Genomic DNA, 60,948 nt, shown 5'->3' on the forward strand with positions numbered 1-60,948 from the left:
GGATCATCCCCCGGCCGAATCTCTAAAAAGGGGTCTCTCGGGATCCCTACGACTGGAGTTAATCCTCCGACAGCTGGCACACCATGTAGGGGGGAAGCATCCCTGAATCTGTTTGTTTGTTTTCTTCCACAGAAAAAATGGCCGGTGGTCACCGCCTCCAGCGTTCCGGCTCCAGTTCCAGCGAGGAAATGCAACCCCTCGCACAGGAGGCCCCAGCCGCTGCTGCGTCCCAGCAGCAGCCGCGATAGCACGCGCGGCGTTCCCCTCCCAAGGGGACTAGGGCGCTAGGCCCAGCAGGGCCGCCGCCGGTGTACCATCCGATCCCCAGCCGGTGGTCGAAACTCCCGCCGCGAGGTCCGCGTCTGGACAGCGCCGGGCGCCTCTCCGGCGTAGGCTCACCTTCGGCGAGGCCAGCCCCGGGAGCGCGCTGCTTGCGGCGTACGCTCTCCTCAGACATCCGCCTGTCCAGGCGACGACAGAAACCCCAGAGGGTCGCTGGCTCCAAGAAGTCGCTGCCCTGGTCGGCACCGCTCGCCGCCAAGTGCTGGCCGATAGTTCTCGCGCCACCACCCAGCGTGGCGCCGCCAGAACCGGCCCATCATCGGGTAACGTTCGCACAGGCCGGGGGGCCTCCAGGCGGAGCGCCGCCCCCCTGGCCACGTCCGGAGCCTAGGACCTCCGCTTGCGTCTCAACGAGCAGAGGGGCCTCGAAGACGCGCGTGTCACCCTCGAGCGCCAGCGGGAGACCCGGCAGGAGGCCGAAGCTGAGGACCAGGCTTCCTCTTTGCCAGCCTATGACCGCCAGGGCTCCCCGGCTTGCCGGCATTCACCGCTCAGGAACGCCACCCGCGTCGCAGGGTACAGCACCGGCTGCCGTGCCTTCACTAGCGAGCTCCGCCGGGTCAAATGGCCCTCCAAGTTCCGCCCTGAGCTGCCGGAGAAGTACGACGGGTCCATCGACCCCGTTGAGTTCCTCCAGATATACACTACGGCCGTCCAAGCAGTCGGGGGCAGCGAAAAGGTGATGGCTAATTATTTACATATCGCCTTGAGGGGCTCTGCCCGTTCTTGGCTCATGAACTTACCCCAGGGTCTATTAGCTCCTGGGATAATCTTTGCCACCAGTTCGTGGCTAATTTTCAGGGTACGTTCACGCGCCCTAGCTTGGAGTGCGACCTCCACGCCGTCAAGCAGCAGGAGGGGGAGACGCTGCGGCGCTTTATTCAGGGCTTCAGCCAGGTCCGCAACACTATCCCGCGGATAGCCCCCCACGCTGTTATCGTCGCTTTCCGACAGGGCATCCGCGACGAGCGGATGCTCGAGAAGCTAGGTACGCACGAGATCGAGACCACTGCGGAACTCTTCGCGCTGGCCGACAAGTGCGCCAAGGCGGCGGAGGCGCGGGCTTGGCACGCTCCGCGCCCCGAGCGCCCTGCCGCCGACCAACCAAGTTCTTCCCGCTCCGACAGGCGGGAAAAGAAAAAGAGAAGGAGGCGCGAGGCTGCTCCCGTCGAGCCGGCCCAGGGCCCCGCCCATAGGCCGGTCCAAGAGCCCGACCGCCGGCAAGAACGCTGGGTAGCCGCCGACAGACGGCCTGCGCCCGCGAGAGCCCCGGCTAGGGCCCCTCCTAGGGCTCCGGCTCCCGCAAGGGCTCCGGCTCCTGCAAGGGCTCCGGCCCCCGCCCGGGCTCCCGCTCCAGCAAGGGCCCCCGCTCCTGCGGGGCCCGAGCCAGGCAAATGGTGCCCAATCCACCAGACCCGATGGCATGACCTCATGGAGTGCCGTACGGTCAAGGGCCTCGTCGAGTAGCGCCAGAGGGAGCGCGACGAGTCCCGCGGGGGAGGCGACGCTGAGGCCGCCCCCGACAACGTAGAGCTCAGCTTTCAGGAGCCCGAGCATACCGTCACCTTCATCGACGGAGGCGCCTATACGCTGCCTCGCGGCGCGGCATCAAGACCATGCGGCGCGAGGTATGCTCGGCAACCCCGAGCGAAGAGGCCACAAGGCCCCTGAGATGGTCGGACTCTCCGATCACGTTCACTATAGCCGATCACCCCGCCAGTACTGCAGGCGTGGGGCGACTACCCTTGGTGGTGTCCCCCACCATCTGCAATGTAAGGGTCGGCAGAGTGCTGATCGATGGGGGCGCATGCCTCAACCTCCTCTCCAAGGAGGCCTTCGAGAAGCTGCAGGTGCCCTCCAGGCGCTTAAAGCCGTCACTTCCGTTCTGCGGAGTGACACCCGGGCACTCCCTGCCCCTCGGGCAGGTCGAGCTACCTGTGATCTTCGGGAGTCGGGACAACTTCCGCACGGAGAACGTCCTCTTCGATGTCGTGGAGCTCCCCCCCCCCTACAACATCATCCTCGGGCGTCCGGCGCCCGCAAAGTTCGTGATGGCTGCGCACTATGCGTATCTCACGGTCAAGATGCTGGGCCCAGCAGGCCCCATCTCAGTGACCGCCGACTCCGGCAGTGCCGTCTCCTACGCAGAGCAGTCATACCTGGCCTTGGTCTCAGCTCAGGCCTAGGTCAAAGGCTGTCCAGGGGGCCCGGGACCCTCTTCATCCAAACCCCGACTCGCCGCCGACGCTTCCATTCCTACAAAGGAGGTCGTGGTGGGCGAAGACGCCTCCCAGGTCATCCGAATCGGCGGTGACCTGGACGGCAAATAGGAAAGCGCGCTCGTCACCTTCCTCCGGGCTAACGCCGACGTGTTTGCATGGCAACCGTCCGACATGCTCGGGATCCCTAGGGAGGTGATCGAGCACCACTTGGCTGTGCGCCCGGACGCACGCCCGATGAAGCAGAAGGTCCGGCGGCAGGCGCCTGAGCGCCAGGAATTCATCCGGGAGCAGGTCAGCAAGCTCCTTGATGCTGGATTTATCCAAGAAGTCCTCCACCCCGAGTGGCTGGCAAATCCAGTTATCGTCCCGAAGGCCAACGGCAAGCTCCGCATGTGCGTGGACTACACCGATCTAAACAAGGCTTGCCCTAAAGATCATTTTTCTTTGCCCCGCATATATCAGATTGTAGATGCAACCATGAGATGTGATCTTTTGTGTTTTTTAGATGCAAACTCTGGTTATCACCAGATTCGCATGGCCATAGAGGATGAAGAAAAAACTGCTTTTACCACCCCGGTGGGGACTTACTGCTATATGTCGATGCCTTTTGGTTTGCGCAACGCTGGGTCTTCTTTCCAGCGCGCTATTCGCATAACCCTTGATTCGCAGGTTGGCCGCAACGTCGAGGCCTACATCGATGATCTCGTGGTCAAATCCCGAGATCGCGCCACCCTGCTAGAAGACCTTACCGAGACTTTTAATAGTCTTCGCACTACCCGCCTGAAGCTCAACCCCGAGAAGTATGTCTTCGGGGTACCTGCGGGCAAGCTCTCCTCGATTTCTTGGTTTCTAGCCGAGGGATCGAGGCCAATCCAGAGAAGATCCGGGCCATCGAGCAGATGCGACCCCTGGCTCGACTCAAGGAGGTCCAGCGTCTCGCCGGCTGCATGGCGGCCCTCGGGCGCTTCATCTCCAAACTTGGGGAGTGGGAGCTCCCCCTCTTCAAGCTTCTAAAGAAGACCGGTCGTTTCGACTAGACGCTGGAGGCCGAGCAGGCCTTCCGCAATCTGAAGAAGTATCTCACCTCATCACCCGTGTTGGTGGCTCCGTCCGAAGGCGAGCCACTGCTACTCTATGTATCGGCCACTCCTCAGGTCATAAGCATGGTGCTGGTGGTGGAGCGCGACGAGTGCGCGGGGCCAGGTGCTGGGTCCCAACTCCCAGCCGCCCCCGGGCACTCCCCCGTCCTCGTGGCTCCTCCTGAGCAGGGGGTCGAGCCCGAGCACTTGGCTCCCCCCGAGCTGGGGGTCGAGCCCGAGCACTCGGCTGCTCCCGACCAGGGAGTAGAGCTCGAGCACCCGGTCAACCCCGACCACGTCGCAGAGCCTGGGGGCTGTAACAGCCCCTCGGGTGAGGCCGCGGTCCGGGCCCGCCGGGTACAGCGACCGGTGTACTTCATCAGCGAAGTCCTCCGGGAGGCCAAGACAAGGTACCCCCAGGCTCAGAAGCTGCCCTACGCCGTGCTCATCGCTTCCCGGAAGCTGCGCCACTACTTCCAAGGGCACAAGGTCTCGGTGGTTACCACGTACCCACTGGGACCCATCCTCCGGAACCGAGAAGGCACTGGGCGTGTAGTCATGTGGGCGGTGGAGCTGGCGGAGTTTGACCTGCACTTTGTCAGTCGCCAGGCACTCTCTGATTTTGTGGCAGAGTGGACACCCGTCCCTAAGGTCGCCCCAGAAAAGATCTCTGCATATCCCGGGCACGATGCGCCCGGGTACTGGATCATGCATTTCGACGGTTCCCTCTCGCTGAAAGGCGCGGGGGCCGGAGTGGTTCTCACCTCCCCAACGGGTGAAGAACTCCGGTACGTCGTGCAGCTGCAGTTCCGCGCATCCAACAACATGGCGGAATATGAAGGTCTCATCGCTGGCCTCCGAGCCGCGGTGGGCCTTGGGATTCGTCGCCTCCTGGTAAAAGGAGACTCCCAGCTGGTGGTCAATCAGGTATCCAAAGAGTACCAGTGCACGGATCCTCAAATGGCGGCATACGTGGCGGCAGTCAGGAAGCTGGAGAAGCGCTTCGATGGCCTGGAGCTGCGGTACATCCCTCGCCGCGACAACGCTCTGGCCGACAACCTCTCCCACCTGGCCTCCTCCCGTGCGCGTGTCCCTACCGGAGTCTTTGAAGAAAGACTCACACGGCCTTCCGTCCTGCCTGCTGAACAGGGCGAAGGGGAAACCTCGAACTCAATTCAGGGGACCCCGGCGCCGCCCTCAGTGGGAAGCCCCGTCAGGGTGCCGCCGTCCAGCGAGTGCGCTGCGCTTGCTGAATGTTCTCAAGATGCCTCGTGGATGGACGATATCCGAGGGTACTTGAAGGAAAAGTTCCTCCCCGGGGATGAGGCGTCTGCCGAAAGAGTTGCTCGGCAGTCCAAACGCTATGCCATAGTAGATGGGGATCTCTACTGGCGTAGTGCAGGTGGTATTCTCCTGGAATGCATCTCCCGGGCAGAAGGCGACGAGCTTCTCGCTGAGATCCATGAGGGCGAGTGCGGTGGCAATGCATCGTTCCGCACGCTGGACAGGAAGGCCTTCCAGCAAGGTTTCTACTGGCCTACAGCCCTCCAGGATGCTTCCGAGCTGGTTCAGCGCTGCAGAGCGTGCCAGTTCCATGCAAAGCAGATTCACCAGCCAGCTCAGACTCTTCACACCATCCCCCTGTCATGGCCTTTTGCGGTCTGGGGGCTGGACATTCTGGGTCCATTCCCCCGAGCAATCGGGGGCTATGAGAACATCTACGTCGCCATCGACAAGTTCACCAAATGGCAGGAGGCGGTCCCAGTCATCAAGGTGACCAAGAACACGGCGCTCCAGTTCATCCGCGGCATCACCAGTCGCTTTGGTGTCCCGAACCGGATCATCACCGACAACGGCACCCAGTTCACAAGTGCCCTGTTCGGGGACTACTGCGAAGATCTCGGCATCAAGCTCTACTTCGCCTCCGTTGCTCATCCTCGGAGCAACGGGCAGGTCGAGCGCGTCAACGCGGAGATGCTGAAGGGGCTCAAAACCTGGACCTACGACGTGCTCGCAAAGCACGGAAAGGGGTGGGTCGACGAGCTTCCTGCCGTGCTATGGGCCAACCGGACCATGCCAAGCCGCGCTACCGGGGAGACTCCTTTCTTCCTCGTGTACGGTGCTGAGGCGGTCCTCCCCTCCGAGCTCACCCTAGGCTCCCCTCAGGTGCATGCCTACTCTGAAGGCGAACAGGAGCAGCAGAGGCGCGACGACGTCGACTACTTGGAGGAGCACCGGCGGTGTGCCACCGTCCGGGCAGCCCACTACCAGCAAAGCCTGCGGCGCTACCATCAGTGCCACGTCCGGTCCCGGTCTCTCGAGGTGGGGGATCTAGTTCTCCGACGCGTCCAGTCAAAGGCCCGTTACCGCATTTAATGAGCGTGTGTGGCCTGACACCTTCAACTGCTCCCGCCGCACTCAGCGTCAGTTCCTGCCATATTTTGGCAGAGAGGCGTGGGGTTATTAATTGCGCGGGTCCCGTCCTGTGCCATCCGGCTTGTCTCGGGATAACATCGTAAGAACCAAGGCGTTCTGTCTGCCGCGCTGCTGTGGCAGGGGAACAAGACAGGGCGGGCACATCGGGTTGCTCTGCGGCTGCCCGGTGGGCCCTCTCCGTGGCGCCCGTTGCCAGGGCATTTATGGTGACGGATGACCGGGCGTGCGACGCATTTTCCACCCCCGGTCACTTCGCCCAGAGGAAATGATGACGCCCTTTCCATTTATGACGTCTCGGAACTCGAACCCCCTCCTTCCGTTCGGGGCATGTCGCGGCCGACGGGTACTTAAAGCAGCCAGCGGCACAGAAGCAAAGGAGGAAAAAAAGAAAAAAAAAGAGAAGAGACGAAGAATAGCAAAACAGAGACCAAGAGCCGACACGAAGAACACAGCGCAAGAGAAACACTGTGAGGAAGGCTGAGCCCAGTTTCGGCCGAAAAACAAGGAACCCCAAGCTCTTAGATAGTCCAACATTCTTGTAACCAGCAACATCCTTGAGGGACTTCCTCATGACAGTTATAGCATCCATACAGGAGTAGGGTATTACGCCCCCGTGCGGCCCGAACTTGTCTAAATTCTGGTGCATTTACTTCTTCTTGTACTAGGTCGACACCCCCACCACCGGTCGTTGCATTCATTCCTATTTATTTCTCCGGCGAACTTATTCAGGATCATCCCCCCGGCCGAATCTCTAAAAAGGGGTCTCTCGGGATCCCTGCGACTGGAGTTAATTCTCCGACAGTCGGCATCTTAGAATCTTGGTGACTCACCGATAAACTTGCCTTAGTGGCTCAAGCTCCGAAGTGATCACGACGGTAAGGGACCAGAAGAGAGGCTTGTGGTGAGGTCTTGCCTTGATGGCTTAGTGGCTCATCCGGATTGGGATCTTGTCTTTGTGACTTAGTGGTTCAATAAGCGTGACCAGGTGCCGACCGAGAGCATATCCTTTGTGGAGCTCTAACGTGGACTAGGTGTGACATTCATGACATCAATACTACGTGATAAACATCATGGTATCGAGTTTGCTCTCTCTACCTTATTACGTTTTCGTATTTATATTTTTGTAATTTACCTTCTTAGATAGGTTGTAAACATTTTGATCGGTAGAGTAAATACACTAGTTAAACTAGAGTATATTTGGATAGAAATTGATATAAGTTTATCTTGTATAGTTTTTAGAGTCAAATATATAGATTTTAAGTGTCCTAATTCACTTCCCCCTCTTAGGGCGTCATCGATCCTTTCAATGGGTTAGGATTTAGGATTTCAGGGTTTATCAATAACGTCGGGGTTAGAGGGAGGGTGGGGTGGCGAATGAACTAGCGATAGGTTACGGAGTGACGGTGGGGCGAGGCAACAATGGCGGCACTGGTGCCGACACCGTGGGTGGCATGCGGATCGTTGGCGGTGTTGGTGTGGGGGCGATGACAACGAAGCGGTTAGCGCGGCGGTGGATGATAGGCGTGGATCCGGTGGCGAGATGGGGGAGGCCGATGGGGGCAGAGGAGTGTGGCGAGGCGAGGTTGAGCACACAGAGTAAGAAGATAACCAGAGGTAGAAAAAGAAGTCGTGGATATTGGATCAATATCGGATGGCTTCTGTTCGTTGAAGGGAGTCCTGTTTTTCAACTATATGAAAGTTAGCATCTTCCTTTCTCCTTTTCCCTCTTGATGCTACTCCATACAGCCAGCGTCAAATTAGACTCGTCGTGTAGGCATGCATTCTACGGTTTTCGGAATCGTGGATTTTTTTTTTTCTGTACTACGTACTCGTTCGAACATGTATGGGAGATTTTTCTGTAGCACGTTCTTATTCGAACGAATGACTACTGAGGTCCCGTTTGAAGCATCTGTTCGTTGTGGAACTTAAGTTTACACTAACTCGCAAATGAATTACCGATGCTTTGGGTCATTTATCAGTTTTTTTCTTTTTTATATGTGCTTTTACATTTTCGGTGTTCGAAATGGACACTGATAACATATTCAAACATTTAAGATGCCTGAAAACAGATAGTATGTCTGTGATTTTTTAAAAAAGAGATATAAATCAGAACACATATAACCTATTCACACTACACATGCCAATACATGCTAAGCGAGCGTGTGTGTGAATTGTGGTACGGGGTTTGAACCAAGAGTTGTTCGTCCCGGGAGCACAAAGCCACAGTGAACATTTTGCATGAAAAGGTACTTATATATGCTTATTCCCGTAAAACTTTTGAAATTGTCCTAACTAAAAATATGTAGTAGTAATCTATAACATATATTATGGAGGCAAGATTTGAAAAGCTACGAGGGGTTCGGGCACTATAACTACTGTAGCAATGGGTCTCATATATGTGTATGTATAAATATACAGATGCACATATATACATATATGTATATATGTGCATATATACATATACATATATTTACACATATAATATAATTTTATTTTTGAGAAATTCTAAAAAATATCAAAAGGAATATTAGTTATATTGATAAATCGACTAAAATAATCTAAAATGCAAAGAAAAATATATAAAACTCAAAAAATATGAAACAAATTTTGTCGTATTACTGTTGTCTATATGCTAAAATTATGTGCATGCATAAAAATAATACTGTTTTCCCTATAATTAAATAAATATGTTAAATATTGATAAATTCGTAAATAAATATTGAGATATCCTAAATTAGTGAACCTAATTTTTTTAGTTTTTTTTTATCATATTCTATAAAAAACAGACGTGATGTAGCGCGCTAATCAGACTAGTATATATTACGGATCATGAATACATGACACCATAAAACCGTGTCTCGATCTTCACGGGAAAAGCCTACACGTGCAGCGGTGCAGGTGAAAACAACGACGGGCAAGCTGCTGTAGCGCACGGTGCACGCGCCTACACGTGTCGAGGCGCGCCCGTACTCGACGTTGACGGACGGACGTGCATGCAGAGAGACGTCGACGCATGCAGCTCGCAAAGCGATTAGACGTACGTACGCGAGGCAGCTAAGTAGCTAGGGGTATCTGACCGATGGAGGCAGTAGCTGGCCGGTGCTGCACGCTGTTTCTTGCAGCCCGGCAGGCAGGCCCTGGCTACTGTTTCTACACCAGTGCCTGCCGTCAGAGCGAAGCCACAGCCCACAAGGTAGAGTGCTGATGGCAAAATAGCAAAGTAACCAAACGAAAAACAGATTCTTTTAAAAGATTGCAGTGTATATAAATTCCAAAAGCAAGACGAAAGTTCAGCAGGGTACGTACGTATATGTGTACAGGGGGAAAAACCCCCGAGATACTCCTGCTGATGTCACACTCCATACATGGTCAGAGAGAGCAAGTGTAGCCCAAGAAGTTATGTGCAGTGTGTACACAGACCAGCACTGCTATATATCATCATGTCGCATCGTCTGATCGACGGCCGTACGTACGTACAGACGAAACGTCTCGCGCAGCGGCATACGTACCACCTGGGTACAGTATATATCCAGGTCGCTGGCGTACAGTAGCAAACCGTAGTATTCTACGTACGTGTAGGTGCGGGGTCTCGAGCAGCGCTTCCTGCCACTCAGCCAGTGCCCGCCCTGTGCGTCTCCCGGGAGCCTGGGCTGGCCATGGGCGTTCGCTTGCATCACTCGGCTTGCCATTCTAACGTCTCCTCGCGCTCTGGGCGCGCTCTGGGCGCGTCTCGTCCTCCCGGCCAGGCTCTAAATGCCGCCATGCACGCTAGCTTCAAACCTTGGCTTCGGCTTGTGGTTTTGGTCTGATCGAGGAAACGGACCATGATCTTCCTCGAGGAAGAAATGGCGGATCGATCGATGCTGTTAAGGCGGAGGAAAGACGGGGCGTGGACTTGCCATTATGGTCACGCTCGTAGATAGATAGCCTCTGCAAGCCTGCAACACAATCTAGTGTAGTTTTGCTATGAACACCAGAGTAACCTTCTGGGTCACAAAGTGCGGATGTAACCTTTTCAAATGGACAACGCATTGCATTGCCCGTTGGCAATGGCACGGATGCAAGTTTTTTTTTTCGAACCATGCATGGCACGGATGCAAACAACTTGGGTTTGCAATCGTAACTTGGGGTAACCTGAGGGATATACCACGTGTGTAGAAATTGGGTTGTATACGGGTGAAGATCTCTCAACAGAGATTTTACGGGAAACAATTGATCAGTTCCCAAAAAAAAAATCGACAAAAAATATCAAGTTCCATTCAGGACGTCATACTTTAGAAATAAGTATCACTACTACATAAATAGATTTATACTTCGGTCTATCGTTACCGGTTCTTTACGAGCCAGCAGTGATAGAGTATCAAGGACCGATACTAAAAGGCCATTTGAAAAGAACCGACAGTAAAACTTAATTATCACTGTCGGATCTAACCACGAACCGACAATGATACTATCACTACCGCTTTGGGTTATGAAACAGTACTGAAACCTTAACTATCACTGTATGATATAGCTACGAACTATCAGCGATGCTCGTCAATAATAGATAAGGTTTGTGACTAGAGCTAATAGTGATAGTCAAGGTTTCACTGCCGGTTCGTAATACGAACTGACAGTGATAGTGGATGACAGTTTATTTTAAAAAATTCATAATTTTTTTTATACGAAGTCGAATGAGGACAAACTTTATACCAAAATTGTTACCCTCGATGAGATCTATAACTTTGTAGTTGAAAACCTTTTCATTTAAAGTCATATAGATATCCAAATAATTGTTCAAAGTTTCAGACAAAATATGTCAAAAAGATTGCATATGCTAATGCTATCACTAACACTTATGGTTGGATGTTAAAGATGTATCGCGCGAGATGAGATTTGTCTGTCATGAGTGTATAATGACTAGTATGCATCTGAATAGTATGATGGCTTACCCTAATTAAGTGTAGATACTATTATTTTAATTAATTTTTGATATTTTGGGATAGGAATTTTCCAAATTCACTCTTATAAAGGAAATACTCGTGTACTCCGTAGTGGTAACTTCATGTCATAGTCAAGACAGAAAATAAATAAGTTGATTACACATGTTGGAAATAAAAAATCTTAATGTCATGATTATACAAGTTCAGCACAAGAACTATTGTGCATCTCTAAACTTTTTTGAGCAAACGCATCTATAAACTTGTTTTATTAGTTCTACCATTATTCAGTTCACCAATCCTTTAAAAAAACATCATGACAATCAAGAGAATTACATAAATAGGACTGTAAGCTTTGAGCCAGACTTCTAGTCATGATAATTGCATAAATACTGACATGAGCATTCGACCATATTGTAAGTTACCTCTTTATATGTACATCTGGACGCAGTCGGCCATATCACTGAATATCAGAAAAGTTTAGAGATGATATGCAATCAACTTTCAAAACTAACTCTATCAGAACTATAGCAATTGCTGAAACAATCGACATGATATGCAATTTTCCATACTGATGTATCGAACAAATCAAATCAAACAGAACAATGAGAAAAATTAGCACTGAGAGGACAACCATATGGGGGGGGGGGGGAGGCTGTCGGTGGGGGACGCTCGCCGGGATGGAGAGGCGGATGGTCTTCCACATATCTGGCAAAAAAGCAACGGCAGAGGGCCATGGGCTCCTTCAAATCGGTGATCGTCTAGGGGCGATTGGCGGGTCAGAGATAGTGTCCTTGCCTTGTTGTGATGAGCAAGTCACTACCTCACAACGGGTATTTATAAACAGGTTTTAAATTTTATTATAGACGATTATATATTCAGTCTAAACAAATATATATGATATCAAGCTGCTTACAGATAATTTCAGAACCATCTGTAATATATTTATACACAGACGAATTTTCTAGATCACCATCTGTACGTAGTAAGAGTCACTGTCTGTGATTATTAAGAGTTACATACGGATTTTGTTTGAACATACCTGTGTAAATTGTCATAGACGATTTTTTTAAAAAAAACCCATCTATGTCTCTCTTTCCCCTGTAAGCAAATTTGCTTCTTGACCGAGAAAATGTCACACATGTACACACTTTATGATTATCAAATTAAACATATTGACACATTGTTCAGAATATCGATCACACATTATTCATAACATCGATCACACATTATTCGAAACACAAAAATAGGCATTTATATGGTTAATAACATCACATGGATGCAAATCACATATTATTCAGAACACATAAACATAGCTAGCTATACATCATTAGTCGATCGACACTGTATCCAAAAGAATAAAATGATCGACATCATGATGATGTCGTCTTTTAAAAAGACAAAAAGTGATAGACAAACTTAGGTCAATCAACGTTGTCTTTCAAAAAGATGAGATGATAGACATTATCTCAGCCTTCTACGTTTCAACACAATGTTAACCCAAGCATCATCTTCAATTAACAGCTCGCAGTCATTCAGATTTGGCTGTACCTTGACTACCTCACGCATCAGCCAGAACTAGACTGCATCGCTATCAAACTGCCAGCCATGGTTCAGCAAGAAATGGACATTCAAGTCTATTTTGCAGTTAACGAAAATATCTCTTTTTCTGACGAATAACAATGCAGAAATTTTCATCCGGTAGAACAGAATTGAGAACGCGGTTGACCGCGGGCATACACAAGGTCAACAGAGGAGGCCTTCATAGCAGCGAAGAAGACAAAATCCACCAGACCGACAGTAGACGCTAAGCATCAGCACCGTCCAAGCTACCATAGGGACAACCCTATCTTACCACCTCCTGATTGTCGTGAATTACGCCATTATAGATCCACAATGGAAACAAGGTTGTGCTGTCAGTTGCACAAATCGAAGAAATGAAAATGTAACAAACTCTAACTAAACTATGAAGGAAACCATATGATATTCACCTCAATGCAGCAAAAGGGATTTAGCCCCTGTCGAGATCTAACTTCTTGGACGTTGATGGCGAGTGAGGACGCATAACATTCTTCACTTTTCAGTACAGTGGAACAATTGGATATAGCGAGTGAGGAAGAAGAACACTCCTCGTTGCTTTATATTGAGGGGGAGATGAGGGGTTATATGTGTGGGAAGCCAAAAGAGTCTAGGGAGACAAGTGGTTTGTGTGTGTTGGAAGCTTAAAGAGTTAGGGGAGACGGACGGTCAAATTTGAAACATTCGTGGCTTTTTAAGTGCAGACAGGTATTTATAAAATCTGTCCGTGTCTACTGAATAGATATATACGGATCTTACAAGAAATCATATGTAACAATATCACAGACATATTTTTCTAAAAGTCATTTATGCATATATGATAAAAATATACAGATTTATAAAAACCATATTCACACCTAGACATCTACTATGTGAAAAATAGATAAATGAGATATGAAATTAGTAACGAGTCGTAATATGACTTGTCACTGATGATAATAATGACGGGTTAGACCATTCATTAGTGACGAGTCAAGTTGTAACTCATTACTAATGACGAATCATCAGTGACGAATCATCCTAGTTCAGTCATTAGTGACGGGTCAAGTTGTGACCCGTCACTAATGACGGTATTTTTCTCATGTAGCAACAATGATTTATGAATGAAATAGGAGGAAAGCCTGAAAGCTCAATCTTGATGAGAATACAAATGTGACAAATGAGTATTTAATTGCAATAAAATATGAAGGTATTTGAGCCAATCATAGTTAACAAGTTGTTAAATCCAAATTTATGAATGTAAGAATTTATACACACATAAGCAGAATCAAGAACATAACAAAAGAAACGGAGAAAAAAATTTGATAGGAGAGATGCATTATTAGATCTTTTGGTGCCTTTAGGTGTTTGACCATGAAAACTGCCTAAGAAAAGGATTACATATTACAATACAGTGAGAGTATTTAACAACTCTAAAGTAGATAGTTTTAACTTCAACATAATCGCCACAAGTCTTTCTATATGAAATAGCTAACCAAGTTGTTATATATTCACTAATGACCAATTCAAAAACATTATTATTATTATTATTCTCTTATTTTTTTCTTACCTCAACAGCACTAGAATAGGAAACATTGTATATTTTTGCTCAAGTTTGATGTAAGAGGTGGCTGCTATGGATACAAACGCGCATTCCGAAAACGATGCAAAAGCTTTAGGACGCGAGAACTCAATCTTCCAAGCCAAATTTAGCATCGAAAAATTTGCCAAACCTAACAAAAGAGGGGAAAAATAGATGCAACATTTTCTGTAGATGTCTGTAGAGTCAAAAAAACATCGAAATCAGAGTGTGTATGCAAAAATTATGCCTGTTTTACCAAATGCACTCGGAGTCACCTATCAAATTACGACCGTTTGGATGAGATATTTACAAATTCATAAAATATTTGTACAAATTTGGACAAAGAAAAATTTTATATGTAAATTATAATCCTCGACGAAATTTGGCAAAATCAATCATTAGTGATGTGTCAAATTACGACCCGTCACTAAAGCTTAGTCATTAGTAACGGGTCATGGTTCTGACCCATCAATAATCAGTTATATGTGACGGGCCACGGTTATGAAATTCGGTAAAGAAGGTTAAAAGGACAAAATCTCTGGTGTCTATCACAACTACGTGATAGGTGATGTGGTAAGGCAGCTACGCATATGAGGGGAGGTCGCGGGTTTGAGTCTTACAGAACGTAGACTAAAAAATAGTTTGAAAAACGACGTGGCTTGTGGGGCATATACAATGGCCCCCTGCGTTAGCATGGCTCGGGTGAATTTTTTTTTTGACTTTTTTTGTGTCCAAAAAACACGAAAACGTTCATTAGTGGGTTGTAGAACATCACTTATCTTCAGTCATTAGTGACAGGTCACTGTTATGACCCATCACCTATAATCTCATAAGTGATTGGTCGTAACCCGTTATTTCGCTCATTCAAAACATGTCGTTGTGTTTGAATTGTTGTATGTAACGCTGAATTGTTGTGCATACGAGTATACAAATGTATACGAGAGAAACATGAGACAAAATGTAATTGAAGAACACAACTTTATTCATTGATTATCAAAATCATAAAGTACAGTTTCATATATTACAATTTGCTCACACACACACATACGCGCACACTATCTGACTGAGTCTTCCGGCGATCGTGTCTTACTAGTTCCCGTGGCCTCGCAAGGCAATCGGTTAATTATGTATGGTTTCCCGGACAACCTCTGATTAAGCTGTTTCACTGGTCGTCGTCAGTTCATCTCCAAGTATGCAAGGCTGTAGTCACACGCATCAAAATAGAGCAAAGTTATAGCGTTAGACATAAAGAAAAGCAGTAGATGTGACAAACAGTCTAGCGTGAGCTTTATAGACTATTTATATATCCCGGATCATCATCAGTCACGTAAGCCTCATAATCTGTAGCCCTTCATCATCGGCCTCAGCCTCATGTATTACTAGCAAACAGAGGGAGAGAGAGTCTAGACGCCTAACAACCCACCAGCTACAACCTAATAGGAGCCCGACGAACTGCGTAGCACCTAAACTCCTATCTAATATGTCTAACCTCAACATATCCCACAAGCAACCCTCCATATGCCTCAACAATGTCATTGGCCAAATCCCACGGCAGCTGGCCACGAAGGCAACACGCCACAAAGGCGACGACCACACATGCAACAAGGGTGATCACCAGAACGATAGTAGAGAGGATTAGACAGTAAACCAAGAAGGCAAAAAGCCACACAGAGAAAAAAGGGTGATAACAGAAGGGCGAGACTATGGCCAAGCCACATTGCCATCAACAACTCAGAATGAGATAGCCATCACCAAACATAGCATATAATCAGTAACAGCTCAGCAAGACTAGTAATAGCAGCAGGATATCAACAGGCCACATATTGCCTAGCAAATGATAAGGAACCAAAGGGCACGGCTTAACCAACTCACATTAGCCAACATAAGGAACCTTAGGGATTAGCTAACATAAAAGTATCATAAAGAAGATGACAATGGGGAGAAGGCCATAAAGCTATAACAAATGCTGTTCCAGCCAGCTACCAACCGATCATCAACCAAAGCAAAGAGCAAGTAACACATCCCCTATCATCAATTCGGCAATAACAACAGACGCCAAAGAGATATCAACAGGGCAACAACCCCAAATCAGCCTCACTCCATCCATTCCAGGCAGCAGACGACCAGCAAAACGGTCATCAGCCTAATAACATGCATCTGATAGCAGTATCAACCTAAAATATATGTAGCCAAAGCCAACACAACAGTGTCAAGCTATCCAAGCATCAAGTAATAGCACAGCCATGGCGCCTTAACAACAGCCTGAAGGATACAACAGTCAAGGCCTAACATAATGGCTACCAAATAGCGCTTGACAACAAAGATAGGCCATATCGCCAATTGGCAATACATCAAGTGCTGGTACTAGCAACAACATATATAATTGACAACAGAACAACCCACAAAACCATAAGTTTGTTCTGGCAATAGACGCACATTAGCAACACCTAAATGATTAGCAACAGGTAGATGGTTCCCAGATCAGCAGATGGGGGCAACTCATAGGAAGAAGCCCACACAACACATGCTGGAGACTAAGGACAACACATACATTAATAGCCAAAACAAAAGCATAAAGACGCACCGGACTTCCCCGGTGACAGCATGCGTGCCTCGCAGGACATGGACCTCCCTGCCAGCATCCCGACGACCTTCTAACACCCAGCCGATGGTGCACCACAGTGAACAGAGAAGGGGCAGTCATACTTGTGCATCTCAGCCGATGGTGCACCACAGCGAACAGAGAAGGGGCAACCACACATGTGCATCTATAACAGTAGAGACCAAATCAACAAGCTAGCCAGGCACGACGGCGCTTGAACTCCCTATAGTTCGCCAGCGACACTTCAACTCCCAGTTGGCGCGATAGATCATGGCAATGGTGCAAAACTGGCCGGAACGCAATCACAGAACAAAAGCACAGCCGGCCACCAAATCACAACACAACGTCATCTCCACGGCCATGGCGCAAGAGGCTTGTCCAGATTTCATCACCAACATACCTCATAGCCACATCATCAAGGGACACCTGCTCACGTACGGACACGACCCGAAGGCCAGCTGGCACCCCTTAGCAAAAAGGACGGGAAGGGGGCGGCTATTGTTGAGACCCATCGGCAGCGACGACGACCACCATGGCGCTTTGAGCGAGCAAGAAATGATGAGGACATATGAGGGGATTGAGGTAGATCTCTCTATCTCTCTTCTCCTTCTCTCTAGCTCTATCTCGGACCCGGCCTCCTCCCCACCGCGGGCACCCGTTTGGTCTATATAGCGGCGGCTAGGGTTCCCCCACGCGGCGAAATCGAATCAAGTCCATTAGGGAAGAGATAAGGAGGGAGAGGGTAAGCATGGGGAGGAGGGAGCCGGGAGAGGGCGAGCCGGCTTGGCTAGGCGCACGAGCGGAGATGGTGGTGCGTCTCGAGCACAGGCGACGTGCGCGAGGCGACGACGCAAGTGAGAGGGAGGCAAAGAATAGACGCCCATGCACCCTAGGGTAGATGCGACCGGACGGCGTGATAAGGAGGCCAAGTCGGGGCCAGGCCATCCTGGTGGAGAAGGGAGGAGGGGGAAAGGCCGGGCTAGCCCAAAGACCAGTTGAGTTGCCTCCTTTTTTTATTTTTTATTTTTCTTCTTTTTTCTTTTTTTATGTGTATGTATATGGGTGCAAGCATTCGACAAAATGATGTCGTACATCCATCACTAATGATGACTCATCAATGACGTGTTTAGGGTGACGGATGCAGGATCTATCACTAATGCTAGTTATCACTTATCATTTAATCCTTTTTTATATAGTGTTATATCTTGTTACAAACATATCTATCTTAATAATCGTTTAATGATATTTTATCTATAATAAATTCTAAAAAATTGCATGTGATATACCGCCTGTTTTTAATGATTATGTGGTATTGAGTAATACCAAGCAATAATCCAGCTGCTCGATCCCAGCTTAATTACCAACTGGTGCATGCCAGGTTTCTACTGGAACCGGAAGAACGTACAGGTCCCTACAGAAACCCAGTGACAACTTGAGATTGATCGAAGCTAGCTCCTGCATGCAGCTGGAAGAAACGTACAAAGTGTTTGACCCCGTCTGCAATTCACGGGCTACACAAGTGCAAATAGTAGCGTACAAAACGGCCATCGATCGATCTCTACGAGTCACAAACTCACAAGGTATCGCATAGCTAAAGCACTCGAATGACTCATTGATTCCTCTCATCTTCGTGTCGGCCGGTACGGTGACCACAAACATCGTCCTGGCCGGCAACCGATCGATTCTCTACCTGTAAACATGAGTTCATTATTACATGTATATATGCACCTCGTTTACGCGCTCAACAAACGACCGGCTAATTAACTTCTCTTTTTAGAGTGAATTAAGATACGTTACGTTTTTAGAGTAAAGAAAGGGAGATGTTATGCACTATATGCCTGAAAATAGCCTCCCCTTCACTTGACCGATGACAACACTTGAATTAAAATTGGATGGCCAACAACTTTTCTTCTACCTCCGATTGCTGTAATAATCATCTCCCTCCCCGTGGACACAGCTCACTCCTCTGCCTCCGACAACCCTGCTATTAGATTTGTAGCCACCGTTTCTCCCCTACTAACAACTCGATTTTTGCACTCTCCGTTTGACACCGACACTGACTCACTGAAAATCATCCGTCTCCTACAACGGATGGCACCCCGCTACCTCACCGCTCCGCCTCCTCCGCCGGACCTCCATCCCTCCTTCATGAGCTCTTCTAAATCCGATGCGAAGGAAGCCTCCTAACCCAGCTGGTGATAACCCCTCCCTCAGACTCCTAGAGTTCATATGCGTTTACACAGTCGCATAATGAACATAGCCGTCGAGTCGAGTACATTGGGGAGGGGAGGTCCCTGCCTTGAATAATGCAGGAGGGCCCCTACGCTCGGAACAGTGCTGTGTCTAGAGATCCCATCATTGTTTCGTCACCGTATGAAATGCAATACAACGCGCCGGCCGGGGACCAACAGTGCAGTAGCAGTCTTGCGTGCATGCACGGGCAAGCTGAAATGTCGAGAGCAAAATTTCTCCCTCAATTATATGCACTCGCATGTTTTGTACGTCTTGTCAATGCAAAGTACGTACGATAACCCTTTTTTCTTGTTGCTTAGTTGAGCGTATCATCGTAGGGACAGCCAATCAGATTTGGAAAATGTGTGTTCCACATGTGCCTGCACGACTAAACCTCCCAAATTGTTGTGCTAATTATTTCCCGCGTCCCGAGTGGGGCCATGTTTTAAGGATATGTGTAGGTTAAGAAGAACTAGTTTCTTGACATACGTATTTAAAAAACTATAATTTAGCGGCCCGTAAAAAAAAGCTACAATTAAGCAAGTGTAAGTTTTGTAATAGTTGACACAATAAATGTCTGTTTTTTTAGACGCTCGCTTAATTTTATATTTTGTTTATACGTATGTCAAAGGCCTCTTGTTTTTCGGAAATTTACTCTAAGTGTACTGCAGTATGTACCAGCTATTTGATCCAAAAGCTCAGGATTTTCTGGTTGTATATCGATTTGCATCTTAACCATATCTTTTAACGAACTTCTTTTTCTAACCGCAACTGCCACGGTTACTTCTCACCCCCACTATCCATGTTCTCTCTTCTGCTAGTTTTGGACACATTTGCTATTTTTTCACGCTTTCTAAAATTTAAGTGCCTGAAATTTAGCAGTGACCATGAGGCAACGGTGGCTGCCACGTACACCATGGCCAATGAGGTTTAGCATTCGGGGAAAGGATTTTCAGAGTCACCGGTATACTTTTCAAGCTTAGAGGGATGCCGGAAAAGCATATCGGCACGACAGATGAGGTGGGTGCGGGAGCGAGGCGGCGAGGCGACAGGGGCACCATTAGCTACGAGCGGCGGAGGATGGCCAGTGTGCCAGTGCCGAGGCAGAAAGGCAATGACGCCGGGTTAGCGTGGTGGCAAATGACAGATCTGACAGTGAGAACACCATCGAGATGAGTGACGGAGGATAGAAGACGGGGGAGTGAGCATAAAGACGGACTTAGGCTGAAGATGGTCACAACTGTTGTTTAAAAAATAAAAAATAGACGGTTTATAAATAGTATCAACCTTTTTTTTCGTTTTATCGAGTCTTGTTTTTGCGTATGCGTGGAAGATAAACAATTGGAGGATGGGAGAGAGCCATTACGACGATACCTAACCCAAGTCTCAAGCATGTACAAAGCTAGGAGCTAGTGGCTAGTAGCGTTTCTGATTCGTCGAAACCTTTTCCCTCCCCATCTTTTCTTCCCTTTTCCCGCGTTTACTAGGCAACAAACACGCGCTGCCACGACAAGACGCAACGGCGACGAGGTACAGGCCTGGGCCTTTTCCACCGTGGTCTCTCCTTCGTTTTTTTCCCAGCCTCTTTCCCTCCGGGTCCAGTTTGAACTTCTTCTCTCCGATATGTGATGAAAATCACAAAGGTTCCGTCAAGGAATCCTGGATCTGCGTCTACTTTTATACAAGTTTGGTGTCCATGAATTCTACATAGTTTTTGTACGAAGCCGCAGAAAGAAAATAATTCTACATGAATCCTTGTTTCCAAGCGAACAGAAAAAGGTTACACACCATCTCAAGGAAATTCCTAACAGCGTGTGAAGAAACAGATGAGCAGTACATGTACTGTAAAAGATGAAAAGTAGGCAAAGCATGCATCTCTAAAGAAAGAGAGAGAAGAAAATGTTTTTTCAAAAAGAGAGAAAAAATGCTCCATCCAACATCCATCCGTTGCTCTTGTTCCATCTCCTCTCCAACAGTACAGTTTCTCTCCCTCTCTACAGCTCCACTGCTCAGCCAGCACTGTGAAGTCAGCTCCTAGCAGAGAAAGCACCACGCCACCCACAAGGCCACAAACTACACACACGCTCCTCGTCCTACTCCATGTGCATGCTACATGTGCAGGCGTGTGTGTGGGGTTGATGGTGCTTGTAACTGTTGCCGCTGCCGCCGCACCTGCTGCTCCAGTCTACCACTCTAGCTAGCTCTCGCGCTCTCTCTCTCTCTCTCTCTCTCTCTACCACACAGATCTTTCTATCTTTCTCTGTCTATATATACACGCGCCTCCCCTTTCCACCCATCTCTTTTCCTCTACCCCGTCTTTTCCTTTCCTTTCCACCCCTCGCGTGCCCTAATTTCTCGCTGTCCTTGTCGCCCACCTCCTCCACTTCTATACATACACAAGCTCACTAAGCCGGGGAAAAGAATCTTTCTGCTCACAACTCCCTATCCCTGCCTCCTCTCTTCTCCAGCCAGCTCCCTCTTCTCCGTGCAATTATTTGGGCTCCTCTCCTCTTTGTCTGAAGGTGGCAAAGAACTCAGCAAGGATGGTGTAGCCGTGCCTCTGTAAGTGGATGCCCCATCAGAATCCTTGTTGTTTTTACCAAATCACTAGTTTTACCATCCAGTGCAGATGGTGTGCTCTTAAGTTAGTTTTTTTTGTTTGCTCATGCAGTTTAATTTTGTTCATGTGTGCATTGTTTCAGAGAAAAAATGGTTTGCTCAAGTCTCTTGCTTGTGCTGTGGAGTAGCCTGATCTATTCATTTCTTGAATTAGTTTCTTGTCTTGTTGGGAAGGTGATACTGTGGTAAATGTTGATTGGATGATAAGGATTGTTCCTAAGTTTTTGGGTCTTGTTTTACTAGGTAGTGTGGAAGATTTGGAAATGAGACAGATTGACAGTGCCATTTCACTAGAGAGTCTCTTGTGCTTTCTATGGCGCGAGTAGGAAATTTTGGTGTTTTGATGAAAAATAGGGGCCCAGTTCTTGTGGATTTACTACATCGATGCACTGATAGTTGTCTGTCTTGTAATTTTTTTTGTAAGTACGTGCTTCCAACAGATGAACACTTTTGATTCTATGTACTTGCATTGTGTTAGGTTCTTGATACTCCTTGTGATTACTTATAATTTTCAGGGTATAGAATGCATCTCCTTTTTCTTGGTTAAGTCTAGAGAGAACTAAACCGAGTCAGGTACTCAGGTTCCTATGTAGAGATATTTTCCAGGAACTCCATTTCCTCCCTTCATTTCTTGCTTGATTGCATCATGATTGTTTTTACTACTCATTTCTCCTCCCTTCCATATGGAATATTCACTTGTACATGCAAAATAGGACCAAATAAGGATGCAAAATGATGAGAAAACTGAATAACTTGCTGTATGAGCTGCCTGAAAGATAATACTAGCTTGTACCCAGCAGTTCAGAACCACAGATCCAAGTCCCATCCTACCTGTAGGATACCCCCACTGCCTTTAATTTGTCAGTGGCATAGCCTGGGGATACAATGGTCCAAGCAAATACCACATTGATTTGGCTTTGACACCATGATGTCCACATTGTTTTCTTTTGTTTGTTCTTGATTATGCCTGACTAGAGGAACAAACCAATCTTGAACACTAGCTTAACATAACTTGCCTTTTAATTTGTTCTAGATTCAGTTTAAGGGTCCACACTAATGTTTTTCACTTGTTTACATGTCATGTAAAACTTTTCTTTTTTATTAATTCTTTTACAAAATTTGCTGTATTCTTTTGTCTCAAATACTTTATTAAAATTAGGTGAAAAAATATATACAAAATGGTCCTAGAGGGAGTAAACATCTTTCTGTGGTTCTGATTATCTCAAAATTCACCTGTCACTTCATTAATTTCCAGTGTCCAAAGTAATCACCTGGCATGTCGCCGTTAATGCGTCATTACCAAGGGTTATGGATGGTCCTGGTGTCATCAACGATTCAACATCACAATGATTTGGATTTGCTTCACATTCTCCTGTTTTGTTTTTTCCCTGGGGTATGAGTATTAGGTTGGCATTTAATTTGGCAGATTAGCTTGTCCTTGATCAGCACCCAGTTAATGCCGGATGGCGACTTTGCTCCAGAAAGAAGACAAGCTCCCGAGAAAACAGTGCGTGCTTGTTCGAAGGGTTGTGCCCACACCTTTGTCTCTATGCTGGTTATGGCGTCGATGGATGCTTGCTTGCTTGACACCAGTAGCTGCCGGTTAATCTTGGTGAAGGTTGACGGCAAGTAATTTTGTCTGAAAAAAACATCTAGTGTAAAACTATGGTAAGTTTTGTCAGAGAAAAAACTATCTGAAATATATCACTTTTTTTACATAGCAGTGTAACTGTTGCCTGAAGAACTTGCAGATTATCCTGCCACTTTAGTAATTACATAGTCACAAGAATAATCTTGCATAGAATTGCAGTAGTGTTTTAGAGTATGCATTGGCTGGCTCTGGAGGCAGCAGTAGCAACTAGCAAAACTTGCAGGCCACAGTTACTCCCCTCTCCGCCTTTGCCACCTCAAACTGAAACCAGTAGATATGAATGCTGCAATGAATTAAAGCAACTAGCCACCAGTAATCACAAGCATCTGCCCTGATTTCTTCCCATCTGGTAATGAACTACTGATGAGTAATCACTCTTCTGCATGTAGCATTGTAGCAAGACACCAGCTGAAGCATCTGTGGCCTCTGTCAGATTATAGCATAGTTAACCATGCTCGTTTGTTGCTTGATGTCCCTTTTTCATTGTAGTTTGTATGTTCCATTGATCTAAAGATTTTATTTTTGTCAAAAGAACCCATGCTTGTGGTTTGAGCTCGAAGTTGCAATGGGCTAAAGATTTTATCTTCCTTGCAGGGATGGATGGAACTGTGGGAGCAGAGCGCATTATGAGCTGTGGGAGTGAGGGATGGGCGATGGCCTGTGCAGATGAAGGAGCGACAGCGCTGGCGGCCTGAGGAAGACGCCGTCCTGCGCGCGTACGTCCGGCAGTATGGCCCGCGCGAGTGGCACCTGGTGTCGCAGCGCATGAACGTGGCCCTCGACCGCGACGCCAAGTCGTGCCTCGAGCGGTGGAAGAACTACCTCCGGCCGGGGATCAAGAAGGGCTCGCTCACCGAGGAGGAGCAGCGGCTGGTGATCCGGCTGCAGGCCAAGCACGGAAACAAGTGGAAGAAGATAGCCGCCGAGGTGCCCGGGCGCACGGCCAAGCGGCTCGGCAAGTGGTGGGAGGTGTTCAAGGAGAAGCAGCAGCGGGAGCTCAGGGACAGCCGCCGCCCGCCGCCAGAGCCCAGCCCCGACGAGCGGGGCAGATACGATTGGCTGCTCGAGAACTTCGCCGAGAAGCTCGTCAACGAGCGGCAGACCGCGCCGCTGCTGATGGCCGCACCCGTGCTGCCGCCCTGGCTGTCGTCCAACGCTGGGGGCGCCGCTGTCGCGCCGCCGCCGCCCAGACCTCCGTCTTCGCCGTCCGTGACGCTCAGCCTCGCGTCCGCTGCGGTGGCGCCCCAGGCCGGCCCGCACGCCGCGCCGTGGATGCCGGAGCGCGCCGCGGCGGAGTTCAGGTTCCCGAGCCCGCAGGCCCCCGGCGCGCCGCCGCCCGGGGTGCCGAGCATGGCGGTGGCGGAGGGGCAGGCGCTGGCGGAGCTCGTGGAGTGCTGCCGCGAGCTAGAGGAGGGGCAGCGCGCGTGGGCGGCGCACCGGAGGGAGGCGGCGTGGCGGCTGAAGCGCGTGGAGCAGCAGCTGGAGATGGAGCGCGAGATGCGGCGGCGCGAGGTGTGGGAGGAGTTCGAGGCCAAGATGCGCACGATGCGGCTGGAGCAGGCGGCCGCCGCGGAGCACGTGGAGAGGGAGCACCGGGAGAAGGTGGCCGAGCTGCGCCGCGATGCCCAGCTCAAGGAGGAGAAGATGGCCGAGCAGTGGGCCTCCAAGCACGCGCGCGTCGCCAAGTTCCTCGAGCAGGTCGGCTGCTCCCGCCCCTGGTCCTCCGCCGACATGAACTGAAAACACCTGCTGACCACCTCTGATCCGCCGCCGCCATCGCCGCCCATCCCACTCCATTGACACTAGAGCCTTCTTGGACGCGACATGTAAAACCAATCTCAGACGCCGCCGCCATGAATCTCTTGCTCGTTCGCTTTACTTTCTTTTCTTGTTCTTCTTTCACAACTGTTGTTAAGGTTCACTGCTTCTCTCTCAAGTTGATCAGAATTTCAGAAAAATGTAATGCTACTGCTGCTGCTGCTGTCTTTGTTTCTTCTCTCTAAGCTTACATTCTGTTAGTCTTTGAACATGCCAAGTTTCTTAGCACTGAATAAACGACAAATTAAGAACAAAGTTTCAAATCAAAGTGGCTGCATGCAGCCTAACGTGAATGACATGTCAGTGTGTGTGCTGCTGGTATATGGGCCCATGCGTCATGAAAAGCTCAAGTGTGAGTTTTGGTTATCCAAGAACACGTCTAAGATTCCCTAAAACAAAACACGTCTAAGATCCATGGGCTAGATGGGCTTGTGGTCACCAGAATGGGCTAGATGGGCTTGGTTTTGAAGGAAGGAATGTCACTTCGGCAGCTGATGCGTTGAGGCCCCATAAACCATTCAGAGCAGTTTACTAGAAGACGCACAACATGGGGCAGTTTGGTTTGCCTCCTAATCAGTCGAACCAATAGTTGTCCCAAACCCCAAGAAAATTTCAATTCTTTGACCAAACTGTGGCCTGAAAAGTGTGAACAAATGATAGAAAAAATTTATTATGTTCATTAGTAAACTGTGGCCTGAAAAGTGTGACCAAAGGGAGCAACATGTTTAGTAGTGGGCAGGAAATTTTTTTTTTCCCCGGTATATCTAGTCTACTGAGTTTATTGGTAGACATCGATAGAAAAAATTTACATGTTTATTAACATTTTGTTTGAATTTTTTTTAAAACTTTGTCCAATATATCTAATATATTCGATAAATCATATTTATCGGTGATCTCCGACAAATTTTATTTACCTGCCGGTAAAAAACGTCAGCAGTGGTCTCCCTACGTTGCCATTCGAGCATTGCGTTGCCCACCAGCTGACCAGCATAAGAGCTTGCGCTTTGCAGCAGATCCCAATCCGGCAGCCCAGCAGCAGATCTGACAACTTGGATCAGCTAGCCAGCTTACTTCATCAGACACGTCGATCTGACGGCATGGGTTTATTTTGGTGCTGCACTCTGAAACTATAAAGGGTGGTATAATTCCATTCTGACCGAGTGTTCAGTAGTGGATGATGCTGACTTGCATATATAATTGATGAATGAGTTGAAGTGCTCCACTTGATTCAACCACCAAGGCCACTTGTGCAAAAGGCTTTCACGCTACCTTTCTTCTTATTCTACATGTTCCTGCTATACATATGGTGCCTAGCAGCTAGCTTAGGGATGGCAATGCCGGATCGGGTACAATCGAAGCATATCCGTACACGACCTGAATTATTGCCATCCGTGAAGCAGATCTCTACATGACTTGCTGCACGAAATTTCTTATCTGACTCATGCCCACGAAGGCTAACGGACGAAATTTCATGCATGTGCCGGTGTGCCCGTGCCAGTGCTCACCGGATACCTGAAACCCATAGATCGTCCGCTGGTTTCCTAGCCGTAGAACACATGGATGAATAATCCACAACTATCAAGAGCAGCAAGCAAAGCAAACACTGACCACATCAATACATCATACAAGAGATCTTGATAGGGTTGCGTCTCCATAGGGGATCTTTCAGGACGCAACAACATCGTCGTGGGAGAAGTAGACGACTGAGGGCCATCTCCAGGAGAGTCACCTTCCGTATTGTAAATAACTGTAGCAACGCGTTTTGCTTGTTTTTGCTGATCACGAGCGGCTGGCGGAGTTCTCTAGCGAAGTCTTTTTCGGATGAACAGTGTTACAGAGGGAGGAAGTTAACTAGCAAATTTTTGGAGAAAAAAAGATCCCGTATCACTGTACATAGTATATGTATATGTGTCTAAAAAGAGGAGGAAAATAATAGAAGAGAGAAAATAGGGTAGCTGTTGCAGATGAAAAAATAGAGGATACTGTAATAGTATTAGAGGATGTTGCAATAGTGTTATAAGGAATAAATTTTTAGAGTATACGGTAAAGATGATCTGAAAAGAAGGTGGAGCAGGAGGGTTCGGTGACAGGGTGTGGTCCATCGCTGGTAGGAGGCTGCGAGCGACACGAGATGCCCCTGGTGAGGCCGACGAGATCTGTCGCTGCGAAGAGTGTAGACCTGAGGACGTTGCATGGAGAGGAGCGTCTCGTGGCCTCACGAGCAGCCTCCGGAGATCCCTGGACGTCATGAGAAGGGTGAGTGGAGGCATGGGTAGAGGCGTGCAAGGCTCCTGGACTGCCTAGCGAAGCACAGGCAGCTGGGTAGGGCACGTCTCGTTCACCAACACCAAGCCTAATCTAGCCTAACAGTGGAAAAAAGGTTGTGCAGCACAACCGGGTGGTGTTTCTAGAGGAAAGCTGAATAAATGGACTGGGCTAGGGAGCATTGGGCCAATATTGTTTATCCTGTAGACCCGTGGGTAATTGCGGGTGGATTACTGCTTTACGGGTACCCAACCTAGTATGATTGTAGACAAAAAAAAAATAGACCCATACCCACGTCTGACGTCTGTAGGATTGCGCCTGCATTGCAGAAGGGATGCCTTAGACTTGACTGAATCAACAGACATAGCTACACTGCAATAATATGTAATCAGCAAGTTGATAAGCTGACATCGCTCCTCCAACTAATCTGCCCATTCTGAAACAGGCATGCAGAGATGGACAGTCAGATGGAATTTGCAGATGTGGACAAAAATCCAAAATTAGATAATATACGTACACGGTGTGCCGAATGGGCTACAGTGCCGTATTCGGTATACGGTGTGTCGAATATGGCCTTTGCCTGCCGTGCGGTCACTAATTCAGCACACGGTCATATTTGACACACTGTGTGTCGAATATGGGTTTTTCAGCGTACGGTGTAAAAAATTCATTTTCGATAAATAATGCGCCGAATACAGATATTAAATTTATAAATACGATAATATATTATCTATTTCAGCAAATACGTTCATATATGTTATCTAATTTTAGATTTTTGGCGATATGTAGAGATCAAGAAAACATGTGCAGGACTAGCTTGTTCTTCAGGCTTGTAAAGTTCCCCATTTCGATTTTTTTTTTTTAGAGTCCGGAGCTTACTAACTGGTCAATCATTGATGCAAATCGAGTCGATGGAACCATGACGGCTGTGATCTCCATGCATAAGCTAGCAGCTCAGATGAAGGCAGGCAATCAGGCAGGCCCTGACGACGCAACAAGACGCGGCACATGGCACAGAGGCCCTAGCGCACATGAATCCGCACTGATTAACGCGACGCAGCCACGGTCCTGCCATATAATATGCAGATGCGTATGCATGCTGCCGCTCAATTACCAGCTCGATCGACCCTCTCCTGATCGATTCTTTCAGGAAAAAAAGATACCTTTTTTGCAGCTTGTTAATTTCTTCATTCTGCATGCCCCAGATCTGGGTGCAGGTATATATGCTAAGTTTAGCTCAGTCTGGTGCAGTGCAGACTGCAGAGATCAGATTATTAGCATGGATTGCCAAACTGAATCATGCGGTACACACAGTACAAGCATCAGATTGGTTGGGAAGGGAACCTGTAGATAGAGGGTATTACAATGACAGAAATTTCAGGGAATCATTGTAGGGCATATTGCAACAGGAGCAAGTTCAGATTCTTCAGAAACCAAAAAAAGAAGAAGAAAATGAAAGGTGATGATGTCTGTCTTGCAGCTGGAATCTTTGGCGACCTTTTTTCCTCCACACTCAATTGTGATTCCCTGAAGAGTGAAGACAGCGACAATACAAAATGAACTAGACAGCAAAATAAATACCATAGAAGTTACAGCAGGTTACATAGAAAAAATGAAGAACAAGGAGAGAAATAAGGAGGGAAATCTCGAGCTCTCTTAACTGCTCTGACCAACCCCACCTCCTCCCAGCTCCCCTGTTTCCTCTCCTCTTCTTCACACCTACAAGCTCAGATCGCTCGCTCTCTCTGCAACACAGCGCAAAGCGTAGCGACCAACCACCAGGAACTTGCCAGCCATTGTCGACAATGGCGGAGCCCAAGGCGTCCAAGAGCAAGAGCAAGTCCAAGTCCAAGAACCCACACCACGATGGCCATGACGCGGCGTCCAAGAAGGCCAAGGCCAGCGCCGCGCCGGCGTCCCTGGACGCGCACTTCGCGCCGTGCGCGGACGTGAAGGGCCTCCGCTTCGGCGTGCAGCTCGTCACGCGCGCGCTCACCGTGCGCCGCGCCGCACCGCTCGAGCTCCCGCACCTCCTCCGCGCCGGCGGCGATGGCCCGCTGTCGTTCGCACCGACGACGACGGCGTACATCCCAACCAACTTCGCCATCCTAGCGCACCACGCGTGGCACACCCTCACGCTGGGCCTGGGCACCAAGAACTCCAAGGCCGCCGTCTTCGTCTTCGAGCCCGCCGCCATGAAGGCTGCCGCCGACGCCGCCTGGTCGCACGTCGTCCCGCTCGGGGACGTCGGTCGGCGCCTCATCCGCGCGGCGCCGGGGGCCCCGGAGATGGCGCGGTTCAAGTTCCGTAAGGGCTGCGTCACCTTCTACGTCTACGCCGTCCGCACCGCCGGCGCGCGCGGGTTCGCGCGCTCCGACGAGCTCAGGGCCGTCGTCGAGGCCGTCGCCAGGCTCAAGGACTTCCTGGACCACACCGCCATGCTGGCGCTCCCGGGCCAGAGGAGCATTGATGTTGCCGCCGCTGCGGCGCCGGTGGGCGTCGTGCATTGATGCATTTACAGTGGCGGCTTGTCACGAACTGTGAATAGAATCTTTTTGTGCCTTATTTTCTTTCGGTGTGTGCATTGATTTCTGAATGTAACCATTTCGTTTTTGGATTGAGATCATGTTGTGCAATTCCTTAATTCTCTAGTGTGAATTTGTTCATTGGCATTAGAAAATACCATGGCAATTTTCACTCCTAAGCTGCTGACAAGAAACCCAATCGAAGTTAGCATTTTGATTTTCAGGTTGGAAATGACAAGTTGATCCTTAGCTTAGTTTTTCCTTTCAAGTGTAATTCTCATGCTGTGATGAGTTGTGTGTTTGTGTTCTACAAAAATTTGTCACAATTCAGTCCTTGAATGTGATTGCTTCTGTCTTCTGTGGATCATGATCAACAGAAAAGAATTTGGCAAATATGTATGTGTGCATGAATGGCTATGGATTGTTCACACTGGCAGCGAATATTAACAGAGCAGAACCTTTAATTGGGGAGCATCAGCATCACACTGAACTGAGCTCCATCATTGCTCCAAGATGAGCTGTGCTTTACAGCCATGAGATTCTAGTTCTATCTAGGCCACAGCTTTGTGAAATGCTAAGATAAGCCGTATGATCTGTTCCAGCCATTCCATGTTGCACAATGAGTGCACTCAATATAAGTGACCTAATTTTACTAATGTGATCTGTAATCAGCGATTCTTGTCCTCCAGCCCATATGAAAATGGGAAGAGCTAGTACAACTAGTTCACAATAAATTGACAAAGCTCTAGTCCCTCACGGAGGACCATGCATGCTTTGGAACAGATGCAACACCACCAAGAAATCCTCGGTTCTCCTTACTTCCCATGACAACCTGTGAATCCTGATGCAAGTACAGAAAGCACAAGAAGCAAGCTCAAAAGGACACTGGACATGTCGGGATGCATCACGCCCCAATCTTGACGCCAATACTTGTACTGAGTACTGACAACGATGATGCCATTTTGTGAGTTCTGAATCACACTAGAACAAGCAGCTTCAGCACGGCGAACTACAGCACCGGCATGCCATACAGCTCCAAATCTGTCTTGCAGCTTCACCATGACACCATGCTGCTGCCTGGCCTGCCCCCACATGAAAAAACAACACGCCAACTTGGAGAACACAGCAGGTAGCCGGCATAAGGTGGCCAATGGACCATGAGATGCGAAAGGGAGTTCAGCTGATGCTGCACAAACCATTGCAAACCTCCAATGGCAAGGGGTGGGCAGCTTGATCTAAGCCATCGACGGCGTGACCCGACGGTCAAACATGTACCATCCGAACCGCAATCTAGATCTAGCTCCTTTTGGGCTTCCAAATTCCAAGGTTACTACAGCTGACAAGAACATCGTGATGCATTCGTTCATTAGTCTATCAGAGATGAAAGGGAAATTGCTTGAGGCCCGGTGGTGTTCGTGGCATGACGAGTTCATGTGCATGGTCCTGCATTCTTCGCTGTAAAAGGATGCAGATGTCTATAGAAAGCAAGAATAAAGGCGCCTTTACAAATCTTGTACCATGTTGTCTGCACTGCAAAGAGTACCAGACTATAGCAACAATTGGACTCAAAATCGGATTGAAGCATAATAAAAAATCCAACTCTTCTCGGCGAGATATCAGTGGATACGGAATTAACCAAGATATACTCGATGCATCCTTGGATACAACGCTTCAACGTAATTTTATTCAATTTGAAACCCAACAGTTGGTTCAAGAGGTAACAAGTCATATCTCAAGAAGTGCTAAAATCTTTTCAAGATTACAAATTGATGCTGACAAAATCCTCAAGGTTAGAAATTTGTCAGGGGCAACAAAACCCACACGATTAGTCAGGCGTCGCAACACCCTGGTTAAGCTCAGCAAATCTCATGCCAACCCTCATGGAGTGCTTCAGGAACTTTTCTGCACAGCGGCGGACGCAGGACTCCTCTTGCTTGTCCAGGGTCTTCCTGCGGAACGAGTCAACACAATCTGTGAAGCATCTCTCCACTAGGGAATTGTACATTCTTAGACTGCAAACCGACAAAGCAAAACTGTGAGTATTCTGCAATTGCAAATTTCACTAATACGGAGTAAAAGAGTCGATTAGCATCCATCAGACATTTTGCAAGTCTTTTGGGGGAAACAAAGGGAACATCTGAATTTATGAGGAAACATCACCATCAAACATTACAGTTTCTGTAGATATATTGCTACTACCAAGGATCATTCATTCTTTCTACAGGGCAACATCATTCTAATCCATCGCATTCTTATTGCTCTACTATTTTGAATAACTTCACTTTTAGCCATATAAAAGGTCCTCCGGGTGGTTTACAATACCTATCAAAAAAAGGTGGTTTACAATATATTGAATTTCTATATCAAGTCTTAGCATGAACTGATGGAAATTTCAAACATTAGCATTAAAGATTAACTTGGTGGACTCTGGATGAACAATAAAAGACCAACAAGGTAATGCCCACACTTGCATTTTCAGCTCCAGCATCTAAACCTCGCACAACAGTTGCCACATGTCTGAACAGCTAAAAGCCCATAATTACAACCAATCAGTGAGCAATTCAAATGCAACAATTCCGAATCACCCAGAAGGAAGACATACTTCTCCCCACATAACTCAATCTCAATAGCTACAATACTCCACACTGTCCGAAGACTAAAAAAATGATACCATCAAACACGAGTTCACGACCACCACAATGGCTACGGCTAAAACCACTGATCAACAAGTCTAATGTCGCATAACCGAGCATATAAGAGATTCCAATTAATTCAACACCAAGAATATACATATACGTCATCACAAATCACCAAAAAGATTGTGGAAAAGCCACAAACTATCAGTTCTAACCCACGGTACCCTTGGGCCTTGGTTGCCACTAGAGTAGAATAGTTCAATGCTAGAAACTAACACTTGACCTGATAGGTTGGCACGTCCTTACTAGAACGGAAGTGCTTCCCACAAGATTATCTAGATGAACAAACTAAGCTAATTATCAATGAAGCTAGCAGAGCATGCTACAGTAAGTAGATGAACAAATATTAATCCCCAAGAAAGAATTGGAAATAAATCATAAGTATGTCTTTCAGCTAATATTTATTCAAAATTAACTGCAAGAGGGCCATAAAGATCACTTCCTCAAGGCCTTTCCCCCAATCAAGCTTCCAAGTTTCGTATGCAAAGCACCTAGATCATCACAGCAGTAGATACGAGCGCCCACAAAACCAGAACTAGGGGACGCGGAACCTATCGACCCATGCGACACAAGAAATTTAACCCAAAAACTATCAAAGCGTTACAAAGATGCAAATTTTAGCAGGGACTAGGCACCAAGAACCGGTATCATTAGGCAGGCGCGAGGACTAGACCTGTCACGGATCTGGAGCTGGTCGACCATGGCAGCCATGCGCATCTTGTCCTCCTCCGGGAGGCCGTCGAGGTCCCCGAGCATGCTCTTGTCCATGTCTGCCGCCGCCGCCGCCGCCGGAGGAAGAAGAAAGCTAGGATTTTGGACAGGAAGAGGAGAGAAGACGAGATCCAAAACCTCGACTTTATTTTTATTTTTCTTTTTAATTCCATATGCTTGCTACGACGACATGGTGGACTGGACCCTCCAGATTGGGCCGGAAAATTATGGGCCTTACATTTAAGCCCAGTATCCTAAACCCTTAACTTTTTAGAAAGAATTTAGGCCTGATATGGGTGATTTGTTTTTAGACGATTTTTGTTTTTGAAAGATCACTTTTTTGGTAGAAGTTTTCGAGAAATCATATGAACTTCCTGTAAAGTTGCTGCGTACCAAACAAGTAGTACCAGCTTCAAGTCACAAAAGCGAAGCAAAAAACAAAAGGGGAAAAAATGCACAAACAAACCATCTCATATTTCACTCGACAGCACACCATGGAATTACAGTACAGCACAAGACACACTGAAAGGATGAACATTGCAGCTTAGCAGCCACATGATCCTCCAATCACAACAGCACCAGGTGTTGGCACTTGATAGTTGATACATACACTGCTGATCTCACAGCCACAGCAGTAGACACACAGCAAGCATAGAGGCAAGCACTGCACTTGCACCGGCTTGACGAGCCTCACACCGGATGGCTCCTTATTTTTTTTTTTTTTTTGCGGAAAGGGATTGAATTAGATTAAACCATCAAAATACATCCCCTTTTTGCGAAGAGGTCCCAGAGAAAAAAGCAAATTACATATGATGCACACAGAGAACTCCAACCCATCTTCTTCATCGAAACTGGCGACCACTGCTGCTTCCCACGACGACGGCGACGAAGAAGCAAACAGAGCCGATTTTGAGGCCACTAACCGCATCCGAAGCGGAGCCCACACATGTAGAAGCCGCAGGAGATGCGCACAAACGAGCTCGGAGGCCCCGCCTCCACCAAGCCCCTGTACGCGCAAAGAAACATTGAACGAGCATCGGCCAACTCCACTCCAGTTGAGGTCGGGCAAAAGACCGGCGCTAGATCTCACGGAGCAACCGGAGAAACTAGCCCAGAAACGAGATCCGCTGCCGCCGGCGAAAACACCGACGGCCCGAAAAGCAATGCCGCACAAGGGGACGGCAAAAGCCTCCAATCCTTCCGCAGAGAAGACTAGAGATACTAACCATTCCACTGTCGCACCGAAGAAGACGCGGAAACCACCGCCGATGCCTGAGACGACAGGGAAGGAGAAGACCCGCACGATATTGACACTAAGACCTAGCTCGGCGAAGATCGCCGAAGACAAAATCTTCCTTTGCTTTCCTCCGCTCGGAATCTTCAAAGAAACAACGCCGGCAAGAAGACCGCCGCCGAAAGATCCCACAACGGAGAAGAGGCGAAGGGAACAAAAGATCACCGGCAACCATGTTGCCATGGAAGGACCTAACTACCTAGATCTAAAAATTAGACCCTAAAACCAGATCCACTAGCGGATCTTGCTTCCCCTCCCTCTCCGGCGCCGGAAAGGCCACCGGAGAGGAGGGGAAGCGACGGGAAACGAGAACGCCGGAAAAACGCCTTTTCACCCGCTCCTTACTGTAGAGAAGGGGAAAAACGGAGAGGGGAAGACAACTTTCGGATGGCTCCTTATTTGACCACACTGTCACACACATACACATACAGGAGGCATGCTGAAGCACGCATGCGGATCGATCACCATCTCCTTAGCAGTTGCAGGGGCTGCACTTGCAGCTGGGGCCGCAGCTGCAGCCGTGGCCAGCCTCGCCGGACTCCGCGGCCTTCTCGAAGTCGGCGTCGAGGCGCCTGCGAGAGAAGCAGAGGAGATTTCAGGCATGGAGCTTGATATGGAGCAGCATATCAGTTTAGGCATGGAGCTTGACATCTGATTCATTCAAGTGCGAATTAAATCTTAGATAACTTGTTTGTTTATGCTTTCGAGGTGGAAATTTATACCCCTTCTCAGGTGCAACACCGAGGACCATGGCCGCCGGGGTAGTGGCAGTGTTCTTCTCAGCCAAGTCTGGGTACATCTTTCTGCGTCCAGCAAAGTAGCACAAGAATTTTAGTAACCGGAAAGGACACTCTTTGCTCATAGTAATCCTCTAAAAACGATTAAGCTCTGAAAATAATCGTATATGTAGGTTGCCTGAACATGAATTATCAGAAGTTACAGCTCTGAAGCAGTAGGAGATATCAGCTAAGTAGTTGAAATGATATGATTGTGTCATCAGAACATGTTGAAATCACTCAAATTAGATGCTACCTCTGGAGTCTGAACAGCTTATATATCAGTTTAGCTTGAGATATTCGTGATCAGTGGGTGTGAAACGTACCCGCATCCGCCGCCGCAGCCGCAGCTCGAACCGCAGTTGCAACTTCCACCGCAAGACATCTTCTAGATTTGTAGGTCTCTTAGAACCTCAAGAACACCTATGCAAAGAGAATGGGAGCTTGAGTTGATGAACACAGAGCGATTGATAAGCAGAACAAAGATGTCCCTCCTATTTATAGAACTTGAGAGGCAATCAAGCAACTGCATAACGTGTAAAGCGTTTACATGTCAAGCTGCAATAGGCCGGTTGAAATAGCCATGGAAAATCCCAATTCTCCAACGATGCAAGTTTTTTTATGTGTTTTTTCTCAGAGTAAGATAAAGGTTATGGTGCTGCGGCGAAAATTGGAGTGGAATGAAAATCCGATTCGTTGCTTGGTTAGTTTGACTCTATTTTTGTACTAGTTGCCTACTTAAAAAAGTTGTGCTATTCTTTTATTTGAATTTGAATTAAATTCTTGTACAAATGGGAGCAGATTAGGTCCTCTGTTGGTTCAAATCTTGCTGTCACACCTTGCGTTGAATTTAGTAAAAGGCTCAGCTCTTCAAATCTCGCTTTCAGACCATGATGCAACTCCTTGCTTAAATAGATGCATTATTGCACATCTTCAAATCGAATACGTTTCTTGTAAGAGTTGAATTCATATTTTTGTATAATATGCATTGAATTTTATCAAATCCTTAGCTGTTCAAAATCTCCCTTTCAGACCGTGGTGCAACTCCTTGCTTAAATTGATGCATTATTGCTCATATTCAAATTGAATACGTTTCTTGTAAGAGTTGAATTCAAATTTCTTGCAGAGCATGCATTGGATTTGATCAAAGCAAATCAAATCTTGCTTTTCAGATCGTGATGCCAACCCATTGCTTAAACTGATGCATTATTGCACATCTTCGAATTGAATACGCTTCTTGTAAGAGTTGAATTCAAATTTCTTGCACAGCATGCATTGAATGTGATCAAATCCTTATCTGTTCAAATCTTGCTTTCAGGCCGTGATGCCAACTCATTGCTTAAATTGATGCATCGTTGCACAGTTTAAAATTGAATACGTTGCTTGTAAGAATTGTATTCAAATTTCTTGCACGAAATGCACTGAATTTGATCAAATTCCCGGTAAAGTCAACCTCACACCAGTTCCATACCTAAAGTAGACCACACTATTGTACAAAACTGGATTTAAAGAAATAAGTTCTGCATTGAACAGAATATGAGTTTCTTTCTCCATCGCCTTCACAAACCTGTGGGTGAGTCGGTGTGAGTGAAAGTGAGCACCGGACTAATTTTTCAGAGAAGATTGAAAATGTGATGTCTGGTAAAATGGTCTCGCCGAATGGTCTGGTGTGTGCAATGTTGAGCACCGGAGGCTTCACCGGACAAAGATTTATAGAGATGTTGAAAAACTAAGTTCCAGTGATAATGTACTCACCGGATGATCCGGTGATAGACGTGTGAACACCGGAGAGTATTACCGGAGCCTTTCAGTTCTGAGGCAAATGTTGAGGTGTTCATCGGATTGTTCGGTGTTGGGATTTTATGATCACTGAACTAATTTTTCAGAGAGGAATACAAACCGGGTTCCAGTGAAGTTGTACTCACCAGATAGTCCGGTGTTGCACTGGTGTGAACGCTGGACCATCCGGTGTTCACATTTTTGTTACGTCTGATATTTTTTAACTTGATTTCGAGTTGGACTAACATATGATGATGTTATATGGTTCTGGAAATGCATGTTTGCTAGTCTCATGGTGTGCAGGTGATGGATGCAACTTGGCGGTCGACGGCGGGTGATCGAGACTAAGCGGGGTGCTTGGTGCCGGACAATCAAGGAGGCCGTGTGGAGTCAAGGATGATCCTAACGGTACACATGGAGGTTAAGTAAGGCAAGAGATAGTTGATGAAGGTGGCGTTTTGACAAAGTCAAGCGAAGGGGATGCCGGTGCAAGTGACAAGATGGCCCGAGGGATCGGGAGCGGGAGAGACTTGCTGATGATCAAGATCTCAAGATAGAGGACACGCGTCATCATCAGAGCACTTGCTTCAGGTGAAAGCAAGTGGCGGCTAGTCATGCTTTGAGAAACATGCTAGGATTTCGCGGTTTGGTCTCAAAACCGTGTGAGGACTGGAGGTCCATGTGGCATCATCACAAAGCTTACGTCGAGGCAAAGCTAAGTCATGAAGGTGTCACGGTTGTTCAATGGATGGAGGAGAAAATGGACTAAAATGCTCCCGATGTTAGGTAGGAGTATACTACAAGAGAGTGGTATTTTGGGAACAGCTAAGGAAACTTACAGATCAAGTTCCTTAGACTATAAATAGAGGGGTACGGCTGGTTAGGATGAGGCCCCTTGAGCCATCCATATGAGAGTATTGTGCTAGAGTTTTAGAGAAGATGGAGAGAAGTGCTTAGCCTATGTAATAGGTGAGAGTTTTGGGAGATAAATCTTTGTAATCCGTCTAAAATAGGGCTGATCTCTTTAAGTAATGAAGTTTAAGTTTTTGCATATGCTTGAATTCTCCTCCTTCTAGTTTCCTTCTATTGGTTCCCTTGCAAGTTTGCAAGTTTTTGATGTTTGGTTGTTGATTTTTGTTTTTCTTTTTGAGCTGAAATTTTAATACCTTGGGAAGTTATTTTTCTTGATGCTAAAGACATAGAATTCACATAGACATGCATATATGATGGGGTCTTGACTCTTCTTACCTCTAGACCATCATCTTGGAGAGTTTACTTGCCTGGTAATCCTTAAATCGTGGGAGGAAAAGGCAAAAAAGTGGGCCCACCCAACTAAAGGGGAGAAATTCTGAACTTCAATAATTGCAACTGAGCATGCTATATACTCTGCCTCCATCGTGGACAACGCTATACATGACTGCTTCTTGCTACTCCAAGAGATAACACCGCTACCAAGCCAAAATGCGTATCCTGATGTCGACTTGCATTGCAGTTGAGTCATGCCTTTGTAAACAAACCTTTCCCTGGGTTTTTGCCTTGAAGGTAGAAACATACGCAGCCTATCCAGAACTTGAGGCACAGGTCGTACCAGAAGGCCAGTAATTGATAAGGATGTCCCCCTCGATGTCTGGAATAATCGGGTCGAGGGGGATCACCGAGGTAATCTTGTCTCTGTTTCGTTCATCTTCAAAGTTGCGAGCTTTTGGGCACAATGACATATAGAATGGTTTTGAATGGACCTATGGTTCATATTCCATCAGTGGAGTCATATTGCCTCGAAACTTTCCGCCTTGCTTTGTCTCTCTGAGTATTTTGCTTCCGCTCAAGGTTTGAGGTGTTGAGTGATTAAAAATAGGAGAAGATTGTCTATTTTGCAAGAAATTATTGAGACGCCTATTCACCCCCTCTAGTCGCCACTTTTGATCCAACAATTAGTATCAGAGCTGGTTTGATCACTTGTTGACCTTAACCAGCTTTGTGATCCGTAGGCAACATGGAGAGAAGTGGAAAGATTCTGCTGTTTGATGGTCGTAATTTTTTGTACTGAAAAGTGTGTATGGAGGCTTATCTCTTAAGCGAAGGAAGTGCAATTTGGGAGGTAGTTGATTTCAACTACGGGATCCCTGCTGCTCGCATGACTCAGGTTCAAATCGAACAGTATGAGGCCAATAATAAGGCTATAAATATTTTGTTCACAAGCCTGAGTTGAAATGAGATTGACAAGGTTCAGCACCTCCATACTGCTCAAGAGATCTGGATTACTCTGAGTATCTTTCATGAAGGCATTAATCAGATTAAGGTCAAACACCAAAGCACATACAACCAAGAATATAAAATATTTATGTAAGGCCCCGGAGAGTTTTTGGATGTCATGTTTGCTCTCTTTGATGGAATTGTTAGCAATCTTCCATCAACTGGTGGTTTGCCCTATTCTAACCACGAGAGATCTATCAAGCTTCTCTATGCTCTGGATCGTAGCATATGGGAAGTGGATTTCGAGCATCAAAGAGTCATCAAGCTATGACACGTTAACTTATGATGAACTCTTCAACAAGCTCAAGTTCATCGAGATAGCAAAAATGACTCGAATTGGTCTTGGAAATCCCCTGTTTCAAAATATAGCGTTGGTTTCCGGATCTAGCGGTGGCAACTAGTCTGGAGTTGGTGTTTCTTGTGCTAACACTTTATCTGGTGGTTTTGCTTTGTCTTCCTTGGTCTCTATCACAGAGGAGCAGGTAGATGTTCTTGATGATGAGGATTTTGCACTGATTGTGAAGAAATTCACCCATTTCTACAGCAATCGTCAAGACCGGAGGAGGGGCAGTCCCCATGCCTACTTTGAGTGTGCTGACACTACCCACTTTAAGGCACTCAAGAAGAAGAAAGACCGCCACCACGACTATGACAAGCACAAGAAGAAAAACAAGAAGCCCTTGTTCAAGAAGAACCGTGACAAGATGGCTAAGGCGGTGGCCAAGGCGGCTTCTAGGGCGTTCGTGGCAGCTCTCAGTGACATCGACACCTCTTCAAACGAGGAGGAGAGCTCAGAGGAGGATGAACCGCAAATGAAGATCAAGAATAAAGTTAAGGATCTCATAGGCCTCTGCTTCATGGCGGATGACAACAATGACAACGACTCCGAGCTTGATCCCTCTAAGGTGTTACTTTCCTATGATCAGCTTTTCATCTAAGTCGATACCTTGAATGATGCTTTCATTAGTCATGATAGGTTACTTAAGAAAGTTGTGCGTGAGTTGAAGGAGCTTAAGTCTAAGTACGAGTTTGTTTCTTCTGAGCTTGTGTTACTTAGGTCTAGGAGTGATGATGAGGAGTGTGAGAGTTGTTTGGTGGTTATGACATAACTTGCCGAGCTTCAGACTTTGCATGCTCAAGTTGCCAGTCAACTTGATACTATTGAGAAGAAGTCTCTTGAGTAGTAGTCTAGATCCACTCTATTAGGTGCTTGCAAGAATTGCCCTTTGCTTGCAAAGGATATTGAACTAAAAACCAAGCATATTAAGGAATTAAAATCTAGATTAGAGAGTCCTGAGAGTTCGAAAGATGTGCAGTCAAATTATTCCACTTGCACCATCTTTCAGGACAAACTCAGCTAGGTTAGAGGGCAAGTTGAGAAGCTTTTGGTCCAGAATGATTATCTCCTTACTCTAGTGGACAAATGCTCAGAGGGCAAAGTCAAAATGAACTTGATCTTAGCCAATACCAAGATGTGTGTTGATAAGGCGGGTTTGGCTCTTGGGTTAGGTTTTGAGAGGGTGGCTTACAATGGGGAGAGTAAGATTGTGTTCACCACATTTACAACTCTATAAGTCGAGAAGTCTAAAATCAATACAACATCACAAACCATCAAGAAACACATTCCACAACCCACAAAGAAGAAGCCCGCATCACAACCCAAGAGAGCTCCACAGCCCAAGATGAGAGAGCTTGTGAGAGAGCCCCGAGTAACCAGCAGTCAAGTTTTTGAGAGATGCTACCACTGCATCTACTGCCAGATAGAGGGTCACTTGGTTGAGTTTTACTTTCGCTGTAGGAGAGATGAGTGGCGTGAATGGGAGTGGAACACCCGGGGCATATACCACCCCTCTGTTGGTATACATGAGCCTTTTTCTCGCTTCCACTCACGAGTCCTTGGTGCTTTTCAGTCTCTTCCTAGAGGTGTTACCTAGCATGGATCCTACCATGACTCATATAGTTTTGGTTCACGTGTAAGAGACTTTGAGTCACAGCGCTTTGGCGGACCACGCTCTCCTCGACATGGTACTCGCCCCCAGTGTGCTAATTCTAGGATTGATTTGCATGCACCTGCTTTTACTACCTCAGGGCTGATGGCCTAATACTAGATTCCCAAGAAGTTTATGACTAACCTCAGTATTATTGAGTCATCCACCTACTACTCTTCTCATATGTAGGTGGCAGTCGGAGGCCTGAAGAACAAGTGGCTCATTGACTCCGGTTGTTTGCGCCATATGACCAGAGATGCATCATAGTTCTCCAGCCTCACCCTAATGAAGCGGCACGAGTACATCGCTTTCGGGGATGATCGGAAAGGAAGGTTTAAAGCCAAAGGTATGGTAAGGCTGAATAAGAGTTTTACTATCAAGGATGTAGATTTGGTGGAGCATCTAGGATACAATCTTCTCTGTATATCAGTTGCTAGATGAGGACTTGGAAGTGCATTTCAAACATGATACTTCTCGAGTTTTTGATTCTTCTGGTGCTTTGATTTGCAAGATTTCCAGAGTCGGGAGAGTTTTTGGAGCTAGTTTTTCTGATTCTCTTGGTTCTTCTCGTTGTTTGATTGCTCAACCTTCTTCTAAGCTTTGAATGTGGCATAGGAGACTAGGGCATATGAGCTTTGATTTTCTTAATCGTTTGAGTGCCCTAGGCTTGATCCGAGGATTGCCCAAGCTCAAGTTTGAGAAGAATCTTGTTTGTGCTCCCCGTCAGCATGGCAAGATAGTTACTGCCTCCTACCCACCAGTCAATTTGATGATGGCTAAACGACTAGGAGAACTTCTCCATATGGACACTGTTGGTTTTTCCCGGGTTCTCGGTGGGTGAGAAGTGGTATATACTTGTCATTGTTGATGATTTCTCTCACAACTCTTGAGTCTATATTCTTGTGAGCAACGATGAAGTGTTCTCACACTTTCAGAGCTTGGTTTTGATATTGTTCAAGAAACTTCCTGGTGCATTGAAAGCAATTTGTAGTGATAATATCATCAAATTCAAGAACTATCTCTTTGATGCTTTCTATCTTGAGTATGGCATTGAGCGTCATTTTTTTTCCCACGTGTTCCTCAGCAGAATGGCATGGTTGAGAGAAAAAATCGCACTTTGGTGGAGATGGTTAGGACAATGCTTGATGAGCATAGGACTCTTAGAAAGTTTTGGGCTGAAGCCATTAGCACAGCGTACTATATTTCCAATCGGATTTTCTTGCGCTTAATTTTAAATTTGACTTCTTATGAGTTGCGCTTTGGGAGATAGCCGAAGGTCTCACACTTGAGAGTCTTTGGTTGTCATTGCTTCATCCTAAACGTGACAATCTTAACAAGTTTGAGTCACGTTTTTCTGATGGCATTTTCTTGTGGTATTCTCTGCATGTTAATTCTTATATGGTTTTTAATCTTGACACTAACGCTATCATGGAGTCCTATGATGTAACCTTTGATGAATCAACCCCTTGTGCTAGTGCTTCCTTTGAGTGTGCATGTGATCGTGAGATTGGTGAAAGCATCTTCTTGGATAGTGACCTTCCAGCTCTTGGGGATGACAAGGATGATGCACTACCTCCTACTACACTCACTCTCGAGCTGGCTCCTGCTTCTTTTACACCGCTAGAGGGTTCTGCAGCCTCTTTTTCCATTTTAGCTGCTTTCGAGCCTGCACCAGCAGTATTTGAGGGAGAGGTTCTCTCACAGCGTGAGGCCCCTCAGCACATTTAACGACATTACCCACCACACCAAATGATTGGTGATCTCAGCGAGAGGGTAACTTGTTCCAAATCTGCTCATCATGCTCACTTTACTTCTTTTGCATTCGTTGCTTCTTTCGAGCCCCATGATGTTGAATATGCTTTATCTGATTCAAATTGGGTCAATATCATGCATGAAGAGTTAGAAAATTTTGAGAGAAACCAAGTTTGGGTCATAGTAGAACCACCTCCTAATGTTCACACCATTAACATAAAATGAGTTTTCAAAAACAAACATAGGGAGGATGGGTCTGTAGTGAGAAACAAGGCTAGACTTGTGGCTCAAGGTTTCACTCAAGCAGAGGAGATAGACTTTAGAGAGACCTTTGCACCATTAGCTAGGCTAGAAGCCATTAGGATTCTTCTTGTATTTGCAGCATTCCAAGGTTTCAAGTTGTACCAAATGGATGTCAAAAGTGTTTTCTTAAATGGTTTCATAGAAAAAGTGGTTTTGAGCACCCTAAATACCCTCATAGAGTGTATAAGCTTAGGAAGGCCTTGTATGTGCTTAATCAAGCTCCTCGAGCTTGGTATGATAGGCTTAAGTCTTTCTTGCTAGATCATGGGTATAAGATAGGGTCTGTAGATAAAGCTTTGTTCACTCCTAGGTATGGCAAAATTTTCTACTTGTCCAGATTTACATGGATGATATCATCTTTGGTGTTTCTTCTCATGCTCTTGTGGCCAAGTTTGCAGAAACTATGAGCATGAAATTTGAGATGTTGATGATGGTTGAGCTCAACTTTTTCTCAGACTAGAAATCAAGCAATGCAAGCAAGGTATATTCGTCCACCATACGAAGTACACCAAGGATTTACTAAAGAAATTCGACATGAGTGATGGGAAGCTCTTAGCCACACCGATGGCTACCTTGACAATGCTTGATCCTGATGAAGATGGAGAGGAGGTGGACCAGCGGGAGTACAGTAGCATGATTGGCTCCCTCCTGTACCTAACGGCGACAAGACCGAACATTCACTTCGCCGTTTGTTTGTGTGCGTGCTTTCAAGCTTCACCAAGGACGTCTCACCGCCAAGCGATAAAACGCATACTTATGTACCTTAAGCACACCTTGGAGTATGGTCTTTGGTATTCTGCCACTTCTTTTCTCTCTCTTCGAGATTTTTCCGATGCAGATTTTGCTGGTTATAGAATTGACAGGAAGAGTACCACTGGTACCTGTCATTTTTTAGTACTTCTCTTATGTGTTGGTCTTCTCATAAATAGTCTAGCGTTGTGTAGCTGCTGCTAGCTGTTGCTCACAGATTTTGTGGATGGTTACTACCTTGAGAGATTTTGGGTTGGATTTTAAGAGTATGCCACTTTTGTGTGACAACACTAGTGCTATCAGTTTAGCCAACAGTCCAGTTCAACATTCAAGAACCAAACACATAGATGTGAGATTCCACTTTTTGAGAAACTACAATGAGAAGGGAGACATTGAGTTGAGCTATATTGATACCCAACACCAGCTAGTCGACATATTTACCAAGCCTCTAGATGCAACCAGATTTGCCTATTTGAGATGAGGGCTTGGAGTTTGCCTTTCCTATAGCATTGTGTGAGGGGGAGTTACTATTGTAAATACTCTATCTTATTTTTAAGCATTCGCATTGCATCTCATCATGTAAGATAATCATAGTAATTGAGCTTTGACTTGTATGTAATTGTTTATCATGTTCGTAATTGCTTAGGCTTAATCAATGCTTGTGTTAAGAATAGTTTGATGAATATCTTGCTCTAGGATTTTTTGGTTCAAGGCAGTAGATTAGGGAATATTGCACTATATTTTCTGTCTTTGTAGTTCATGATAGAACCTTTGGGGAACATATGTTCCTTGTGTCACAAAGGCACTGCTTAACTTGATCTTGTAACTATCTTGATAACTTGTGCAAATTGAATAATCATGAGAAAATAAGTCTCTTGTGCTAAAATGTGATCCAACACAGTTGTTTTGAAGCCTCAAGGTGTTTGTCGTACAAGTCATGTGATACTTTGCTTAGATAAGAGGAACCTTGAGGATAAATTGAGAATGAGAGAAATGTGTCTAAATGTTAATTCTTTTTAATCACTTGATCAATCTATGTCTTGGTTTCATATGTGAGCGTCTGCAAATCCCTTTGTCCTGAACACTTGTTTGGTTACTTTGAGGTTGAAATTGGCTAGTTCTAAATGCTTGTATTGGCTTGGCACGAGTGTATGCTTATCTGGTGGTCACTTTGTATATGATTCGGCTATGTGAACTTCAATGTGCCAACCAATTCTCTGGGTTTAGCTTGTAAAGCTTTATGTCCTCATGTCACTGTCTCTTTTTGAGTCTCTATACGATTGTGAGCTCCAACTTCTACTTTTCACAGCCATTTGACATTTCTAGCTCTTGCAAATGCTTTATGATATACTTGTGAAAGCTCATTAGGATTGCATATTCATGCATTGCATAGTCCTTTTGACCTTGATGTATACATTGCCAAAGGGGGGGATTATGAAAGCAAGTCTCAAAGGGGAGAAAAGGTTAATCAACAAAAATCTTGCATAATGAATGGAAAACTTGCTAATAAAACATGTGCATTCATCAAGGGGGAGTATAGGGAGAATATCTTTTGCATTTTTGCATTTTTATTTGCTTTTTTACCAGTCTCCTTTTTTTTCCTTGAAGCTTTTGCAATCTTCTAATACCAAGTGATGTGTTCTTGCTCTTTTCAGAGTTTTTGGTCACTTGGATGTGCTTCTTGTGATTTCTTCAATATAAAATCTTTGTGTTTTGAGGGTTGTCAATGCACTCATCAAGGGAGAGATTGAGAAACCAAGTAGAAATATGCTTTGATTTGCGTATCATGAGTCATTGACAACAATGGATTTGAGATGATTTTGGTTGGCATGAGCTTATTTGTGCGTGATCTTATTTATAGCTAACCAAAGTTGAAAAGAATTGGAGTTTGTATCGTTGTCTCGGTGCAGAAAGCTTACACTCACCAGATAGTCCGGTGTGAGGGTTTTTGATCTTATCGAATAGTCCGGTGTATGGCAAATGTGAGCAATGGAGCTTTTCAGCGCAGAGGCAGAGAATTTTTTTTCACCGCAAGGTCCGTGTGGGTGAGAATGAGCACCAGACTAATTTTCCAGAGAAGGTTGAAAATGGGATGTCTGCAAAAATGGTCTCACTGGATGGTCTAGTGTGTGCAATGTTGAGCACCGGAGGCTTCATCGGACAAAGATTTCCAGAGAGGTTGAAAACTAAGTTCCAGTGATGATATACTCACCGGATAGTCTGGTGATGGGCATGTGAACACCGGAGAGTACCACCGGAGCCTTTTAGTTTTGAGACAAATGTTGAGGTGTTTACTGGATTATCTGGTGTTGGGATTTTATGATCACTAGACTAATTTTTTCAGAGAGAAATGTAAACCGGGTTTCAGTGGACTTATATTCACCGGATGGTCCGGTGTTGTACTGGTGTGAATGCTAGACCATCCGGTATTCATATTTTTGTTACGTCTGATCTTTTTCAACTTGATTTTGATTTGGACTAACATGTGATGTTATATGGTTCTAGAGATGCATGTTTGCTGGTCTCATAGTGTGCAGGTGATGGATGCAACTTGGCGGTCGATGGTGGGTGATTGGAGCTAAGCAGGGTGCTTAGTGCTGGACGATCAAGGAGGGCAGATGGAGTCAAGGATGATCCTAACGGTACATGTGGAGGTCAAGCAAGGCAAGAGATGAAAGTTGATGAAGACGACGTGTTGACAAAGTCAAGCGAAAGGGATGTCAATGCAAGTGATAAGGCAGCCTGAGGGATCAGGAGCAGGAGAGACTTGTCGGTAGTCAAGATCGCAAGATGGGGGATACACATCATCATCAGAGCGCTTGTTTTAGGTGGAAGCAAGTGACGGTTAGTCACGCTTTGAGAAGCGTGCTAGGATTTCGCAGTTTGGCCTCAAAACCGTAGGAGGACTAGAGGTCCATGTGGCATCATCACAAAGCTTACTTCGATGCGAAGCTAAGTCGTGAAGGCGCCACATTCGTTCGATGGATGGAGGATAAAATAGACCAAAATACTTTCGGTAGTAGGTAAGAGTGTACTACAAGAGAGGGGTATTTTGGGAACAGCCAAGGAAACTTAGTAATCAAGTTTTCTAAGCTATAAATAGAGGGGTATGGCTGGTTGGGATGAGCTCCTTTGAGCCACCCATATGAGAGCTTTACACTAGAATTTTAGAGGAGAGGGAGATAAGTGCTTAGTCTATGTAATAGGTGAGAGTTTTGCGAGATAAATATTTGTAATCTGGCTAAAATAGGACTGACCTCTTTGAGTAATAAAGTTTAAGTTTTTGCATATGCTTGAATTCTCGTCATTCTAGTTTCTTTCTATTGGTTCCCTTGCAAGTTTGCAAGTTCTTGGTGTTTTATTGTTGATTTTCGTTTGTCTTTTTGAGCTAAAATTTCAACACTCTAGGAAGTTATTTTTCTTGATGCTAGAGACGTAGAATTCACATACATATACATATGTGATGGGGTTTTGAATTCCCTTGCTTCTATACCATCATCTTAGAGAGTTTACTTGCCCGGTGATCTTGTCTCTATTTCGTTCATTTTCAAAGTTGTGAGCTTTTGGGCATAATGACACATGAAATGGTTTTGAATGAAACCTACAGTTCATATTCCATCCGTGGAGTCATGTTGTCTTAAAATTTTTTTATCTTGCTTTGTCTCTCTGAGTATTTTGCGTTTGCTCAAGGTTTGAGGTGCGTTGGGTGATTAAAATAGGAGAAGCCTATCTAATTCATAAGAAATTTTTGAGGTGCCTATTCACCCTCCTCTAATCGTCACTTTCAGTCCTACATAGGGATATGCTAAAAATATCTACCTAACAAATAGAAATTCTATCTCTCAACAAAGAAAACTAATCATCATGATCTCCAGATGTCCTGGTGCGGCTTGGTGAAGTTTGGAGTTGCAAGACATAGACGATGGTGCTCTTGAGGTAGCAAAGAATACACTTGAGAAAATTGGCATGCATCTCGCGTGGACCATGCATATGAAGACAAGCATGTTGGCGTAGGCGGATGTGTAAACGTCAAGTACTGAAGGGCGCTAACAATTTCGGCTGAGGGAAGCTACCAGTGCGTGCAAGTATGTCCTCAATGTATGATGTCGGGAGAGGAAAAGGCTGGAGGCAGTGCGCTAAACAGAGACACCGAGGAAGAGGTTCGGATCACCGAGGTCCTTCTATGAGAATTCACGGTTAAGCTAACTAATAACTTGGTGAAGTAATACTGGCGAGGAGGAGGTGAGGACGATGCCATCGACGTACAACAAGAGGTAGATGGTGTCTATGCCATGCCGGTAGATGAAAATGGAGGGTTCCACGTTGGATACCGAAAACCCCAAGGACACAAGATAGGTCGAAAAAAACGACTGAACTAGGCCATGGAACTTGCTTGAGGCCGTACTGGGAGCGGTTGAGGCGATAGACGTGCAAGCCACGTGTTGGGTCGATAATGCCAAGGGTTGTTGGCAGTAGACCATCTCGGTGAGCATGTCGTTGAGGAAGACGTTGTTGATGTCGAGCTGATGCACTGGCCAGTCGATGGTGAGGACGATATCATCGGGTCAACATCGGGTCACTGAGAGAAGCGACCATGACGAGAAATTTATAATTATTTATTATATATTTTTATCAATATGATATATCCATATTGGGTATCTACCGTACACGTGTCCTTAATCCGTTTCAGTAGGTACCGTAACCGCCATGGGTAAATAAGGCATGTGATGAAATATTTGGTGTATAATCATATCCGATACGGAGATTATTCCCGTATTTGAAAAGAATCTCCTAGATACTAAGAAGAGTTACAATACAGAAATACCATGCTCGGAAAAATCCAAGTATGATATAGCTGCCTCACTCTGACTATAAAAGAATGGGGAAGGCTTTACATCCAGAACACGCGCCTTCTATCCCAACAGAAGCTAAGAAGACACTAATCGACATCTAAGATAAGCCTAGTCAGGTAATAACCATATACACCTAGTAAAGATCTACGGCATAATTAGATTTATCTAGCTAGAGCTTTCATGACCTAAAACACTAAGATTTCATCTCAATCCTTAGTACTAGATCTTGAGATGAATCAATGCAAGACAAAACGGAGGTGCATGAGGAGAGCCTTGTTTGCTGCAGGAAGCTGCTGAGGACATTTTTCAAAAGAGCTCCCCTAGCGTCAACTGTGTCATTTTCAGATCCACGGCGGATCCCGGAGAATACTCGTGATTCAATTTGGGTCGCGGATGAGAAGTACCACCAGCCGTCCGATGGCTTTGTACGGATAATATTAGAAATGAGAGTAGATTCTCATACTATCTTTTCGTATTTCGTTTGGATGTCGAGACGGGGTAGAGAAGTATAATACTTTCTGAAGGGCCCTGTGATTCCATCATATATGCTGTGCACCCAGGCAGGAGCAGCCCTGGTCCGTTCACGAACAAACGTCGCCACCGCCGCCCGGCCGGACGGCCGCCGTCTGCTCGCCGTGGACGGCCGCCGGTGAACTGAAGCAGTACGTGCCCTATACTGTATCTTTCCAAGGACAGGTCGCTCTTCTTCTCATCAGAGACTCGTTTGTTTTTTTTTCCCCTTAGAACATGGGAACATTCATAAGTAAACCAAATCATATAAATTTCACTGAAACAGTACAACACATGCACACATACTTGTAGCTTGAAAACCTCCACGTTTTCCTTTCCCAATCACAAGTCCAAATGGTAGCCTGAATGATTGTGATCAGGACACACACATAACAATCCACTGGTTTCACAAGCCACAGTAGTAAGAAGCCAAGCTGTGACATAATCTTGAGCCATTGCATCAAATGGCTTCTTATTTACTAGTAGTAGTCCATGCATAGGCAGGCATGTGTGTGTACATGCCGCCCTCTTCAGCAGTTGCAGGGGCTGCACTTGCAGCCGGAGCCGCAGCTACAGCCATGCCCGGCCTCACCGGACTCGGTGGCCTTCTCGGACGCTTTGACGCTCCTGCGAAAAGCAGTAGAACAGATTAAAATGAAATTATAATGTGTTTTTGTTGTGTCAAGTGTAGTTTGGTACTTTTTGGGTGAAAAAGTCATGGTGAAAATCTGTACCCCTTCTCAGGCGAAACACCAAGGACCATGGGTCCTGTGGTGCTGGTGTTCTTCTCTGCCAAGCCATGGTACATAACGCTGTGCCCAGAAAAAAAAAAATGAACAGAGTTGAAAGGTTTCAGTTTTTGCTGGACCAATAAATGGAAGAAAAATGAGCATACTGTTGCGGCGCTCTCTATATATAATTGTGTTTGAGCAAATTTTCATACTATAGCTTGATGAATTGAAACATGTATGATCAAAGATATAACCATCAGTAGCAGGTATACCCGCAGCCGCAGCTCCCGCAGTAGCAGCTTCCACCACAGCAAGACATCTTCAAGCTTGTAGTAGTTCTTGTTACCTCAAGTGCTTCTCTGCAGACCTAAGATGCAACTGTACATTGGCTCCACTCTTAATGTGTTTCAATCCAATTGGTTGATTGGAACATGGTTCTGTAAATAATTATATGCGAATGTTGTTCATTTATGCAGAGAAAAATTCCACATAATCATGTGAGTGCCAAACGGATAATCCAGCCGTAAGCATAAGCATTTGTTCACTCTATGAATGATGTTCTTTGGAGACTCTGATGCCATATTTTAATTTCAGTCTTGAAGCCAACGAATGATATTGTGAGGCATCCTTTTCATAGTAGCAGTGATAATATTTCAGAGTTTTTTGGGGATGGAGAATTTTTTATCTTGTGATGAACTTACTTAAGGGGGCCATCTAGAGAGGAGAGTGGCCATATTTTGTTGCGCTTTGAAATAGTTTGATCTGACAAAATAACTATGCAAGCTGGATTTTGTCCTGAATCGAGTTCAAAAGTTTATCGTGTTCCGATTTTTATTTTACATCTAATTGTTACTCAAAGCGATGAAGTACTGCACAGATTGAATTTGAATTAAGCACTTGTATTAATTTGATTAAAATAGATGAATTATTGCACAAATTGACTTTGAATTTGTTCTATACTGATTCAGTTTGAACTTAGCTATTCGACAGATGGCTCCAGTTGGTTTCATGACGTATTCTTATGGTTTAATTTAAACGCAAAGAAACAGAAAGAAGACTGCTTTCAATTTTAGCGTTGCTTCCAGAGTTTCCTGTATAAATAGTGACATCAAATTCAAAAAAGTTTTGCTACTGATCAAAATTTGAGCAGATGTTGTTCTGTGCTTTTTGAGAATCGTTGTGTGGAAATTATACAACTAGCAAGTTTCTAGATTTCCAGTTTTGTGATAAGAATCTCATTTCTACCAGATTAGGTTCAATATGAGTTTGTGGGCTCTTTTACGGGATATTCTTCATGACCTGTCCTCGAATGAGAAAAAAACATCATTTTCTCGCAAGGAAAAAAGGCCTTAATGATTGAATTCAAAACAAGCTAACATAAATATGGTCGCTTTCAGTTTGAAGTTTCCACGGCAGCTTGTATTTTAGAAGATGTGGTTTGCAATTGGTCCAAGTTTGGACAGATTTTGTCCAAACTTGGGTGTACTTTTCCATACGTCACATTGAGGAAACATCAAAAGCAAGAACACCATGTTGAATTCTTGTGATAAGGGCCTCGTTTCTATCAAATCAAAATAGATATGTTTTTTTACAAAATAGTTCCTTGTCCCTTATGGAACTAGTAATCAGAAACTTAGGGTGTAGTTTCTGGTAAAGCAAAACAATGGTTGCTATCAGTTCTGCAGACAAAAAGAATTCATAAAGTTTCAGACATATTTCATCAAAGTTAGGAGTGCTCTTTCAGAAATCACAAGAAGAAACAGCGAACACAGCAATATAATTCTATTCTCGTGACAAAAGCCTTGTTTGTATCAGACTAGAGCATGAAACATAGATTGATTCAAACAAAAGTTTGAGTTCGTTGCAGTCTCCGGAGCAATATGGAATTTAAAATGTGCTTTTCAACTGAATTCAAGTACACGCAGACAAAGCTCTAGTTGCTTTCAGTTCAACGTTGCTTCCACGGCTTGTACAGTTATGGACGAAAACTTCAAACCGAGTTTCAAAAATTTAATTTCGCCAAAAAATGTCTTTTTTAAAAAACAAAAACAAAATTTACGGTTACATGAAGGTATTCCGTGGTGTTTGGTTCTGGTGTCCAGCCGTAGGATTTGCTAAGAGCTAGTTTCCAATCATCTAACGAGGGCGTTCATTCACTAGTGCTGAATTATTCAAACAACCGCATTGATTCAAGTAAAAAATTCGGAAGTGAGATTAGTTGCATTTGAAATTTTAACATAGAACCATCAAGTTGAGTCATCTGCGCAGTATACGGAGTTAGAAATTTATTACGTCGCAAAAAGAAAGAGGTGGAAACATGTTGAAGAAGAGAAGACGAATAAATACTGTAAAAAAAATAAGGCACGCCCACCGTGGGGCTCGAACCCACGACCACAAGGTTAAGAGCCTTGCGCTCTACCGACTGAGCTAGACGGGCTTTGTGCTAGAAAGACTACAAAACTCATTGTATCTTATAACAGGCTAAATCTTTCTTAACAAAAACATAACCGTAATGATCCCATTTACGAAACTAATTTCTCTGATTTATTGTACCCATCCACGAGACATCACAGGACAAAAACATAACCGTAATGATCCTGGAGCATCTTGCGGTCTGCACCCTCCTCTCCAGTTTTTCCAGACACTGAACCTGAACCTCAGAGTACCTCTACAACATGTCAAATTGCAGAAAGTTTTGCCTAAAAGGAAGCGCCTTCGCACGCAAAAGCATCCCTCTGAAGCCACAATGATCCTTTGAAAGTCAAGAAAACTGCGAGTACAGATTCATATACAAGATTTGATGAGGTCCATCAAAAGGATGTGCACGTTCACACATATAAAACAGAATAGTGTTTTTCGCTTTCAAAAACGTGCATTTCAAGGATTCATGAACCTGACAAACACCAGAATTTTAGGAGAGTCACGAGTTAGATATGTACCAGTACTGACTATTAAGAACTCATGAAAGTTTGGTTACAATTAATAGGTGTATGATACAAGTAGAAATCAAGCAGATCTGCCTGTCAAATGTTACATTCAGCCCTCTGCTACCTATTTCCTGTCTATTCTCTACTTTCTGTCCTAACAATATCTAAACATTGCTAACATCTACTGCATCTGACAGTTGCCAGAATGGCAATTCTGGTAAAATGATCTTCACAGTAAGTGTAGATGGTTAAGTGCTAGACCAGTTATCCATCTATCAGGTACCATTCTTCTGGAGCACGTTACTGTTCAGCCTTATGCGCTAACAAATTACTGCAAAGCTCAATCTGCCGAAGAAAATTAGCTCATAATAGTCATTCATCAATTGACTCTAACACTATCTGAATAACAACATCATCCAAAAAGTCTTCCACCATCAGATCCTCCAAGTCCAACGCGGCATACTCGGCGTCATATACCAGGTTCATCCAATTGTCTTTCATCATAAGATCATGTGCCACTATGTCCTCCACCGTCTGGCCTTGCTTCCATTGCAGGCTCAGATAGCAGCTCACCTTTGCCCACACCTCCTCAAGGACATGAGACCCCATGGGAATCGGTCTGGTTCGTAAATCGAAGCGTGAATGCCATGAGCCAATGACTAGGGAAGAGTCATATATGTCCAGTAGGACTTCATTGATAAGATCAAAAAGGAGCATATGCCTGACAATATTGTGTGGGTCATCCTTTACCATGCCGAGTTCCTGGCATGAGCATTCTGCTTCCTCAAAGATCACAGGGCTGACTGGCTGATTGGATGCATACCAGTCGACCTCGCCGCAGCTGAATCCTGATTTCTTGAGTATGCCCTTGACATACTGGAAATCAGCCTCATTCTTGTCGCTGACATAAATGTGCAACGGTTCCGCGGCATCTTGTTCGGCAAATTCATGTATAAAGTGGAATTCTGAATCCAAAGCATCAGTACTTAAGGGCTGCCCTGGCTTGACTAACCACTCTTCATCCTCGAGATCAACACCCTTGGCACCTGATAGTTGTGATGTCTTGACCAACCACTCTTCATCCTCTTGATCAGTAGCGTTGACAACACCTGAGCGCTTTAGTGGTGTGACCAGCCACTCTTCATCCTTGAAATTGGCTGCATATGCTCCTGGGGGCTGTGGTGGCTTGACTAGCCAGTCCTCATCCCCAAGTTGCATGTTTTCGAATGTCGGCTCCGAATCTAAAATTGTGTAAGAAAGGAATACTGTTACAAGGGTCGAACATATATATTTGTACAATAAAAAGCATACAAGTAATGCTTTTAGAGTTTCAGCATGCTACTGTAAATACAGTTAGTAAAGTAAAAAACTGCACTTCTGATCGTAAAAGAAGAGATGCTTGGCTAACGCATTATTATTATAAAACAACTGATGCTTCATAGTTTCGAGGCAGCATCTCTAACTTCTAGCTTTCCTAGTTACCCTCATCCTCATTTTTATGTTTATAGTCTGACTTGCCAAGTTGCCATGGTGCAATGCGATGGTCTGCAGTAATTATGACAGAAAAATAAATAATGGACGATCGAGTAGTCATCTGTATCACTTTCTAATCTGTGTGTAAATTTTAATTTTTCAGTAATGAAGGAAATAGGAAACTAATGATCAGCCATGCACTATTAGTCGTCAAGGGCACACCTCGTCTGCTTCTAGACGCCAAACATAAAAGTGACAAGTGAGAAGTGAACAATGTTTCATTACTACGTAGCAAATCGGATAGTAGTTCACCTACTACTGTATGAATGCTTGGAGCACTGAACTCTGTAAGTAATACAGGGATATTTTCAGCAGTTATTTAAGAGAAAAATGACCTAGAGTTCTGAAATAGTGAAATATATGTATGCATCATGAGTATAATGACCATTATGGAGGTTATGCACATGAAGAATTAATTTTAAAAAATATAATAAAACTATGAAAAGAGAAACAAAAAAGGAGCACTAAAGTCTTTTTTTCTTGTCGAGGTAACACCATTATAGTGCAAGCTCAGTTTTATAGTAGCTATTCTGTGTCTGATTGGAAGAAAACATCACAAACATTTTACTACTGATTTTCGCATTGTATAGTAAAACTGAAGGTTCAATATACTTCACCTGCTATAGAACGCTCTGTAAAACTGCCAGTGCGATCTTGGAAGAAAGAACGATCGAAAGAAGGTAAACTATTGATGCGGCGGTGGGAGAAAGATTGACCAAAAGAAGATAAACTTGGACTTCGAAGGATGCTACGGAAATCCTCTTCCAAGGAGCCTACAAAAGCAGCTTCTGCCAAAAAAAAAAAAAAGTTATAACAACTTTTAGTATTTCGAAGAAAGTTTCTCTTAACCTAAACTTTCGTTTGCCCTCTTACCTTCATAATTTAGTTCATGGTGAATATCTCCTGATCTTTCTGTGACATCATCAGGATAGAAATTTCCTTCTGAATAGATAACAAAGGAATTAGTTCGGCGTGAAGAAAAGCGATCAGATTCCACATTGTAAGTCTTGGGCCCAATCCGATAATCTAAAACTTCAGCTGGGACCTCTTGGTGAGGTGAACATAACCGCATCTCTGGAAGAGAAGTTATTCTTTTGAAACCCGTTGGTGGCTTCTTATCTTTTAAGCTCACGCTGCCTTCCATCGTTATACTTAATCTTTCTGGAGAAACCTTCGAGTCCCTCGAGATTGACTCATACAGTGTTGAATACTTGTCTACTGATTCTGCAATAGAATATGATCTTCGTATTTGTTTCTCCTCCTGGACAAACTTCTCTGTGGAGGGGCTCCTGGTAAGTGCAGACATTTTTTGGCCATATGGCAGTTTGTGGAAAACTCCATCTTTGGTAATCCGAGCAAGCTCTTTCCGGTTCTCCTTTACAACATCTTTGATCTTCCTACTGATAGCTTTAAAACGACTTGAAGTGGTTCCAGTTTTCTTCAAGCTTCTTGATTCTGCAAGAGAAACTGCTGAACCATCAACACCGGTAGGCATTCTTGTACTGATGACTTTTGTGGCATCTAGGTCTGAATTAGGCCTTGAGGGTGACCTTTGGATTTCTGACCTCCTGTTTTTCTCACTGTCACTCCGATCAAATATAGGGTTACGTTTCCCTGATGATCCCCCCGGTCTTGGAAATGATTCCAATTTGTTCAGTGGTACAACACCACTGGAGGAAGCTTCTTTCCCTTGCTGTTCAGGTGTAACTAGCAATGAAGGATCATGGAGAATCTTGAGAAATAGTTCCCTGTGTGCATTAAACAGTTCAAGGAAATCCATGAACTCCTGTGAGTGATGAGTTGCAGCATCACGGATTTTCTGCTTGGAGGCCTCATTTTCGCCAGTAAGATCCCTAGGTGCAATCTCACAGGGTGCCTCCAAATCTATGCTATCTTTGCCACCAAGGCTTCCACAAGCCTTGCACGGCTCTTGGTTAATGGGATGTTGCAGGCTCTCGTGTGACAATGGTGGTTCACTGTGACAAGAACCCATCTCACTGGAGCTCGAGTTGTTCATTGTATGGTAATGGGCAGCCAACTCGTCAGGAGCCACATAATCAAAGCATTTTGAGTGATGGATTGATCTGGAGCGCAACAGACGTGATGAGGATGGGGAGCTGCTCTTCTTTTGATCTTTCCTGGGTGTTTTCTTCTTGAACATGAGTGTCCTCCATATGAACATGCGAACCTTTGCCGTTGGAGAAACATTGTTAGTTTCCTTCTGCAAATGAACAACACAAATAGAGTTTGAAAAAGATGGTAGAGGTGCGTTAACACTTAACTACTTAACAGAAGACTACACTAATAACTCAAAATATATATGACAAAAATGTTCTTGTCATTTAGGATCGGCAAGTCGAAAATCATCACAACGGGCTGCAACTCTGCAAAATTCTCAGAGATAGCGAACATGACAATTTTGAGTCATCATTATAGTTTTTTTTGGCTCTGCTATTATCTCAACAATAAGGTAGGATTCATCGGTCCATTTCCAGTAGTTCTATGAGGCTTCTGCCTTAAAAGAGAAATGCAGTTTGTGGCACCTACCGGAATAGTCTCATCTTTTTCACCGCGATTTTTGGGCTTTGGAACTTTCACTCCTACAATAGATGTATCAAAAATTGTAAACACATTGCAACTTTTTATGACCAAATAAGGAGACATGTCTATCTCAATGAACCCTTGCTGCAATCAGCTAAACAGCAAAGCAAAATCAGACCAAGATCCAATTTGAAACCAGGGAAAAAGCATGTGAAATCTTTCACTTTTGAATTGGCAATCCTGTAAACATAATAAAAGATTCACCAAACTGCAAAATTGCAGTTAGAAATATGTAAAACCTTACTGAGGGTATTGTTATTTCCTTCGCTGTGCTTTCGGTAGGCAATCATCTTCGGCATTTGCAACCGTTGGTTGAGGGCAAGGAAGTTGAACAAGCCTTCCAGGCAGCCTGGGCTCTTTGTGTCGAACCGCTTGCTCTCGGCCATTGTTCCTGCAAAAGCTGACATCAGCATAGAAGAAGTTAGAATCAAAACACCCTAAAGGCAGTCTCAAAATATTGAGATACCCAGATTCCCATTTCCAACTCATAAAAGGTTCAATACTAAAGATGCTACTGGTATCCATCTTTCTCAGAAGTGAGATGCATCAATCAAATGCTAATTTTTCTTTAACAAAGAAAGACTATCTATGCTCTAGTTTCTATGTAAATCAAATAAAAAAGTTTGACCCAAGTTCCTTGTAGGGCACATGTTCCATTTGAGGTGATTGTGTGTTATTTTCTTTACGCGCAAAAGCTGTAAACTTTTGGCGTTTATATTTGATATACAACAGTTCATTTAGGGGGAGATGGTAAATCTGTTACCACAAAATCACTGCGTTTAAAGAAAATACAGAGAAGTATTTTTTAGGGAAAAACACGAAGAAATGTGAATACTAATTTACCAGAAGAAAATTCAGACAAACACGAACACAACACAACCATAAACTGCAGCTAAAAGAGAACATGCCTAAATCTTGCCATGCGTAAATGCGTTTGTGTCATGCATGGCTTTCTTTTTTCTCATTTCTTTTTTGAGATAATCTCTTACATCGCAATTTCATACCCCTGCCGTTGAAATCGAATGGCAAGTTTCTACTGAAGATCACAGCCCATGAAATTGCAATTTGCCAAGGATCACACAAGTTTAGGATCGAATAAAATTGAAATAATAGCAATGCCCTAACTACCGAGGCTAAATCCGAATCCAAAAACCGCATAGCAAGGAAAAGATTGATGTGATTCTTTCTATTTTTTAAAAAAAACAAGGATTGAAAGCGAGAGATCATACCAGGGAAGAAGGGAAAGATTGCTCTTTTCGTTAGACGTGCAGGCGGAGAAGGGAAAGAAAAGGGGAATGGAGCTCCTCGCCTCCATGGGCTAATGGCTATCTCCTCCCTTCCGTTTCTCTCTCCTCCCCTAGCGAAACAAACTAAACTGAGCCTTGTTAGTGCGAGGCAGAGAGGAACGCGCTCCTCCTCCTCCTCCTCCTCTCTCTCTCTCTCTTCTCCCTCCCGTCACTAGTAACAAGAAAACCCTTTTAACAAACTTAGTTTTCCTCTAAGATTAACATGCGCACATACTGTTGCAGGTTGCCCCTCGTAACACAGATGTTGCTAACCACGTTAGGTAGTAGAATAGGTCTGTTGCTTGTCCGAAGAAACCAATATTATAGCTATACGTCTGTCTCTATATGTATTTAGTATAAATTGGATGTACATACGTACTCGCACACAATCACGTGGCTACGATCTTAACACAACATTTAAACTAGATTAGAAGCTTAACTTCTCATAGCATGTTCTCTCTTAGCCATCACAAGCTACTGAAGACTACCACGTAATCCTTGGTCTTGCTCGCAGGGTTGTTGCTTAGCTCTCTATATATGATAATTATTAGAATAGTTTGGGAATTTAGATAGGACAATTACTTTCCTATTCAGTTGTGTATAATGGAAAATATCGTGGGCTGAGTATTGATCATATTTTCGGTTTAAATAATTAATAGGGTGCAAAAATAATTTAGGCATGAGTTTTTTTACCATCCTTTGAGAAGTACCAAGAGATACCACTGATTATAACTTAAGATGACTTAAATGCTGGTACCTCCGGTATCAAACTCGAAGTTATAATTTTGATACCCCTTGTTACCCTTCTTGTAACTGTAAAAAAAGCTCCTTATCCACAACAACGCATTGACATTCAACGAGTGTAAAAAAAAAGAGAGAGAGAGCTTCGAATCCTTCGATGCCATGTTATGTGATGGATGTATTCTCCTGCTCCGTAGGATTACCGAAAATACAACAATTGTCGTCAAGGGGGAAAAACATTGATTAACGCCTGAAATGGCGTAAACCCGGTTGCTTTAGTCGACGGCGACGTAGAGGTGGGCCGGCAGCCTGGTCTCGGCAACGGCGACGAACGGCAGCTTCCGGCGCACCGACAGCCCAACGAACTCCCCCATGCGCACGTCCTCGGGCGCCACCCCGTCCGGCAGCCGCCACCAGAAAATCCAGAACCCGTGCACCAGGTTCGCCGCGGCCTCCTTCATCGCGAGGTTGTATGCCGGGCACAACCGCTCAAGCCGGAACGCGTCGGGCCACGACGCCGGGTCGCGCGCCACGGCCCACACGTTCACCAGCACGCGCGTGCCCGTAGGGACCGAGGGACGTCACTAGCCGCCGACCCTCGTGTCCTCGCGGACGTGGTGCGGGACCAGGAGCGGGCCCACCGGGTGCAGCCGCATCGTCTCCTTCACCACGGCGTCCGCATAGGGGAGCTCCGGAAGGTCGCGCTCCGAGACCCAGCGCCCGCGGCGCACCACGTCCTCGGCTAGCTGCAGCAGCACGTCCACCAGGGTGTGCAGGATGCCCCTGTAGCCGTAGGAGACGATAGCGCCGGCGGCCATGGACGGGCGGTCGGCGAGGGTGAGATCGTGGGTCTTGAGGACTAGCCGCGCGACATCCGCGGAGGAGGCAACCTCGGCGTGGAAGGAGCCGAGCAGGAGGTGCATGAGCGGGCCGTGGCGCGACACGAGCGCGGCTGGTGCGCGGTGCGGCGGGAGCGCGCCCGCCAGCAAACCGAGGCTGCCGAACACCGGCCACCCCCGCGGGCTTGGTGGGAGGTTCAGCGCCTTCCGCCGACGGCGCAGCGAGAGGACGGATCTAAGCACGACGACGACGAAGGTGACCACCAATGCCACAGCCACGGATATTGTCACTGTGAGCTCCATCACTGGAAATCAATGCCGGATCAAAAAAAAAAAAAGTAGGACTCTCACTCTTGTTCTTCCTCTCCCCTCCTCTGTTTCTATTTTCTTCCTCCCCTCATATTTTTTTTTCTCTTTCATGCCTAAAACTTAAAAAAGAGACTTAGAGGCTCTGAGGACACCTAGGATAGAGCTGTCACTGCCATAGGTCTACTTTGAAGGTGGCTAAAAATATCGGTACTACAAAAGAAAAACATACATCAACAGCTCAACGGATCGAAGAAAAAAAAATAAAAACAATATCTTCTTTTCCTTAAGTTCCGATCCACCCTAGTGCTTCCTTCTCCATTTCCAACCTCCTACTCATCTCGAGTCTAATGATTCTTTCTAGTCCTTAGTGTTAAGAGTTTATCTCGGCCTAGCGTCAAAATTCTAACCACATGCTGAGTCCTAAGGAGGCACGATTGCCTCACCTATGCGCTTTGATCGGAAGCGAA

The 60,948-nt window shown here is 45.7% G+C and overlaps 6 protein-coding genes and 1 non-coding gene across 8 annotated transcripts; 2 read left to right on the forward strand and 5 right to left on the reverse strand.

The window, feature by feature from the left end:
• The first annotated feature begins 21,194 nt into the window (after positions 1-21,194).
• On the forward strand, positions 21,195-25,268 carry LOC133905318 (protein rough sheath 2-like). Its single transcript, XM_062347080.1, has 2 exons — positions 21,195-21,533; positions 23,836-25,268. Exon 2 carries the CDS (start codon positions 23,908-23,910, stop codon positions 24,979-24,981), a length of 1,074 nt encoding a protein of 357 aa, XP_062203064.1. The 5' UTR covers positions 21,195-21,533; positions 23,836-23,907; the 3' UTR covers positions 24,982-25,268.
• A 3,629-nt stretch (positions 25,269-28,897) lies between these two features.
• Positions 28,898-30,009, forward strand: LOC133905128 (uncharacterized). The gene has a single exon (XM_062346839.1). The coding sequence runs from the start codon at positions 29,130-29,132 to the stop codon at positions 29,832-29,834; it is 705 nt and encodes a 234-aa protein (XP_062202823.1). The 5' UTR covers positions 28,898-29,129; the 3' UTR covers positions 29,835-30,009.
• Positions 30,010-31,492: 1,483 nt separating this feature from the next.
• Positions 31,493-33,401, reverse strand: LOC133905340 (mitochondrial import inner membrane translocase subunit Tim9-like). The gene is made up of 2 exons (XM_062347111.1): positions 33,219-33,401; positions 31,493-31,861 (listed from the first exon to the last, which is right to left on the reverse strand). The coding sequence occupies exons 1-2, from the start codon at positions 33,311-33,313 to the stop codon at positions 31,675-31,677; spliced, it is 282 nt and encodes a 93-aa protein (XP_062203095.1). The 5' UTR covers positions 33,314-33,401; the 3' UTR covers positions 31,493-31,674.
• Positions 33,402-33,709: 308 nt separating this feature from the next.
• On the reverse strand, positions 33,710-35,812 carry LOC133905341 (metallothionein-like protein 4B). Its single transcript, XM_062347112.1, has 4 exons — positions 35,653-35,812; positions 35,273-35,353; positions 34,935-35,122; positions 33,710-33,952 (listed from the first exon to the last, which is right to left on the reverse strand). Exons 1-3 carry the CDS (start codon positions 35,709-35,711, stop codon positions 35,023-35,025), a joined length of 240 nt encoding a protein of 79 aa, XP_062203096.1. The 5' UTR covers positions 35,712-35,812; the 3' UTR covers positions 33,710-33,952; positions 34,935-35,022.
• A 16,797-nt stretch (positions 35,813-52,609) lies between these two features.
• On the reverse strand, positions 52,610-52,682 carry TRNAK-CUU (transfer RNA lysine (anticodon CUU)). Its single transcript has one exon. It is a non-coding gene; the product is annotated as a tRNA-Lys (tRNA).
• Positions 52,683-53,187: 505 nt separating this feature from the next.
• On the reverse strand, positions 53,188-58,842 carry LOC133904297 (uncharacterized). 2 transcript variants are annotated; one of them, XM_062345762.1, is made up of 6 exons: positions 58,536-58,842; positions 57,551-57,697; positions 57,253-57,305; positions 55,579-56,926; positions 55,323-55,493; positions 53,188-54,413 (listed from the first exon to the last, which is right to left on the reverse strand). In XM_062345762.1, the coding sequence occupies exons 2-6, from the start codon at positions 57,690-57,692 to the stop codon at positions 53,545-53,547; spliced, it is 2,583 nt and encodes an 860-aa protein (XP_062201746.1). In that variant the 5' UTR covers positions 57,693-57,697; positions 58,536-58,842; the 3' UTR covers positions 53,188-53,544. The 2 variants fall into 2 exon arrangements, with proteins under 2 accessions (XP_062201746.1, XP_062201745.1); XM_062345761.1 differs by having other exon boundaries at positions 57,551-57,706; positions 58,536-58,841.
• A 690-nt stretch (positions 58,843-59,532) lies between these two features.
• LOC133904574 (trimethyltridecatetraene synthase-like) lies at positions 59,533-60,606 on the reverse strand. The gene is given in 1 exon segment (XM_062346058.1): positions 59,533-60,606. A coding segment is annotated over 1 exon segment (867 nt). The 5' UTR covers positions 60,476-60,606; the 3' UTR covers positions 59,533-59,608.
• Positions 60,607-60,948: the final 342 nt, after the last annotated feature.

The sequence above is a fragment of the Phragmites australis genome, chromosome 22 (genome assembly GCF_958298935.1).
Source record: "Phragmites australis chromosome 22, lpPhrAust1.1, whole genome shotgun sequence".
Classification (NCBI taxonomy): domain Eukaryota; kingdom Viridiplantae; phylum Streptophyta; class Magnoliopsida; order Poales; family Poaceae; genus Phragmites; species Phragmites australis.

Bases quoted from the DNA above. Each gene is read 5' to 3' on its own strand.
- LOC133905340 (XM_062347111.1), bottom strand. From the start codon at position 33,313: ATGGACAAGAGCATGCTCGGGGACCTCGACGGCCTCCCGGAGGAGGAC. The intron at 31,862-33,218 runs GTCTAGTCCTCG...GTCGGTTTGCAG, and splicing joins CAGCTCCAGATCCGTGACAG to TCTAAGAATGTACAATTCCC.
- LOC133904297 (XM_062345762.1), bottom strand. From the start codon at position 57,692: ATGGCCGAGAGCAAGCGGTTCGACACAAAGAGCCCAGGCTGCCTGGAA. The intron at 55,494-55,578 runs GTAAGAGGGCAA...TTTTTTTGGCAG, and splicing joins CCATGAACTAAATTATGAAG to AAGCTGCTTTTGTAGGCTCC. The intron at 54,414-55,322 runs GTGAAGTATATT...ACACAATTTTAG, and splicing joins TACAGAGCGTTCTATAGCAG to ATTCGGAGCCGACATTCGAA.
- LOC133905341 (XM_062347112.1), bottom strand. From the start codon at position 35,711: ATGTCTTGCGGTGGAAGTTGCAACTGCGGTTCGAGCTGCGGCTGCGGC. The intron at 35,354-35,652 runs GTACGTTTCACA...TGCTGGACGCAG, and splicing joins GGCTGCGGCGGCGGATGCGG to AAAGATGTACCCAGACTTGG. The intron at 35,123-35,272 runs GTATAAATTTCC...CTTCTCTCGCAG, and splicing joins GGTGTTGCACCTGAGAAGGG to GCGCCTCGACGCCGACTTCG.
- LOC133905318 (XM_062347080.1), top strand. From the start codon at position 23,908: ATGAAGGAGCGACAGCGCTGGCGGCCTGAGGAAGACGCCGTCCTGCGC.
- LOC133905128 (XM_062346839.1), top strand. From the start codon at position 29,130: ATGGCGGAGCCCAAGGCGTCCAAGAGCAAGAGCAAGTCCAAGTCCAAG.